The sequence below is a fragment of the Physella acuta genome, unplaced genomic scaffold (genome assembly GCF_028476545.2).
Source record: "Physella acuta isolate Inbredline_101_S28 unplaced genomic scaffold, ASM2847654v3 ptg000604l, whole genome shotgun sequence".
NCBI classification, from domain to species: domain Eukaryota; kingdom Metazoa; phylum Mollusca; class Gastropoda; family Physidae; genus Physella; species Physella acuta.
Window position 1 is genome coordinate 1 of NW_026732123.1, and position 67500 is coordinate 67500.

The following is a 67500-nucleotide window of genomic DNA, read 5'->3' on the forward strand; positions in this document are numbered from 1 at the left end:
ATATTTATTATATATATATATGATATATATATATATATATATATATATATATATATATATATATATATATATATATATTATATATATATATTATATATATATATATATATATATATTATATATATATATATATTATTATATATATATATATATATATATACATATATTTATATATAAGATTTTTTTACAAAAAACTTATAGATACCTCCATAAACACCAGGCTTACATTTTTTTAGATGTTGTGCGACATCATCCAGCAAGAGGCCCAACCAGATTTAGCATCACAATTGTCATCAAGTTTTGAAAGATGAGCAATCAAAGTACTACTCAGAGAATTCTCCGAATGGCGATGACTAAACAGCTTCTTTTTTTAAGCGTGTTTATATAAAGTTTTGTGTCATTAATATTTTTTTTGTCAATTTTGGATACTTCCACGTCCATGTGCACTTCTAAGAAAAAGTATTAGTAATCTTAAAACTTATTTTACTCTTACACCTCAGCATCTATTTGCGTGTACCTGTTTCGTATTATAGCATTTTCTTTTTTTTTTTTCGTCAATATTTTGATTAAGAAATGAATGATTGATTCTCTATTCACTGGGCAATTTAATGTTATAGAAAAGAGTACGACAGATGGCAATATTTACTTTCATGTTCGGAGCATAAACGTAGATTTTGAACCAATGAAATTGAACAATGCAAGAAAATGACAATGTGACATTTTCAAAAAAATTCTTACATTCCCCTAAAATGTTTGCATACCTTTTTAGCCCCTTCCCCTAAGCTTATTGCACTTTTTTAAAAAAATATTTTTCTTCCTAAAATATTAACTAAGATGTGTCAATTGGGAACAGGGCATTACCCCCCCCCCCCCCCACGTCAATTACCCCCCCTCCAACATCCCCCCTCGACATTACCCCGGAGTAATTACCCCCCTATTAATAACCCCCCCCCCCCCCTGACACAGCTTTACAGCTAGGGTTAGGGTAAGGGTAAGGGTAACGATAAGGGCTAAGGCTAGGGTTAGGGTTAGGAAAAGCATTAGAGTCAAGGTGAGGCTTAAACCAATGTCTAGAGTTTGTTTTGGTTTTGTGTTAATTTTTAGGCTGAGGTTAACGCTTAGGTTCTGGTCTTTTTCTTAAGGTTAGGATTAAGGTAATACATATATATGCATAATTTGTTTAGAGTTAGGATTCTATACTTGAAAGTATATATATATATATATATATATATATATATATATATATATATATATATATATATATATATATACTTGACACATGTATATATGTATGTATATGTATATATGTATATATGTAAATATATATATATATATATATATATTTATATATATATATATATATATATATATATATATATATATATATATATATATATATATATATATATATATATATATATATATATATATATATAAAGTTAATTAAGGTTAGCTATTCAGACTTTGGGGGTCTATTTATGGTTCTACTTTTTAACTTCACTGCAGCTACTATTTGTACTAATCTGGTTCTAGTACAACCTTACAACATTGCTCTATTGCCAAGTAGATACTGAATGGATAAAATACTTCTATGTATCATTTCTATATTTTTGGGATAAAAAATTCATTACAAAACAGTGAGAGGTTGTTTGTCTTGTAGAAGAAATAAGATGGAAAACAAAAATATTTTTTGTGTATATTTTTATTCACAATTAAAACCAAGTGTAAAAAAACATTAAAAACAACAACCATAGAAATAAAACAATTTTTTTTTTAAATTCTAGAACAAGTAACATAAATTTGCACACAATCATTGCCAGAAGAAAAAAAATTGCACACAAAAATGAGGTGTGTTCACTGTTGTTTTACTAGTGTATTTTCACTCTTCTTTTACTAGTGCTTATTTACAAACATTGTTGCTTTCTAATTTTGGAAAATAAAATGAGTTGACAATTAATATTTGACAGGTATTTTTCAGACTTTTGTAGTTAGTTAGTCTGAAGGTATTGAATACTATTGGAATGTTTGTACTCTATATGTTAGTCTGAAGGTAATAAATACTATTGGAATGTTTGTACTAGATCTATATCTGTCAGACTTAAGGTAATGAATACTTTTGAAATGTTTGTACTATATATGTAATGGACACAACCGAGAGTAGTCTCAAAAGTATTCAAAAGGCCTATTAACTATTTTAAAAATCATCTATCTACAATGTTATTAAAATAAATGTTATAAAAATCTGAGTGTTTGATTTTTGTTGACTTAATTAAAGATTGGATGCAAATGATGTTTTTTGCATTTTCGGTAACCATCCAAATTTGAAAAAAAAAGCTAAAAACAATTTGTTTGTTTTCATTTATCACAAAAATTTTCTGGGGTTTTCAGAATATCAAGCAATGAGTTCCTTTACAGCCAATCAGTGTTTGTCTAGTGAAAGTGAAACTTCAGGTTATAACTTTGGCTTGATGAAAATAAATAGAAAAGTAATCTCAAACTAAGAAAATTATTTTAAAGTTGTCTGGATTTGCAACTTCTATAACATTGATTCTAAAAATATTAAATTTCTGAATGATTTGCAGGGTTAAGGATTTTATTTTTATTATTTTTACGGTTGCTTTGATTGCTACATCTAAAAAAACATGTTTTTTATCCATGGAAACAATAATGATGGAAGGATTCTCATCAACTAGGTAAGTCCATTGTCTTTTCTAAAAATATTATGAATATTAATCATAAAAAAACAAACGAGCAATCTATATTGCTGTAAGGTGTAAACAAAATAGCATTTTAAAGCAAATATCGAAAAAATAAATAAACAAATTCAGAAAGAAAAGTTCCCTTTAAAAAAGTCAGAATGTGATTTATGTTTCTCCTGTAATAGTCCTATTTTTACTATGTTTAGTATTTTTTAACCCTGATATTTTAGAAAAAATTGTTGCAACAGAAATAAAATACTGTAAAAATTATATTGAAATAAATTTTAGTCCTTCACGTTTATTAAAAAAAATTTCTAGCTTTCAGTATTAAAAAACAATGTTCATATAAATAATAGAAACTACATTAAAGGGGTAGAGAACAGAATTATAAAAATATAAAATTGGTACAACAGAAATAAACAAAAAAAAATGTGTTATTTTATAGGACAAAACATAGAAGTTAATATTTTGCATGGCAATAATAATATGATTTCTATTAAAGCATCTTTGAGTTTTTTTAAATGCTTTTCTAAACTATAAACTAGTGGAATGTTATTGTTCCATGTGTAATAATTTATTTATTTAGGCCTATATAAATTTTTAAAGAGTATTTTCTTTTAAAACATATATTCTCTAATAAACTTCTATATACATTTGGAAAACATTATATTGATTTTAAAATAGAAAATCAGTACACAAATACAATTTATTCAAGTTTGGGTATGGAATTTTTTTTTTCTAAAACAGTAACTGGATTATTAACTATTCAGGTAAGTTTTCTGAAAAATTGTGACATTTTCTAAAAATAAAGTAAAGAATTTTTTTAACCAGAACCTATTGATTCAACGGAGTAGATCTTTTAGAGACCAAAATTGTATAATGTTTTCTATTTTGCCTTTAAGTACTATTTTATAAAATATCATAGACAGACTAAAGTCGTAAAATGAGTTTCAGTTTTGTTAGAAATTTTCTGCCAACATTTACCAAAAGGTGTAAGCTCTTAAAAAAACTTATCTGATTATTTTTATTTCTAAAAAAAATTTAAAATAGAAGATGAGTATTAAATCTATTTTTAAATGATGCAAATTATTTTTACATAAAAGTATTTGAATTATTTTATTTATTTTATTTATATAATGTTTATAATATTTATATAACCAGGAGGTAACTTAACATTGTTAAAATAAAATGAACCACACACAAATTTTAAAACATCATTATGTTTTAAATTAAAATAAAAGTTGAATCTACAACTTTTTTTTTTAAAAGAATAAAATCAATGTAACTAAATTCTTGCAAAAATATGCTATAATACTTTTCTAAAATCAATCCTAACACTAGCACCAATCTTAATATGAAAAGTTTAAAATCTCAAACAAAAAACATAATTTGCTTGTTAGTCTGGCAGATGGATATGTATTGTAGAACTTACATCATTGCACATACTTAAATATGTTCACATTTTGCAAATAAAAAAAAATTAAGAAAAATCTAGGCATTTTATAATACTTTAATATTTTAAATAATCAATTATACATAGTGTATATTTTTAAAGCAAGCTACATTAAACTAAAACTTAATTAATCCTAAACTACATGTAGAAATATTCACCAGAAGTGTTAAATGTAAAAACAATACAGCCATTTATGTCTATTATTTGAACTACAAGATAAAAAAAATAATATTAAAATATTGCGAAATAAAGACTAAATAAATCTGTTATAAAAAATACTGCCTTTATATTCTGCATATTTTATCATATTCATTCTTAAAACACTTAATTTCTGAATGTGTTTAATTGTGGCCTTAATTTTAATATTCTTTAAAATGTAATTGAAAAAAAAATTCTTTTCAATCATATTTAACAGTGTGTAAAAACAATGCTGTAATAAATTATAATGACTATTTAAATTGTCTACATAAAAAAAATTCACTGCCTTATATTCTGCATATTTTATCATATTCATTCTTAAAATACTTAATTTCCGAATGTATTTAATTTTGGCCTTAATTTTAATATTCTTTAAAATGTAATTGAAATTTTTTTTCTTTTCAACCATATTTAACAGTGTGTAAAAACAATTCTATAATAAATTGTAAGACTATTTAAATTGTCTACATAAAAAAAAATTCACTAACTTATTTTTAATCTAAATTTGATTTTGACTAAATAAAATTAAGATTGTTAACCAAAGATGACCTAAAATTCGCTTGTTAGAAATTTTTAAAAATTGTCATCAAGTTTAGCCATTCCCACATATTTGTATTGGACCATGATATGAATAGTAAAAACTATATTTAAAAGCTATACTTAATTGTATTGTAAAAATATTAGCTTTAGGATTCAGAACTCATGTGACACTATACAATGTAGTTATATAGGTTATACTTTTAGGTTGATGTTTATTAATTTATTATTAAAATGAATCACCTACATTTAAACAAATCAGATTTATAGTGATCTGAGAACTTAATGGCACATTAAATGTAAATTTAAAAAATAGTGATTAAAACAATTTAACGTCTGGTTTCAGATGAAAAAATAAATAAACAGAGCAACAGTTATCAAAATTAATGCTTACTAAAATTATGACAAAAAACTTTATAAAATACCTTTTATTAATAAATGACAAAAAAAAACAATTCAATACAAACTAAAAAATATAACATAAAAATCTAAACTGATAAAATTACAAGAAAACTAAAAAGAAATCGGGAGAAAAGTAAAATGTTATAAAAGTATTTAACAGAAATATTAGTTTTCAAAATAAATGTTACAAACTAGTAGAGTATAAATACCATAGTTAAATTACTATCAGAGTGCAAAACTATTACTTGAATTATCTTTTTAAAAAGATTTTATAATTTTAGTATTTATGCATTAAAACAGCTACCTAAATTAATTTTTTCCAAAATCAAAAAATATAAAAAATATAAACAACTGCTTATAGTTGAGTGGCTAAAAACACCTAAGCCTGGAGCCAGTTATTTTTTCAACATTTTTCCCCAATCTGCCAGACTTGGAACGTTGGCTGCAGCTGTTAACTTTGCCAAGTTTTCCAATGGCTGTGTGTTGAGTTTGCTGGACAATCTGCCTGGACCTGTTGGGCTGGAGTAGAATTTTTATGGAAATAAGATTTAAAATCTTTAACTAACACTTATGAAATAAATTTTGTATTAATTATGTGTTTTATATATTTAGTAGATTTACAAGTATTATTTACATTGATTATAAATTGTGCTAGGCCACACTATTCCTAGTCTAGATGTATATATATATATATATATATATATATATATATATATATATATATATATATATATATATATATATTATCAATTTGTATTGATAAAGAGAATCACAGCTAATACCATTTTCTGGCCTTTAATAGTCTTGGGATTTTCAAGGACTACAGATCATAAGTGTGCTAATTACGCCTGAAAAATGGTGTGTGGCTGAGCTGTTTATTACAGCAAAATGTCAAAAACAGGTGCGGCTTCAATCAAATATCAACAACGTGTAAGACTTTTTCTTCAAATGCACTCAAACAAAAGTACAATATTCAAACCCAGCAGGTTGTTAAGAGACTATAATATTTTAAATTTCATAAAAGTTTAAAGATACAAGCAGTTAAAAAGAAAATAGTGAATTACATAGACACTATAAAATGTCTCAATACTTACTTTTGCTCATGTAAGTCATCATCAGGATCGGAATCCTCCATATCAAAGTCAAACAAATCTTGATTTTGGGTCAAGTTTGATAATTCAGAAGACTCTGGGTACAGAAGGTCACTCAGCATCTGTGAGATTTTTTGGAGAAAATATATGTGCTTACATTTGCTAATTTCTAAAATTTTAATATGTACTATATTTTTTACATTGATGACACAATACGCTATATTATTTAATTAAATTATCAACATTATAAGTACTCAAGTATAAAAATAATATAATTTAACTAAAATATTAAAAAGAGTTTAAAAAAATATACCTCTTCTTTTTGTGATTGTAAAATCAATGTCATTTGTTTACAAAGATTTTCTAAATGAGAGCAATCATGTAGCCTAGTAGTTGCTGACGCCATAACCAACTTATTTAATTTCTGAATAAAACCAAGCACTTGGTCAAGATCTTCTCTGTGTGGTTTATGTAACTTTAAAATCTCTTTGCTTTCTTTCATTTGGATAAGTATGTCATCAGAGAGTTGCATTAATTCCCAAGAACTTATCTGTAACAGCCAAGAAAGATATGCAGTGGCAAATTGACGAAGTAATTCTAATGTAAAATCATCTGCCTGTTGTTTTGTCACTCCATATTTTACCTTGAACAATGCATCTTTTATGTTTCTCAGAGTTTTATCACCATCATGTGTGCTACAATTGTACTTGTCATTTTGTGTTTTAATTTCTCCAAGGACATAAGCAAATTTAATCTTGAAGGAAGCAGCTAGCAGTTCAGATTTGTTTTGTTTAGCATCGATCTTAATCTGCCTGAATCCATGTACAAAAATTGAGTCTCCAATTATTCTTTGTGATTTCTCAAACATTCTAATATCATTTTCAGTTATTTTATTCTCCTTCAGTAATTTAGTTTTGATTATCTCTCTCTTGAGTTGTCTATCTTTAATGTCATTTTTGTAGTGCCTACATGCTGTGATGGATGTAGAGCATACAGGACAAGCCAGGTACTGAGTCCCATCTGGGTCAAAACTTTGGATGTACTCATCTAATTCATCTACATAGAAAATATGTAAACAACCAGGGATTTTTAAAATTAACCTTTTGATTGGTTGATTTGAATCAGAGGTGTCTTCTGATTGGTCAGACACATGTTTCGAAATTCCTGGGATAGAAGAGACTTTTTCACAGATGTTACATGCACAAAGTTCACCACAAAGGCTTGAACATTTATGAGTGCATGAATGCAGCTTGTTTTTACATGCTTGTTTATCTCCCTTTTTCTGCTGACAGTTATGCACCTTTTTAGTACACTTCTCCTTACATGGCTGTCCAGCACACAACTCAGAGCACATTTTGGTGCAGCTTTCATGTTGGCATGTGTACTTGCATTGCTCTTTACAAGGTGCACAGGCTAGTCCACAAGGCTGAGGTTGTTTAGAAGCTTTACAAGATCCATGAGGACATCTGGTTTTACATTGCTTATTGCAGGGCAGACAAGGAATGCCACAGAGACTTGCACATTGGTGCCCACAGGGGAGGATTTGATCACATTTTTCTTCACATGCAACATGTATCAAACCTTCCAGGCAGTTAGAACATGTGCCTTTACATGTATGTCCACAAGACAATTGTGCCCCACATTGTTTGGGGCAAGTAATTGATGATGGATTTTTATTGCAAGGTATCCTGGAGACATGACCACATGGCCACATGCATTCTTTTGGTACTCTGCATTCCTGGTGTTTCTTATCTGACTTGCATCTGCCACAAGTTCCAGAGCATGGATGCTCACAGTCTAGAATTTCCTCACAGGGATGTGAGCACAGAGCTTTGCTAGCATCAAGATGGCATTCAACATTGTTGACATGACCACAGGATGGGATTTCCTTTGGCACAAGAAATGTGCAATCCTTACAGGGCTGGAAACATTTCTTCTTGCATGGATGCCCAGCAGGACAAGATTTAGAGCAAGGCTTGAAACATTTGTAAGTTTTGTGTTCTGGGTCTGTACCATGACACTTCTGTCCACACGAGTGACCACAGGCCATTCTGAAATCACAAGGTTTCCCACACCCTCCTCCAGGACACTGCTCAAAATCTTTCTCAGAAAAGATTAGGACTTTAAAGTCTGGGTGATTCTGGCAACAAACTGGGAGACCTTCTCCAAAGATTTGATTTCTTTTTGCTGTATCAACAATTTTAGTCCACAACTTGCTCTGTGAGGCTAAGAGCTCAAAATTTCCAATGACAAAAAGGCCCTTCTTGGCTCTAGACAAGGCAACACAGACTCTGTTGTCCACTTTCAAGAACCCTACACTGCTGTTGTCATTACTTCTCACCAGGGATAAAATAATGATTTCATTTTCTTCCCCTTGGTAGTTGTCCACAGCTGTGACTCTGACATGCTCATCAAACTTTGATGCTCTCATTATCTTTTTGATTTCAAACACCTGCCCAGTGTATGTCGCAAGTATTGTAATCTGGGTTGGTTCATAGCCTTGAAGTAGGAAATACCTGCACAGAGCAACAGCAAATTTAGCTTCATGTGTGTTGGCTTTACTTTTTGTATCTTCAACTCTAGCTTCCTTTGCTTTGTGGTTTATGAAAAAAATATCTTTCTCTACCCCGCGGACATGGTCATAAAGACTCACAGAAGCGTGGTCTTCAAGAGCAGGGTAAATATGTTTCATGATGGTGGAAATCTCTGGGCGCATCCTGTGTTGCTCTTTCAACACAACATGGGGCACATTGTTTTTGATGAGTCTCTCAAAGAGGGAAATCTCTAGCCCAAAGTCCCTAGCCAGTTGATAGACAGTTGGGTTGGGTCGCAGCTGTTGATGATCTCCAATTAAAATGAGATGGTTGCATTGTTTGTTGAGGGCTGTGACAATATGAGACTCCAAGACCTCGGCAGCCTCCTCCACCACAATGATTCTACAACCCAGGGACTGGATAACAGCTCGATGTTTGGCAGCTCCGGTTGTGGTCATGCCAATCACTTTTGCTCTTTTTAAAATAAACAAAGTTTCTTCCCTGTTGATTTCTTGCTTCATCCTGTATTTTTCGGTGTACATCTTTACATTTTGTTCCATTTTCTCAGTTAAAGTGAGCTTGTACTTCTGTACCCAGAGATTATACAAAGAAAATCTTTTATTTAGATCCAATGTCCAAACATCATCAACATTACTCTCTTCTATGTCAGTCATTGGTTTGATAGAAAACAATTTTTTTCTGATTTTCCCATGACTTAGAGATTTTTTGTTTTGAACAAGATTCCAAGCACCAGCAGTTTCATCTTCATCCTCATTTGTTATGTCTTCTTTTAATCCCATCATTTCAACTCGCTGGATAACCGATGCTAAATTACTTTTAGCAAGTTTCAGCTTGCTTTCATAGTTAACATCCTCCTCATCGCTATCATCATCACCATCATCAATCATTCTTTCCTCCTCAACTTGTTTCGATGCTTCAGTATCATCAAAAACGTCCACATCTTCACCAGTCAGGTGAGTTGCCAGCATTGCGATGTCATCCAGCTGATCATCCAGTTCTCTGTGTAGCCCCAGGAGCCAGCACTCAACCAGCCTGTCTGGAAACTCCTTCTTTCTTTCTCTGATCATGCCGGAGATCCTCTCAAAAACTGAGTTTGTTAACAACTCAGGCAATACCCACTGTAACAACTGATCAGGGATGATTGAGACAAAGGACAGCTGAAACATCCTGTCCAGGTTCATGATTTGCCCTTGTGTGAAGAAGTTTGGCATCTGTGACAGGTAAAGCATCTCTTTGTATAATGTCATTCTGTACTGAGTTAGCCAAGTTGTGTACAAACTGGCCCTCTTCACAACATTCATGTAGTTTTCTATCTGCAGGTTTTCTGCCTGCATGGGCCATCTTAAGACTTGCTTCATCAGGTGTTGTTTGATCATTTTAGGAATAGCAGTCTGAGGTGTGTTCTTAGAGGCATTTAGCCACAGTATAGTATTTGGAATCCTTTGTGCGTTTTCTCGACATAAGCTTCTATAGTGCTCTGGCTTCATAAACTGTTGTAATACATCCTCATGTTCTACAGAAGTTTCTAAATTGTTCATTGTTTTAATTAATCCTTGAATCTGGTTTGAAACTTCTTTCAATGTTTTCATGCACTGGTACTTGGAATGTCTAACAGATTGGTTGGCAAACTGTTTGCCTTTTCTAACTTCCTGCTTGATGTTTTTTATATTGAATTTCTCCAACTTTTCTGAAGAGCTCTTGCCCCCAACACGAATTATCCCTTCCTCGCAGAATTCCAAAACCCCTTCTAAAAACTGGTCTAAAGCATGGTTGGTGTAACAGACCACAAGAATTGGATCAGGCTCATTCCCTTTTTTTTCTGTCATGACCGTTTTATTCTCCAGTAGTACCTCCATTACCTTGAGACCAACATATGTTTTTCCAGTTCCTGGGGGCCCTTGGATCACAGCTATTTCCTTTGTAAGGGCTGCAATTGCAGCTAGTCTTTGTGATTCATTCAGGCACATTTCATAAGTGGGTGGCCATTTCACTGTGGTTAAGACAGGAAAGCTGAAATTAAATGTGTTCTTAACTAAAAGACAAGATAGATCATAGTATGGCACTTTCAGGATCCCATCAGAAGATAGCAGATATTTTGGTGGCTTGACATCTTTATTACACTTTATAATGTAGTCTTGTAATGGCAGGTTAGATGACATTTCTTGAAGGCCCTCCAGTACGTGGCAATAAGATTCATAGTAGGCAGTTGTTTCAGCCATGATAAACACATTGCGTGATGTTGAGTTGAAGGCAACATCATGTCCACTCTTTATATTGACTGTAACAATTCCTTTTGCTAGTTGTTTGACATCCCTATGAGCAACAGTAGCAAAAATGACTGTCTGAAAGTTATCCTTGGACAAACACACTAGTGAACCAAAAATCAATCTTTTTGAAAATTCCCATCTCACTCCCTTCATTTTTGACACATCGAACTGTAAAATATGGTCAATGCCGTCTTTATAGACAATGCCAGTAATGTGAACGTCAAAATATAATCTCAAATCAGAGCACCTGTAATCTTTCTTGCATCCATTATAAATAAATTCATTGATCCCCTGCCTCAAGGGTAGGATAAAGTCTTGGCGCATGAGTCTAAACTGGATGTCCAGGTAATGACAGGCGTCTTCATACACACCTTTGGTTATCGCTCGTCTTAGGAAAGGGTGAGCATCTTCTTTTAAGTCAGCAGCCTCTGGGATGACAGACAATGACATGAAATCTTCTGGTGGTTGTTCATGGTCATCAGCCCCAAACTGACCAGCTTTTGATTTCCTGGCTTCTTTCTCTTTGAGTGACTTGCGCACATTATTCCCTTTTTCTTCAAGTGTTTTTATAACTTGTAAAACCTCATCCTCTGCAGTAAAAAATGCACGTGCAAAACTTGACAACTGTATTGTGGCTGCTGTGCATTTGTTTGCATACTCAGGCAACTTATCAATAATTTCATTGATAATGTTGACAAATGCAGAAAAGACTTCTTTAGCCTCTGTCCATGTGTTGCCTTGTATTTGTCTATTTGTAAGTAAATGTACCAAATGTTGCTCCAAGAAACGTGTCTGGCACAAAACTTGCAGGATTTTCTTAATTGATTCCTTTTGGTGCTGGGCAGTTAAAGCATGGTTAATTGCTTTAATGAGAAGTATCAGCCAATCATCTTCTACTGAAGGTCTTGTAAGGAACTCTTCCAACAAGGATTCTCTTGAGCTCATGTACAGGACAAGATCACCAGCATCATCTGTTCTTGCCCAGGATTCTAGCCTCTTTAGGCTGAGAGTTTCCTTGCCTCGTTGGTTGTCCCTCCCTGATGGGAGACTTAGACTGCTCCTTCTCTCTGCATGACCACTGACTGCTGTATTGCTTCTTCCTGACACATCTAGTGAGCTTCTCCATCTGTGATTTCCTCTGCCAATGTAAAATTTGTGTTTTTGTTTTAGGTCTAATTTTGTTACTTTTAGACAAATCAATACCTAATTTCTGTACTAAATTATTCAAAATGGAATGCGAATCAATAGGGCTTCTTTATTTAAAAATACTTATAGTACTATTGATTGTACTAATGATTATAATGAAAATATTAGCAAAATTTTGAATTTGTAATACTGAATAAATTATGTACACATGTAGGAATCTATGCATAAATGTTATGTTTTTGTCTATATTTTTAATTAGAACATATATATATATATATATATATATATATATATATATATATATATATATATATATATATATATATATATATATATATATATTCAAATTTTTTAAAATCTAAATTTATCTTTATATATGTGTGTATTGACTAATAACTACACATAGACATACCGTGATCTATTTCCAGAATGCCTGGATCCAGTCCCACCAACATTGTTCTGTGCTGAAGGTGATGAGCTTGTTTTAGGTCTGCTTTGACCCCGCCCATGGTGATGGGGTCTACTTCTGCCACCTCTACTGCCTCTACATTGAGTAATAGGACCATTTATCATATAAAAGGCAAACAAATAATCATTTATCCTTTGATATAAAAAGTTTTATATATTGTAGGCCTATAAATTACTTTTGAGTTATTATTGACAGTTTTTGGCCTATTCCTTATTGTGTTGAAATTATGTAGACTTATTATTTTTAATATTGTGACTGATGGAAAAACTACGTTTTAAAATAAGATCTCTTTACAGTCTTAATTACTCAGCGGTTTCTTTGATTTGCAAGCTAATTAATAAATTATGTGTGATAAATGCATGCTAACTATAGCCAAAATGTTGTTTCTCTTCTTTTACCTAATATTGACATAAGTATCATTTTATTGTTCCAAATGTGCTGAGGGTAGCATGCAAATACTGTTAATTAAAATGTTTTGGAAATCAAATTTTCTAAGTGAGTATTGTGCGACAAAAATTATAAAAAAAAGCGCTATTGTTTTTTTTTTCTAAGTAGTGTACCAGTAGCATTGCTTGGCTTGACCAGGTCAAGTCCATGTTAGTATAATAATAAATTAAATCATTACATATTGAATCAGTATTTAATAGGCCTAAAAGTAATTAATTGCTAACCTTTAAATTTCTGATTTTAATTTTACGGCAGTAGAATCTACAAGGCGATTATTAACAAGCAGTTCTTGCAAAAATGTATTATGTAAATTTTAGTTTATTATTTGCAAGAATAAGATTTCCCACAGATAATAATCATATGAGCCAGAGGCATAGCGACCCTTCCCGGCGCCCGGGGACATACTTTCAATTTGGCGCCCCCCTCGGGAGCAAATTTTCGATTTGCACCCCCCCCCCCCTCGAACTTTTCATTTGCACCCCCCCCCTCGAACTTTACATTTGCACCCCCCGCCCCTCAAACTTTCGATTTGCACCCCCCCCTCGAACTTTTCATTTGCACCCCCCCCACCTAAGGTCGGCGCCCGGGGACATATGTCCCCCCCCCCCGCCCCCCCCTCGCTTTGCCTCTGATATGAGCTGTGACTAATGGTACTAATTAGGCCTATTTATTAATATCTTGTAAAAATAATTTGTTGCCCTCTCTGACCTAGGTCAGTCCATTTTTTTTTTCATTTAGACTAGAGTTTAAATTAGATTCTATATATTTAAGTAATTTGCTATTTTAAGTGTATAGACTAAAGTTACTAATACAATACTTAGTTATAACATATTACAATAAACATATCCTAAAATATTAAATATTCAATTAAGTACTAAGTAGTTATTAAATTAAGTATTCTATACGACTATAGTTTGTAGTTTGTTGACTCACCCAAACATTGCCAATCGTCCTAAATTATTGTGAAATTAATAATATAATTTATAAAGATCTTCAATTGTACATTGATCTAGTCTAGCTAGATCTAGATCTAGTACATATTATAACATGTACAATGATTCTAGAAGATTCAGAAGATATAGATTTCTAGATGTCTAGAAATCTAGAATTATTAATTAGACTTAACTAAATTAGATCTAGATTCTAGTAAATAAATAACTAAAAATAACTGGACTCCATTTTATAAATAATAGAATCTGTCTAGATCAAGGTAGACTGGCCTGGTCAATGGAAACAGGAGGCTAGACGTCTAGATTCTAGATCTAGAAGATTCTGCTAACAATTTCTCACTTAAAGATCTATTTGAGAATTTCATAGAATGACTTAAATTGTTTGTATGTAGTCTAGTTTTTTCATTTTGAAAATGAAAGTTGGAAACACTTTTTAAAATGTAATTAATTATTGTAGACTGTATTTAGTAAATTATCTAGCTTTAAAAAAGCTAATTTAAAAAAAATATAGCAATATAGAATCTACATTTTAGAGTAATATTTCATATTGGTCAACTAAATAGTCCTGCCTTTTGCTTTTAGTATAAGTATGCTTAAATCTAGGCCAAACTATATCTATTAATAGTAATTAATACCATTGACTTCCTGGAAAGTCGCCGGCGAATAATCGGAAATGGCCTACTAAAGTGTTAAATATATCTAAAAATAGTATAGGTAAAATCCGTTTTATCATCAGATCACAAAAGAAACCTTCAGTTCCACTTATTAAAACGAAAAGCTTTTTGGTCATTTCGAATTAGCTAAATTGAACGTATTTATTTTAAACTGCACATCAAATCTACAAACACCTCAGTTCTGTTTAAAAATTAAAACTGAAACCTTATCTAAATATCATTTTAATATCTAGGCCTAGATTATTCTAGATCTAGCAGAATCTAGCTAGATCTGCTGTTAGTTATTTATTTATTAGGCATAGGCCTAGGCCTAGCCCTATAATTAGAATCTAGTAATTATTATTTTTTATTAGTATTATAAAAAAACTATTATTAGTGGTAGTAGGCCTACTAGTTTTGATTAATATTAAATAATAATAATATAGATCTGTATAGTATAGTACTATACTATATAGTTAGCCTATATATATAGCCTAGTATATATATAAATATATATATTAATTTATAATTAAATAACCATCCTTTTGCCCTACATTTTTTATTTGTTCAATGTCAATGTAATAATATAAAATTATTTATTTTATATTAAAATTAATGTAATTATAATTATTATATCTTATAAAAAATAAATTGTGTTTATGTTATGCTGTTACTGTTATGACACTTTAAATTCTGAGTTCATTAAATTTAAGTTATATAACTGTGTCTATCTGATCAGTCTATGCACTTATACATTTCAATCACAAATATACATTTTTGATACTATTTAATTGTAAACTATATAGTAATATGTCTATACTCATACATAAACAAATTTATATTAGTAGGGTTAGGACATAAGTCATAATTTTAAACAACATCCTTGCAGTGGGTGTGGTCAAAGACGTTCATGCTAATATAATTTATTAGGAAGGCACATAACTAAAAATAAAAATTTCAATACTTTCAAAGTACTTAAAGTTGACTAACATAAAATCTGGTGTTTTTTTATTGTCTTACCCAGCTAACACAGTATGTAATACCAGGGTCGGCCCAACCTTGGCCCAATGTTGTAATCATGGCCAAACATTGGACAAGCTTACGCCAGGGTACAGCCAAGATTTGTACATGCTTGCATCCCTTGATACCTTGATATTTAACCGTTTTTACCTTGGCTGCCAAGATTACACTGATTTATGGATTCACTGCAGAAATTTTAGTTAAATATGCTTGTTAAACTTAATATATGTTAACTAAAATTAATTTATCTTTTAATATCATGCTCTAATGTAAACATAGCATCAATAACAGACTACGTTGCATGTGTTAAACATTTTGTTAATCTTTTTAAAATTGTGTGCGCTACTGCCACCGGCCCCCTGTCGCCCATTGTCCCTTTGTTCACATTCCTTCCTATTGTTCGCAAGCCAGCATCCCGGTCCTGCGCCATTTTTCTTAACAAAAGACTTTGTATCCAGTCACAGTAAAACAGGTAGGCCCACTGTAGCCATTTTAGTTCAACAGTGAGAAGTAGTATAACTATTTATGCAGAATCTGGAAAACTCGTATTTTTTTGTTGGAAACTTTAACTTTATGGGCCTAAGTCATCAAATAAAAGTTATAAAAGGTAGTTTATTTGAGGTAATAAAATGAGCCTAGATCTAGTCTAGATCTATATATTAATAATACTAGAGTCTATATTCTGTTTATTTTGGCATTAGGCTATAATTACATTTTACAATAATCTCCTTTATGATAGATCTAGATAGATCTAGATTCTAATAATACTAAATAACTAAAAATCGTAATCAGAGGGCGGTTAATTTTGACAGCACTTTTTTTTTTGTATTGAAAAGTATGCAAGTACGTTTGGGGTTATATTGATTATTGATAGATCGATGTATTTATTGGTTTTCAACTTTAGGTATAATTATCACGCACAGGGAAAGGGGGGGGGGCTTAAATGTTTATAAATTAATAAATAATCATTCACTTTAACTTTTTAAAAAACTTAATTTTATTGTTCTAGGCCTATTTGTGTAAGGATTTGAAACTGTCTTTATTAATTAATTCAGAGAGAGAGAGAGAGAAAGAGAGAGAGGAACAGTAGACACAATTATAGAACAAATTTCTACATGTTAAACAGTGTATTTTGATAGGTATTAATTTTGAAAAAAATTAGTCAACTAGAATTCTAAATTGATTCAAGATTGTCATTCAAATTTCTATTACTGTTACAGGTCCCTATGGGAGAATAAGATGTCATCATCATCACTCCTTTGTGGCCCCTGGGGAGCAAAGGGCTGCAACCACACATCTCCAGCGGACTTGGTTTTGGGCTGCTCCTCTAATCTGTGCCCATGAGAGCCCAGCTGTTTTCGCCTCCTCCTCAACCGTTCTCTTCCATGTTTTCCTTGGCCGGCCCACCCTCCTTTTTCCCTGGGGATTCCAGTCTAATGCATGTTTTGATGAATAAGATGTAAGTTGTGTAAATAGTAGTGTGGAGACCTCAGAGCAACACTTAATTTCATGACCAACAGCGATAAGATGGTACTATTAGTAAGCCATACTTAATGATCAACACTACTCATATTATCATATAGAGGACAGAGTAGGCAAATGGTTGAGGACACTATTGCTAAACATAAAGCCAAGTTAGTAGTACATTCATCAGTTCACCTAAGTCTGATATATACCCAATATTTTTAAGACTATGAAATAAAAAAGGTGGCTAGATATAGTGTTGACTACACAATCCTTTATATACAGAGATCAAATAAACAGAGATACTTAAAAATTAGTATCTAATCTGGCTATCATTTATTGTATCACTCACTCATTATATTATTATATTTAATAACTAAGAATGCCATTTATTTTCAGGCCTCCAGGTGTTGTGTATATCAATCAGCCCACTGGAGATATATCAATCTTTAATAAATTATAAGGACCCCACTGCTTGATACTTCACCAAATACTGGCTACACCAGAAAATGACTAAATGTTCTTAACACTTAACAACTGTAAGTTTACATTGTTTCAAAGTGAATAATAATTTTCATTTAGTAATTTTTGCTTGCATGTATTGATCAGCATGTGTAGTTAATGCCTTTACTGATATTAGTAAAATAATTTCAGACCACAAGCATTACTTCTGGGTCACTCTGAAGGGTCTAATCGTTCAATTACTGAATTGATAAAGTTGATGAAATTGCTCAAAAATTGTCTGGCACCTTCTTAACTCAGAGACATAGGGTAAGAGGTTTATAATATTTATATACATACTATTATTTTTTTTATTACCAGGTCTTTTTTTTTCACTTTTGTTTATATATATATATATATATATATATATATATATATATATATATATATATATATATATATATATATATATATATATATATATATATATATATATATATATATATATATATATATATATATATATATATATGCAGTATAAGTGTTACCTGGGTAGCATGAACACCCCAGTCCACCAGTCTTTATACCTATATAATATATCGTTACAAGGTAGCAAACATGATGTTAGGGGCTTCTTGTTGTATGTTCAGTGCAGTGCAAAATAAAATAAACATAATAAATTTAGTGCAAAATGAGCAGTGTATGGTTGTAATTATTTCATAAATGACTTTTAGTGTGTAACTTTTCTTTTTTAGAATGTGGATGGATTATGACATACCTTGCACAAATCAACAACCAGGCTTTTATTGGATTTGAATCCCAAAGCAAAGAGAAAGTTTGTTATCCAAAACAAACATGGAAAATATCAGAAACCAACAAAACACAAGCAGGCAGAGTGTTATGGACACAACTTTGGGGAATCTCCTAAAACCAAGTATAAAAATAGAGAGGTGTGGTTGTGTCTCTCAGCTCCACAAGGGTCCACAAGAATGAGGACAACAGTGATTTTCGTAATAATTTTAGATCAGATTTAAAAAAAAAAATTTGATCAGATGGATCAGGTTAACAGTTTAATACATATTGCATTTAAGTGCTTAATGAAAAGAAAAGATTCTCTTACCAAAATAGTCTAAGAACAATGCTGATTTTAAATTAATAAATTGTTTCCTTTTATAATAATATAATAATTTAAGTTGGCATTGTATGTATGTTTAGTGTAGATTTAATGCCCTAAATGAAATATACAATTGACATTTTTTTCTTTAAAGAATTAGTTGCAAATTTCTTTTATTATTTAGTTTCACTGTACAATCTGAAAAAAGCTTGCAACATTTGTATTGACAATACTTCCGCTGGTGATATTTATTTCTAATTAATGAAGTAAATTAATATATATTCAGTTTACTATAATTAAATACCTCATACTCGAGACAAAAAAACATTTATTAAATATCGCAGTGATATTCCTGTTCTACACAATGCGTATAAACCCTCGAACCATCTGTCTTTTGAAAGATTGTACATTTTGTATACACAATGGCATTCATTTCAACACTATTTAACCACAATTATAATCTAGAGATCCTGAACATATTTTCGTTCTGTTATTTATGGACAAGGCAGACTGGTCCAGCATTAAAATGTAAACCTTAATTAGAATACTTAAACGAGCTATGCAATTAAATGTTGTTAGACAAATATTTTATACTTTTTATTTTTAATGTTATGTTTACGTATCATAGTACAAGACAGCTTCTGTATTCTTGTACAGTAAATTAAGTTTTTACATTAGTTTAATTTAAACTGTAGGCCTGCTTAACATCTGTTACATTAGATGAAAATGTTTTGTATATTTGTTTTAATTTGTTTGTATAAAAGTCAAAATGAAAGTTACTACACTATAATTTACTTATTCTTTTTCAATCAATACTTTATAGTATAGTTATAATTTTCTTACAATTGAATGGATGGTATAATACAGATTTTAATAGATGAGCAGTTCTTGTGTATGTATTGCTGCTTTACTACATTTTGATTAAAATTTCTTTCACATTTTGAAATTACCTTTGTAAATATTATGACTGATATGAGAATGGATCTTTTTGTATGCTAAAAATAAAAATTTGAGCCAAGATGTAGCCAGGATATAATACAGGCTGAGCCAAGGTATAGCCGAGATATAGCCATTATTGGGCCAAGATGTAGCCAGGATATAATACAGGATGAGCCAAGGTATAGCCAATATTGGGCCAAGATATAGCCATTATTGAGCCAAGATGTAGCCAATATTGGGCCAAGATGTAACCATGATATAGACAATATTGGGCCAAGATATAGCCAATATTGAGCCAAGATGTAGCCAATATTGGGCCAATATGTAGCCGGGATATAGCCAATGTTGGGCCAATATGTAGCCGGGATATAGCCAATATTTGGCCAAGATCTAGCCAATGTTGGGCCAATATGTAGCCGGGATATAGCCAATATTGTGCCAACATTGCGCCAACATCATGCCGAGTTTCACTACCAATGTTTCGCCAAGGTTAAGCCAATGTTGCACCAAGATGTAGCCAATATTGGTAACCAATGTTTAGCCAATATTGGGCCAATATATGTGTGCTGACTGGGTAGTTACTTAAATTTCCATAAAAACATTCACGTCAAGATCGGTAGAATAAAATGAATCCTGCAGGCATCAACACGGCAATGGTTGTTTAACTACTCCATGAAAGAAGTCTTTACAGGTTACCTTTACCTTGTAGTAAAACAAATAAATAAAGAGAACATTTTTCTGGAGATATTTTTATTGTGTCAAACAAATAATATAGTGAAATAATGATTTCTAATTTCCACTAAAATAAAAATCAAAATAGCATGGTAAAATCCTTTCCAAAACAGTATTGATATGCAAAATAAATTGTAATAAAGATATCTTTTTACAGGCAAAATTATTTTCAACAAAAAACCATGATCTAGTTTTCAAAGTGTAGTATCAAACTAAAAGAAAAGAAAAGAAAACTTGTCACAAATATCTATTTAAAATGCTTATTTGTCTCTACTATATACATTTGATAGAAAAAGTAAAACCACGCTATAAATAAAACTAAAAATATTACATTTTAAACTATAATAATACTATTTAAACGTCTTAAAAGAAAAAAATATTCAGATAGGAAACTAAATAAATTGTAAAGTGTATTGCAAAATATTAAATTGAAACCTATACAGATGACTGACTAAAGTTGAATATTATACTGAACAATAACTTTAATTAAAAAGAAATACTATTGTAACTAATCCTTATTTAACACTGTATTTATTCTACACTATAATAATAATTTAGTATTGTAGGCCTGTATCAACAATGACCAAGGAAAATATTTTAAATTAGACAAATCTTGTACCACAACCTAGGGCGAGAGTAGAAATTCTTTGTGTGAAGTGAGGGGGGGGGATACACTTTATTTTTCCCATATATTTTTTATTATTTCAGGTGTGGGATCTATGCACCACAGTACACAACAGTGCCACATAAGCATCACTAGTACCGTTCATGTGATACTTTAGTGCCATGCTTATGTCACACAGAGGCAGCTTTAGAGCCAATGAGGTGCCACATTTGATGAAATTGGGTTCATGACACTAATGTTTTATAACATAATTATAATTGCTGTTCTGTATTATGAATTTAGTGATACAAATGCAGATGTAACTGCCACAATTGAATAGGTTTACTAAATTTTAATTAAAAATGTGTTAATTGATATTAATCATCATCATCTTTTCTTGTTTTTACCTAAGAGACATGGGGCAGATAAAGTAGAATTCATCTGTTTCAGTGACCTCTGCATACAAGGAGATAATGTGGCCAGAACTAAGCTCAGCCGTCTTAGTTTCCCTAATGTGAGTTAGGTACCCATCAGAGCTGCGTGGACTCAGGGACATTTTACTGATTTGAACCCTGATTCGAACTCGAGACTTTAGTGTTAGCAGTCTAGCTTTCTACCGCAGGCTTATATTAAGGAGTGGAATTGTTATGAACTTTTATTCAATAAGAGTGGGGGAAAAACTGGCATTTACATAATACAAAGTGTTGAATGTAAAAACAAATACAATCACTTTAAAATTACACAGACAAAAAAATAATTTAAAAAAATATCTTTTAAAAAATGTATTTAAAATAATTTTTAAAACATATGATTAATTTTAAAAGATTTACACTCTTTTGAATAATCTAGCTAATACATCATTTTTGTTTCAACAAAAAATATTTACCATTTTTGCACCAAATATAAAGAATGCTGATACTACTTATTCGTAAATATTTTTATATTATCCAGTATTCTAGTACTTTTATTTTTCAAACTGTTTAAATCATACAAATTATCATACCAAAAAAAATTATCATACCAATAAATCATACAAAGTACACTTTGTGGTCTAGAATAATGTACTTTCTTATTACCTTTTATAGACCTTTTATTATAATGATTTGAGTCTTAAAAAACTGTTTATTAGAAAAAATTTGAAAGAAAAAAGAATTCTTTACAATGTTAATTAATTATCAACTACCTTTTCAACAGAAAAGCACACATTTTTTTATGATGAAATACAAGATCAAAATCGTTTGGTAACTTAAAAAATATACACCAAACAAACATTACATTTTTAATCTATACAATGTTATCATATTTAATTATGCTTTATTACATTTAAAATTATTTAAAAAGTATTGTACAAGTTTTAGGTTACATGAAACCAAAAATTTGAATTGATATTACCAGCTTTCAATATTGAAAGTTTCACTCAGTCTGAATCACCTGAACATCTGCGAGTGCGTGTTAAGTATCTATTCCTTTCTACCTCAAGATCTGAATCAGAATCAGAAGAATCAGCCAAGTTTCGAGCCCCATGCTTGATACCGTAAGGTGAAGCAAGAGGACGTGATACTTGCTTTAGATCTGATACATACATAGACCTTTCCTTCTCTTTAAGTGCAAGTTTCTCCCTGTGTCTAAACATTGATAGAAATACAGAATCTCTTCAGTTTATTTAGTAAAATAATGCATTATATTGTGTATAAGTAAATCCAAACGTTAAAAAAAAAAGTTTTAACAACAATCTGCTTTGATTCCTTTTAGTATTACTCTTAAACTCGAGATTCAGATATTTTCTTTAAAATTTGAACTATTTTAAATTTAATTGCTAAATAAAACTACAAAGCCAGTATATTGTTATTAAAGATAAACAGCATTGATTAAAGTGAAAGTAAAATATTAATACAATAAAAATGTTTCAATTCTAACCTTTCTAAAGATGAACTCGATAGAAGCTGCTCTCTTGCAGATAACCGTTCCAGTAAATCAGCTTTCTTCTTTGCAGCTAAAGTTTCCTGTAATGTAGATGGTGGACTTGATAAGCCTAAAGATATTTTTTCACGCAACCTTTCATGCAGGCTTGAAGAAGCAGAGCTAGCTCTTGGAGCTGCTATGGATAAATCTGAAAATCTGGAAGTCAATTTTTCCTCTTGCTTGACAATATCACACAGCATCTGAAAGTAAAAAAGGATGACTTACATGAGTATGTTATCTAGTAGCATCATTCGCTGATGATGAATACATTCTACAGTAACAATAATTAGTTGCAATATATTGAAGTATATTCAAGTTTTACCATAAAAAGCTATATAAAAATGAAATTGTTTTTCCTGCACTAGCATTCAGAATGTTCCCTTATCTCTTCTTATAGGTCAATAAAGAAATTAGCATTGAAGAACTTATAAAGAAATTATTTTCAAAGTTGTGTAATAATTGTATGCAGTTTTTGAACATTCAGTAAATCTTTTTCTTAATTAGAATAATAAATTTAACCATACATAAAAGAGGGTAGTTTAGATTAATTAAAGATATTTTTTTTTCTGATTTACCTCATCATCCTTGGAAGTGATGACCTTATCCACCCTTGTGTAAGCTTCAGTCATCAGCTGGCATTTTGCTTTAACCGACACAGATTTCACCCTATCATCAATCACTCTCTTCAGGGTTTCAATAATATAGCCTGAGCGGTGAAACTTTGCTAAATCTGGCTTGATTTTTCTTAGGACCTCCAGGCTCTCCTGCACCTGAAGCTGCAGCATGGGCGGCACATCAACCCCATTGAGACGGCTGTCAGTTTCCATCTGAGTCAGATACGCCAGTCTAAAACACCTGAGAAGTTCTGTGGAGAACTCTTCTCTCTGTTGTTTGGTCAGCCTTCTCTTGACCTTCAACACAGCCTCTCTCATTTTCTTGAACAACTGCATATGTTCAGATGAGCTGTTTGGCAAAGACAAGATTTCTCCAAGAACAAAAGCGTATTTCAGTTGAAGGCATAGGGCTTGTTTTTCAACAGCATTGCTCACATCAATATATTTCAAACTGGAGAAATGGGTATCGTCAACCAGCCTTTTAGACTGAAGTAATTTTTCTTGGTCTGTTTTGGTTAACTGGTTTTTCCCCCTTAATTCTTCTTTTTTAACTTCTCTGCGTTTGCTTCTTTCTTTATTGATATTCTCATACCTTACACACTTTGTGATTGGCTGTTTACAGGCTGGACAGGGGATGTAACTAGTACCTGCAGGGTCAAAGGTTAGTACATACTCATCAAGGTCATCTAAGTAAAAGATATGATTACAGGAAGGAATTTTCAGAAGCCGTTTCTCTCTGTCTACTTTGGGTTTACCATCACTACTTGTAGTGTTATCCGTTTGTTTACCTCCCTTATGTGGCATGACTGATATTTTCTCACAATGTCCACACACACAGAGTTCCCCACACATTCCAAAACAATTGTGATTGCAGTTCTGCAGCTTGAGCTTGCAGTTCTTCCTCCCACCACATTTCTCTGAGCAAATGTGCACTTTCTTATCACATGGTTTCTTGCAAGGTTCCTTGCTGCACTTTTCATGGCAAGTTTTTATGCAAGAACCATGAGGACAGCTGATGGAGCATTTCTCTAAACAGTCAGGGCATTTGTGTCCACATTCAATTTTAGACTTGGGTGTTGTGCACGATCCATGTGCACATTTAGAAGGGCAGGGCTGGGTACATGGCACACAGGGGACCCCACAGTAGCCTTCACATTTATGCCCACATGGTAAAACTTCCTGGCACTTCTCTTCACACGCCACATGCACAGCGCCATCTAGACAATCTGAGCATTTTCCTTTACACTTGTGTCCACATTCCAGTACAGCATCGCAGACTTTCTGACAGGGATTCTCAGAGGGTTTTAAGTGGCATGGCACCCTGGCAGTGTGGCCACAAGGCCAGCTGTATTCAACACTGACATTACATTTGCCATGTTGGCCATTTTTCTTACAAACACCACACTTTCCTAAGCACAGGTGTTCACAGTCGAGTAGCGCAGAGCATTTCTGTGAGCACACAGCCTTAATGGGTGCTTGGTAACAGGGAACTTTGTCCTCATGGCCACAGATGGGGATTATTTTGTTGACAAGCTCTTCACAGTTGCCACAGTCTTGGAAACATTTACGTCGACATGGATGACCCCCCTCAGCACATCTCTTTGGGCATGGTTTCTTACATTGATATTGCTTGTGATCCAAGTCATACCCATGGCATTTTTTAGCACAGACATGGCCACAATTCAGTCTAAAATTACAAGGGTTCCCACAACCTCCTTCAGGGCACTTGTCAAAATCCTGACTAGTGACAATATCCTGCTTGATTTCTGGGTGGTTCTGGCACACAACTGGAAGACCCTCACCAATTATGCCATCTTCTGTAGCAGTTTTAATGATTTTTCTCCACAGTTCACTGTGTTTAAACAACAAGTCAAAATTTCCAATAACAAAGAGACCTTTCTTCGCCCTAGACAAAGCCACACATACTCTGTTGTCCACCTTCAAAAAGCCCACACTGTTTTGCTCATTACTTCTAACAAGAGACAAGAGGATGATATCATTCTCCTCCCCCTGGAAATTGTCCACAGCTGTGACCCTGACTTGAAGACTATTTTCCCGAGTCAGTTTCTTGATAGCAAAGACCTGACCAGTGTAGGTGGCTAGTATTGTGATCTGACTGGACTCATAACCTTGCAGCAAGAGATACTTACAGAGAGCAACCAAGTACTTTGCCTCATGAGAGTTGGCTTTGCTGCGTGTGTCATCCACTTTTGTTTCCAGCTCCTTATGTTTGATGAAAAAAACATCTTTGCCAACACCTCGGATATGTTCATACTTCAATACTGAGCTATGGTCCTCAAGATGGTTGTAGATGTGCTTCATTATTTTAGAGATTTCTGGACGCATTCTGTGCTGTTCTTTGAGAAGTGTATGGGGTACTTTGTTGTTTATCAACCTCTCAAACAGTGAAATCTCAAGTTTATAATCCTTGGCCAGCTCGTAAACTGTTGGGTTTGGCCGCAGCTGCTGATGGTCGCCAATCAAAATCAAATGGTTGCATTCTTTATTCAGTGCTGTGACAATGTGTGACTCCAATACCTCGGCTGCCTCCTCTACAACAATTATTCTGCAAGCAACAGACTGGAGAACAGCCCTGTGCTTTGCTGCTCCTGTAGTTGTCATGCCAATCACTTTGGCCTTCTTCAAAATATACAGAGTTTCTTCTCTATTAGCTTCCATCTTTCTGTCATACGCTGACTGGTAACGCTGGACAAACTCTATCATCTTCTCTGTCAGTGATTCCTTGTATCTTTTTACCCAGCTGTTGTAAAGGGCAAATTTTTTATTTAAGTCCAAATTCCAAACGTTGAAAATTTTAGTTTCTTCTTCTACTGTCATTGGTTCAACAGTTTTAAGTTTGTTTCGGATCTTTCCAAATGTCAAGGGTTTGGTGTAGCTTTTTACTGTCCAGCCATCGTCTTTTTCATCATCCTTCATGATCTCCTCACTGATTCCCATCATCTCTGCCCGCTGCATGACTGAGATGAATGTATTCCTGGCATTGTTGATTTTAGCATTATAGTTCCCTGTGCCATCATCGTCATCATCATCATCGACTAAATTCTGTTGATCCTGTTGCCCAGTGTCAGTCTCATCAAAAACATCAACATCTACTGTCTCACCCTTGAGACGACTTGCTAACACTTGGATTTCATCCAGCTGGTTGTCTAGACTGTTGTATAACCCTAGAACCCAGGCCTCAACCAAAGATCCTGACACTGGCTTATACTTGTAACTTATTAGTATGGAACTAATGTCTTTAAAAACTGATGCAGGCAGGACCCACTGTAAGAGGTCATCTGAGAGGATTTTGGTTTGAGACACCTCCAAATTTTTATTTATTTCAACTGCCAGCCTCTGGTCATGAAACATACTTTGCTGAAATTCTTGTTGCATTCTACTTTTGTACATAGAGAGCCAGCAGTTATACAAAGATGCACGTTGCCAGATATCCATCTTCTGTTGAAGCATCGCCTGGGAAACTTCCCTGACCTGTAGTACCAGATTTGTCATGTGCTGTTGGATCATCTTTGGGAGAGCTGATTGTGGCGTATCATTGGAAGCATTCAGCCATTGCCTCATGCGCTGTCTGCTTCTTCCTGGATCAGGACAGTTGTTCTGTAGAGAATCAAAGTGTTGATCTTGCATGAAATTCTCCAGAATCTGCTCCGTCTGGATGTCAGTCTCGAGGGAGTCCATTGTCTTGTTCAGCTTGCTGATTTCTTCTGAGACTACTTCCAGTTCTTTAAGACATTCATATTTTGAATTTCTGACAGAACGATCAGAAAACAGTCTTTCATTTCTAACTTTCTGCCTTAGAGATTTAATGTTAAATTTTTCTAAGCTTTCATTGCTGTTTTTACCACCCACTCTGACAATGCCGTCCTTGCAGAAGTTTAAAACACCTTCCAAAAACTGATCCAGGGCGTGGTTGGTATAGCAGACAACAAGGATGGGGTCATCTTGGTTTTCTAAATTCCCAGCCATGACGTTTTTGTTTTCTATCAGAACCTGCATGACCTTCAACCCCACGTAGGTTTTACCTGTACCAGGTGGGCCCTGGATGACAGCTATTTCCTTGGTCAAAGCAGCCATGGCCGCTTCTCTCTGAGATGTGTTTAAACACATGTTTACAGCTGGAGGCCACCTGACAGTAGTTAACACAGGAAACGAGTCCATAAAACCTGGGTTTATCAAAAGACTAGACAAGTTATACACTGGTACAGTCCTAATACCACCAGAAGGAAGCAAATACTTTGGTGGCTTCACATCTTTTTTGCAAGAGATCAGGTAATCTTGCAGTGGAAGATTTTTAGCCATCTCTTGAAGCCCTTCCAGAACATGAACATAAGATTCAAAATAAGCAGTTGTTTCTGCCATGACAAAAACATCACTGGAGGTGGAGTTGAATACGATATCAAGTCCACTTTTAACATTGACAGTCACATTTCCTTTAGCCAGCTGTGCAGCGTCGTGATGTGCCACCGTAGCAAAGATCACAGTTTCAAAGTTGTCTTTTGATAAACACAGCAGGGAGCCAAAGATCAAGCGTTTTGAGAACTCCCACTTTACAGAGCCTAGTTTTGATACATCAAATTGCAAAATATGATCAATCCCATCCTTGAATACTGTGCCCACTATGTGTACATTGTAATACATCCTTAAATCTGAGCTGTTGAAATTTACCTTGCAACCATTTTTCTTGAATTCATTAATTCCAAGTCTTAGTGGCAGAATAAAATCTTGACGCATGAGTCTGAACTGTATATCTAGGTAGTCATGTACACTTTCATAAGCTCCATCTACTACTGCACACCTCACAAATGGCTTGGCGTCTGCCTGTAAGTCAAGTTTTGTTGGTACAACTTGCAGGTCTAGAAAATTATCCGGGGGTTTTTCATCTTGACCTGCCTTAGCGAAAGATCCTCGTTGTGCTTGCCCTCTCTCATTATCCTTTTCTTTAGCTAATTTAAGACCTTCTTTTGATTGACTGAAAAGCAGTTTAATGGTATCAATTAGAGCTTTGTTTTCTCTAACAGATTCTACTGCGCAAGCTGAGTTTAATATATTTGTTGTTGCACTTACGCATTTAATGGAAAACTTTGGAAGTTTTTCCAAAATTTCTTTTATAATATTTGTCATACATGTAAAGAAATCACAAGCATCCGGCCAATAGGAATCTTGTTTGTCAATTGTATAAATCACAAGATGTTGATCAAAGAAACGACTTTTACAAAGCACCTCCAAAACTTGCTTGATTGACTCTTTTTGATGCTGGGCTGTGATACCATGATTGACAGCTTTCACTAACAAAGTTAACCAATCTTCCTTGATCTTTTCCCCCATTAGAAATGACTCCAGCTGCTGTTTCTCTGATGCCATAAACAAGATAAGCTGCCCTGCATCCTGTGTCTCTGCCCAGGTCTTCAGCCTGCCGTAGGTCATGGGTCGCTGGGCACGTTCTTCTCTACTTCCTCTCTCATTTCCTCTATATCCTCCTCGCCTGTTGCCCTGGTCAGCTCTAGCTTGAGTTCCACTTCCAGCTCTTGTCTCTGAATCATCTCTTCTGCTACCATATGTTCTACCCTCATTCTGTCCATCATTTTGTCTTTGTCCACTAGATCCTCTGTTCTGTCCACGAAACCCACATCCACCTCCTCTGCCACCTCTACCCCCTCTCTCACCCCTTCCACCCATGTCACCTGAGCCACCTTCACCTGATCTAGAACTGGAAAAGAATGGGGTTTTTTTTATTGTCCATGATTTATGCTAAAAAAATTTGTTTACATTTTAAAACACATAAATTATGAAATATAGAGCGTAACACCTATAACAGCTATGTAAAAACTATAACTAGGATAACAAGAGAGATAATTAGGCCTACTAATGAATAAAGTAAAAAGTATATTTTCAAAAATACAACTGTCAGGATTAAATTATAAAAAAAAATGTAACAGTGTTATGTTTGTTTCTGCCCTGCCATTCATCAAAACATATGTTATGAATAATTTAGTTGAGGATCTGTTGTTTTTTTTTGTCCATACCAACTACATTTGTAAATTGAGAGGAAATTTAGATTTCACAGTTTTATTTATTTATTTATTAAAACTAAATTTTATGAGAAGACTAAAACAAATTTCTGCTCTACTTGTTGCAATGGAGACCCATTAGAATTTTGTAGAATCAATTTTACTAGTGTTAAACTTTAAACAAATTAATTTTAAACAGATACTTAAAGATATATTTTTGAAAAACAAATTACATTACTTAATTTTATATTTTATACTTACTTTGATCTGTTACGATTAAACACAAATTGAGAATGGTTATTTCCCCTCCGTGAGTGCCGTTGATCCTGAATGTCTCTGAAGGTTAAAAAGTACTTTATTATATTATATTATCATATTTATTATATTCTTAAATGTTATTAAATTTTTATTAAATTACTAGGTCCATGAAAATGGTTAACATCTATAAAGACCAAAGTATTTCTCATAATAACACAACTCAACAGTAAAAATTAGTATAAAAGAAATCTGAAAATATAAAATTACTTTTCTAAAGGCTTTAAAGTCTAAAAAGTTCATTTCATAGCAAGAGCACATAATACCATAACAAATTAGACAAAATCATTTTAAAAAAGAGGAAGAAAATTTATACTAAGGCCAAGCACCAACTTTGATCTTTATAAAGTATAATGATATATATGTATATTTATATACATAAACATGTAGGCCTATATATCTATGTGCATATGTAGACATTTATTTTCATAGGACATATATATATATAATATATAATATATTATTTTTATAAAGCATATACATTTATGCATAGCCTATCTGAATAAGACTTACCGTTTTTTTGTTGTTGAAAAGATAGGTGTAAAAAAAATAATGCTCTATTTAGACCTTTTTAAAATTTAAAAACCACAAGCAACATATAACATTCTAGATCTTTTGTAGAAATAGTTTTTAAAAGTGTCACAAAAAAACATGAATAGACTAAAGCATTAGTCACAGAGGCTAATCTAATTCCTGAAGGTCTAGCATAATAATGAAAATTGAAAGACTTACTCAAAAGGATTGTACATCTTAGAACATCATGATCATGTGTATCATAATCAAGGAAGTTTTACAACAGTAGTCACTGGGGACAAAAATAAGTTGAACACATAGAAATTATCATTCATTGTTCACAGAAAATGTAATGCATTTTAAGTACAGTAAGTAGACCTATAGACAAATGGGACTCAGTAGAATGTCCTTGAGTCCACCCAGCTCTGATGGGTACTTAACTCAAGTTAGGAAAAGTAAAGGCGGTTGGGCATAGTGCTGATCAATCTCCTCATTAGTCGAGGTCACAAAAACAGGTGAACTATACTTATAATACTTCACTGGACTGTCAGGTTTCAAAGGGAAACTTTGCTAAGTCTTAGTATAGACAATATTTATAATTTGTTTTTTTTTGGAAGAAGTCGTGTTTTAGTATTTTAATGGACCTTTTATATTTATATTCAATGTCATAAACTGATGCTTAAGTAATTTGCTTTTAATTTTTAAGGTATGGTTTAAAGTTTAAAGTTTGCCAACCAAATTTTGTTTCAAAAACTGAGGGTTTATTTCATGATTGTGTATAATTTTGGGGGACTAATAAATACATTATTTTAGACATTGGAAGGCACTATAAATAAAATATTATAGTAGTCAGATCAGTCTCCATGACCGGCACAGAAAAGATATAGATATAGAATCTATATCTAGTTATATAGATCATCATTAACATTAACAAATGTCTCAGATTCTAAAATTGAGGTAGGGTAACTTTAAGTGCTTAACATAGTCCTGTGGAGAAGGAGATAAGGCAGAAGCCCATGACAAAGCACACTCAAATGTGACACACCAGAGCTTGTTGAGTGGTACCCCAAGGAAAGGCGAATGGTGCCTCTCTTATTAAAATTTATTATTGATTATATCATTATTCTCAAATAATTATCACAACAATTAGGACTGTAGATCTTTATAAATAGATCTATATTGCACTCAATAATTAAATCATAAAATAATAATCAATAGGGACCTAGGCCTAATATTTATTTATAAGGCCCAGGCATAATTCAATTGTAAAAAATTATTAGATTAGTCATAGATCTAGTTCAGACGACTGGGTATTCTATGAACTGTGAATGATAGTTTTATTCTTCAATGATAGTTCTAACTAATCTATAATATTAATAATAAATTTAATTAAATTAGGGCCTTACTTATATTATAATACTTAGTCTTAGAATAGTTCCGATCTTGAAATGTAGCCTGACTGCTGCCTGAGGCCTAGCTAACTAATAATTGTTATTGGACTATAAATTCAAAATTAAAACTATTACTATCGAATCGTAGATCCTATATTGATTATGTTATGCAGCACAAAATGGAAAATCTTCCCTTACCTAGGCCAGATCTTGACAGTGGTAGCTACGTCGTATGTCAACTTACATTAAATAAGCAAATTTCCATGAAATTCTGGGTATTCCCAGAAAATGTTCTATTTATAGATCACTGGAAAGTCATGTTGGTAGTATCAATATCAGTATCGGCATAAACTAGAGTATGTTACACAAAAAATTATCTGGTGGTTGATATTTTGTTATTTTGTGTACGATATAGATCTAGATAGAAATAAAGATCAACGCCAAACACCTGAATTTAAAATATAAAAAGATGGATGAAAAAACTGTAATTGAATAAGTTCATACCACCGTGTTCAGTGCTGGTATAATATACGAGCCGACCCGCGGCGTATCATACGCCGCTATTTAGTTGTTTTATTTTCTACTTTTCAGTAATTCATAATTTGTGAATTCGACAGTACCAATGCTGCCACTGAAAATATTAGCTTTAAAACACTACCCCCCCCCCCCCTTTCACTCAACCCCTACCCTATACCCCCCCCCCCACCCGTGAAAGCAGCCTCCTCTTAGTTACCTCCTCTAAGTTTAAAATCGTTTCAAACTAAATTATCTGCCCATAATAGCCGTCACTAAACCCGGCTCTACAAATGTAAACATTTAGAGTGAACACCGCTCACCAGACCATGTGGGGAGTGGGGGTGGTAGTGATAGAGAGGAAGAGAGGGGATTGCACGGCGGTAGGTGTGAGACCAGTGTTTCTTCCAGACATCTCTTCGGGTGGGCTCTGCCCCAGTGTTTCTTCCAGACTTTTTTCCCCGGGGGTGCACTTGAAATTTTCGGGGGGGGGGGGGGGGGCTGTAGACTTTCTTCGGGGGGGGGGGGGGGCGGACACTGTTAAAAGTATATATTTTCTATATAAATTATATAAATTTCATTTTGTTCGGGGGGGGGGGGGGGGCGGTAAAAATATTTCTTCGCCCCCCCCCCCCCCGAAGAGATGACTGGAAGAAACTCTGCCCCCCCCCCCCAACCGCCCCCCCCCCCCCCGAAAATGTCAAGTGCCCCCCCCCCCCCCCTCTTCGGAGAAAAACGTCTGGAAGAAACACTGCGTGAGACTCTATGGTGGCGTAAACAGTAATATTTAGAATTTCAAAATGTTGAGTTTAATAATAGCTAAAATAAAATATAGAATATAGACCATATAGGCATACATCACTCCCATTTTAGTTTAGTTTTTATGTTGTTATTTTAAAAAATAGCTGTATGTATCTACCACATCTTCTGTCAACAACAAGGTTTATTTCGTACATTTCGAGTGGGGAGGGAACGGGAAACTTATGGGTGGGGGGAGGGGAAGAGGTATAATATATCTATTTTCTATTTAAATTATATATTTGTATTATTTCGACCCGGGGAGAGGGCGTGGACCGTGTGCTATATGATGAAGTATAGGCTACGTGCTTGAAGTAGCCTTTTTTCTTTTTAAATTTTACTTGGCAGGACCAGAGTTTCTTCCAGGCATCTCTTCGCCCCCCCCCCCCCCCCAACGAAATGGAATTTATATAGAAAACATACTTTTACCGGTTCGCCACCCCGGAAGATTTAGTCGTTGTCGTCCGTCGTTGATAAAGAGTTGTATGCTTATAAATCTACATGTGAAGGACTGTAGCCTGTTGTTTGATTTTGTAACCCCGTTGGCCATTGAGCCTTATTATAAGGGGTCTACTGACTTAACATTTGTGTTGTAAAATCTCCTTGCTCTGAAGGGAGAATTCAATATCGGGCGTAGTGAGTTAAGAGCGCATCTGACTTTGTAGATACGGCTTTTTTACGTCTTCATTTGGTCCCCTTCTTTGTTGTTCACACCTCCCAGGATTCGTATGCCTTCTATGCTTAGCTGTATGGAATAAGTCCTGATTGTTATTGAATCTGACGACCTTTACTTTTATTGATTTTTTTTGTCCTACTTTAGAGCTTCTTCTTTAGATACTCGGTACATTTGGGTTTCCGCGTGTATGTGAGATAACGGGCAGACATAGCAATCTTCTCGTTGGATTCCTTTGTCGTTCTTTCAAGGTTTCTGCATGTTCCAATAAATTACAGGTTCCATCAAGAATGTCATTGTTGATAGCATACATCCCTGTCTTTGTTGACATGGTTTTAATGTTTCATTAACTCCAGAATGTTTTGTTACTGTTCTTTATTGGGAGTTATTTTCTCTGATGGTTGGTTGATGTTATGTTTAATTTTTTTCGAGTTTCTTGTTTTATTCTCAAAATATTAAGCTCTTTTATCCCATTTAAGTCAAGTTTGTTTTGCCCTCCTATTTTTTGTGGCATAGCAGTGCATGATAACTGCCTACAAAAATACGAACCTCTGCTGTTGTAATGTCCTTTACTTGTTCACTTTAACCATTATATAGACATGTGGTCGTTTAGAGGAAATGATTAATAAGCAAGTGTACAGTATTATTTTAAACTATGTGTCAATTTTGTAATTCACATGGATAGATCTATATGAAAAATATTTTGTTAATTGCTCAACACATTAACAATGACATATTTTTAAGACTTCAAAATTTATGACACCTGGTAGGTAATTTCATTAACTAAGTTTATCCCTCAATGATCTTAATAGAGTTTAAAAAACTGTTTACTTCATTAATTTACCAGTATTGTTCAACTTTTCCTGTAGCAATTTGTACAACGGTGCCAGATATAATTTTTACAATTAGCAGAAGCCACCACTTCTCTCAAAATATAGTCTCTAACACCATACATAGTCAGATTGTTAGGTTTAATACATAACAGGACAGCTCTGAAAACAACTTGACAGATATTTACAAAATAAATTAAATCTTTGCAGTTCTTCAACCCTCATCAAATTCTTTTATTGAAATTTTTAAAGGGAAAAAATAATAACCAACCAGCAGTATATTACATGCATACACAATAGCCACATTTTAAAGTTTCTTTCTGTGTTATCTAAATGTTTTGCTTAGAGACTGGCTAATTTATTTCTGAAATAAGGTCAAATAATACCATCAACATTAATGATATTAAATGGTGTGCAAAACAACTACAGCTCCCACTTTGTGTTACTGTGTGCTGGAAATGAGCTCAGCTGCTAACAAGGTGTGTGACTACAACACTAGCATAACTAAAATCCACTAATGTTGACTTGGTACAACACTAAAAATCAGGCTACATTCAACAGTCCCAGTACACAGATCAGATGTTCAAAAAAGCAATCTTAAAACAATTAGGGCCAATCAAATAAAAACAGATCAGTTACTCCAACACTCTCACAATGCAGGTGGGTTGAGCTGACATGTTTACCATTCTTCATTTCATTACAAGAAATTAAAACAAATGTAAGTACACCGGCGTCGCTATCTTTTACTTGTGCTGCCTAATCTCAGATTTCTCTCTATCTCATACTGTCTTTGATCTGCTCTATTTAAAAATGCCATTCTCTCTGTATACCTGGAGATTTAACACACAAAAAATGTGTTATAACAAATATATTCAACTAAAAAAGTTATATACTATCTTATAAAGTCATTGCTGGAAAATAGTGAATGACATAATCTCCAAAACTAATCCATTAAAGCTTGGATAAAAGGACTCTTACATATTTCTGTCACCTAATGTGTTATAATAAAAAATTACAGACTTTCTTAACACTAATTCAATAGAATTATGGTGATAAGCATAAGCCACATAACTAACAAATTTTAAATATAAGTGATGGATTGCTGGATTTTTTTTCTTGCATTTTTAAAGTTGTGTCAAAGATGTCAGTCAAAACTAATAAACCAATATTTATTTAAGAAGGACTATATGTAATGAATACTAATTTGAAAAGTTACTGGATGAAAATGAAAAACTAGAGGATGAAAAATTAGGTTTACCCCTGTTTGCCCTTGTTGTAAATCTTCAGATCATCATCAATGCCTTCCTTTTTCTTGAATGATTCCCAATCAATTTTGGATTTTTCCTGTAAAGAAAAGCAGTTCCATACAAGAAAAAAATTCATATAGATAAGTGTAAAAGTAACTAGTGTTATACCAAAAATAAATTACAGAGCTCTACTGTCAGTCAAAGGTTGTTTTCATGAATAAACAAACTTATTTTTAAAAAATGTATAAAAGTTATTCTTACAAAGTAGAAAAATACAAGGTGTTAAATCTTACCAAGGTGCCCATTTTATTTTTCTTGTTTATTTTGTTCAGGACGCTCCCAAGACCACCACCAACAGCTGGACGCTTTAAACCTTGACTGTAAATAGAAATCAGAACTTGAATTCTTACCAAAAAAAAAAAAAGGAATTTAATAAAAATTTCTAGACTATTATTTTGCTTGATTATTGTAACTTTAGTCAGAGAAAAATATTTTCAAAATGTCATGGTATACTAAACATTAAAATGTATAACATAAAATGAAACAAGGCATATAAAGATAATGCTCAGAATTTATTCAAATTAACTTGTCATACAAGCAAAAAGATAAAGTCAGTTCTACCTGACTTTTAAGTTTGGTTACAATTAAAAATGGGTAAAATGTTTTAAATTTATTGAACTATTATGTACTAGCATAGTGCCTTTAGCAGCTAAAATTAACACATTATATATGTTTACTTTAACAGTATACACAGTACACAGTATTAAGCACTAGACATCTACAAACTCTGCAGTCCTTAACCACAATAATTCAGAGTTTTTTTATTACTAGAATGGACCTACAAGATAAAAAGATTTACATACCTAAGTGAGGAGGTAGGGAGGGGATCTGCTGGGTTGGCTGTTTCTTGATTAGCTGTCTCTTGCTTCTTTTGTTCAGCTTTTGCCTCTTTTGAATCTGCATCAACTTCTTTTGTTACTCTTTTGTAAAAGAAAAATAAAGATAATGTACACAAAATGATTAAGAGATTTAAAATAACTTCCTATTGCTTTTTTCAGCTATTTAGGATTAACATTAAAACATTGAATTACAATTCATAAATTTAAAAGTACAGAAGAGGGATACGGAAGAAATGTTATATTAATAAAAGATGTATATCAATAAAGGTGGTAGGAGGTAGAGGTAATAATAAAGAAATATAATACTGCCTCGTCAGTAGAAATTCCCTGATTTCACCCAGCTATGATAGGTACCTGACCCATGTTAGAGAAAGTCAAGGCAAATAGTCACACTATTCGCACAGTGAGGTCACAGAAACAGGTGAACTCTACTTCACTTGCCCCATGGACCGACTGGTTCGAAATGGAAATATACTTTTACAATATCATCTAAGTTGCTGTACATGCAGCTATAATACTACGTACCAGGGCTGTAACAGTTGTCAATGAAATTAATATTTCTTTTTTATTATTTAAAATTCTATTGTTTTTAAATAAAATTTTAATTTTTAGCAATAGATCTAGTTACTAAACACTAAACCGCATGTCATAATATAATACCTGTGCTTCACTATGATATAAAAATCTGAAATAAATACTTATTGGAGGACAGAAAAAAATGCACAAAACACTTCCTCTGAAACTTGCCTGCAAGCACCAGATCTAGTTCAGGTATAATTAACAGACAATTTTTTAAAAATTGCTAGAAATGTAAACGTTAATAAATGCTATCTCTATAGAATAACAGATTTTAAGCCATTTAAGTGCAATTAAATCAGGTGCTTTCAGGTCAACATATTTAAAACTCTTCACATGTTTTTAATGACACAGCTTTCTAAATCATATATTATATGGTTGAGAGGCTGGGCAAATTCAGAGAATGCTGGCAGAATGCAATGTAACCAAAGAGTATCAAACTAAAAAGAGTCATTAAAATAGTTAAGACAGGCCAAGGCTGAAGGGAGGTCAAACTAGGTGAGTAGAAAACTATTATTATGAATTTTATTAGTAGTTGAAACTAAATTCTAGTGACTAAAATGATCAACAACTTACTTGATTGTCTCACCAGCAAAATCAAACACTTTAGTAATGGTAACTTTTTTTGCTTTCTCAGTTTGAGATTCTGGGATAGTTGTTGCTCCTTCAGATGCTGATTTGGCCTAAAAATGTAAAATATTTCAATAAAACCTCTGAACATAACCTACTGATTAGTTTGAAATGTTTTTTTACTATTGTTAGGTAAGTTTTTAGATGTTAGCTAAATAAAAAAAAAAAAAAAGAATAGTTGAAGAGTTGAATTAAAAAAATAAATCTTGCTTTAAAACCACATTTCAACTAAACAAACCACACATAAATGTAGTTTAAAAGTAATAATTTTTTTTTAATCAAGGTTGTACACAATTTCCCTTTTGGAAACTTTTTTCACTCCATTCTGAACCAAATTAAGATATATTTAACCAGGATATCAAACAAAGACACTAGTCACCTCAACAGTAGTACCAGAACCAGTTGATGCACGAGGAGGTGGTTTTACACCTGACATAAAACTGGACCACAGGTCATCTGCTCTCTTCTTCTCTTTCTCTTTCTTTCGCTCTTCTTCTTCTTTAGCTATTTGTTCAGCTAATTCCTTCTTGCGCTTTATCTCTTCTTCACTTTCAATCACTTCAGAATCATCAGCAGAGACTGTAGAATTCTTATCCTGTAATTTAATTCCACCTCTGCGTTTTCTAAACAAGGAAGATAAATGCAGATTTATTTATCAGCAGTGATAACCAGAAAAAAAGTAGGTAATCTATAAATTTAAAGTGCTCTAAAACACAGGATGAGGTGAGTGTTTGGATCTCACTGAATAAATAAATGAAGCTCTTTTAGACATTTCTATTGTACTTATATATTTTTAAGGGGTTCGGCATGGTCGAGTCAGTAAGCTCATGGTCGCTAAACGGATAATTTCACCCCAATAGTTTTCTAAGTAGTTAGTAGTATTACAAGTAACTTGTAAGTGTAAGTAAAATAGTACTCCTTATGCAAATAGTAATCTGCTAAATATAAAATAGTGTACCAGATCTAGTAGAATTACCTTAAAAATAACTCTTTCTCAATACATCACCAACATTATAAAAACAAACGATGACAGTGAAAGAAATACCTAAGCTACCTGGCTTCAATAACATTCTTTTTGGCAGCAGATTTTTTCCTTTTCTTTGTTGCTTTACTTTCTGATGTGTCATCATCTTGGAGCACAGAAAGATCTTCATCGTCTCCTGAGTTTTCTTCCTCACTTACTTGCTCACCCTCTGTAAACAATAAATTTGATTTTTTTAAAAAGACTGATTGGCAGAAGAAAAATAATAATAGGGTTGGGCGAGTGAAGTTATTTTACATTTTTCAAATTACTGTTCTATGCAATCCTAAATGCCTGGGGGCTTTTGATTTTTAGTTAATTTCTCAATTTTTCTAAGCAGCTAAACTGATAGTACAGGACTTCAACAGTAATATAGCGTTGTTAAATCTCTATAATCTTGCACACTTAGGCTTACATGTTAATTGTTTTTGTTATTGTGCATTAACATAGTTTATGGTAATTTTTAAAAATCCCAGTGACTTTATCTAGATCTAGTACTACTTTAAATCCCTCCACCCCTAAAAAATATTTTGGAATTACTTATTAGTCATTAGTTCTAGATCTATAATTAGTAATCCAATTCTTTTATTGTATTTGATATTCAGATTGAGCACTAAAATTAATAAAAATAAACAATCAGCGGGGCTTGGTGCATTGAGTTAAATATAAACTCAAACAATAATTTATATATAATAGTATTTTAATAGATCTACAAACAATCTCATTTGATTTTAAGAGGATTACATCAACGTGGTACCAATCATGTATTTTTAGTGAGAGAATCAAACAAAATGAATTTTAATGAATGAATGATATTGATAAGATTTTAATAAGAAATAAGAATAAGATAATGAATGAATGAATGGATTTTTTTAATTACAGTATTACAGTGAGATTGCATTATTTAGCCTGGCACTCAAGGGCTTACATGAAGTTTTTTGTCAAAATCTAGGTCATTACTTTACCTGATGGTACATAGTCTTGGTCCTCTTCGGAATTGTAATCCTCATCGTCTGACATATTGTGAAGTTAGCCTACAACAATATTCAGTAAAATAAATAATGCTGTCATGCAGCGTTGATCGATGCGATCTTTGCACAAGGGAAACGATATAGATATTATATTTATGCCAGGATTTCGCAACATTTCAATTCCAAAAAGTACAAAGACACCGCACAAAAAACAATACCGATCTAGGCTAATGCTGGAATATAATTTTGATTTGAGAAAAAAAAAGAGCGTTGAGTAAAAGATGTTAGGGGTCGTCCATATGACGTCACACTCGTAGGGGGGAGGGGGGGGGGGTCCGTAATTTTGTGACGGTGTGTGATGAGGGGGGGGGGGGGGGGGGTGGGGGGGTTCAGATCGTGAGACGTCACACTTTTGCATCATAAAAAAGCGATGTTAGAAAACGAATTTTAGACGTTATTTTGCGTTTGAGAAAACTGTTTTAATCGGAATTGATTAAAATACTCTATTTTGACAGAAATCAGACAAGATTTTGGAAAAATATCGATGTTTTAAGAAAAATTCAACTGCAATTTTGAAGGGGGTGTCGACTGAGGTGACGTCATTTTAGGGGGGTCTGGCTTTTTGTGACGATGAGTGACGGAGGGGAGGGGGGGGGGGGGTAAAAATCGTCAAAATAAGCGTGACGTCATTTATGGATGACCCCTTAGACCTTTAGCAAAAAAGTGTCGAAAGTATGACATTTACTTATCCTTAAACATAATAGGTTTCATATTCAATTTTTTTTTTCATAGACGGTTCCTCATTTTGTAAACTATTGCCAATGCCTGAGTTCATGCCCCCAATCCCTACACACTCACGATCTTCAGTAGAATGCACGAGCAGAGTTTCTTCCAGGCATCTCTTCGGGGGGGTCGAAGCCCCCCCGAAAAATTTTTACCGCCCCCCCCCCCCCCGAACGAAATGAAATTTATATAATTTATATAGAAAATATATACTTTTAACAGTGTCCGCCCCCCCCCGAAGAAAGTTTACCCCCCCCCCCGAAGATTTCAAGTGCCCCCCCCCCCCCCCGGAGAAAAAAGTCTGGAAGAAACACTGTGCACGAGCCGTCCATAAATGACGTCCCGCTCTTAGAAGGAGGATGGGTCGGATTTGCGTAATGATGTGTTGAGGGAAAGGGGTAACACTTATGTATTTTAAAGATAAAAGGGGTAGAATCTTAACAGTGTATTGCAATTTATGTTCGACCCTCAATTTAAGTAATTAAAAGTGTGTTTTTAATGCGTTATAGCCTCATCATTAAATATTTTGTAGGTCGTATTGAAGAAAATTGTATTTAATTATTTATTCAGCTAGCAGTGCACCCGTAAGAATATGAGCTAGTCCTTAATTTGAGAAAGGCTATTTCACGAGATCTGAACCTTATTTCTAAGTGATAAAAACCAATTAGCCTATGAATAGCTGTTATGCTTTTTAGGCCTATTCTGATATTGTCACTTACGACACTTTAATCCAATTTGGCAATTGCGCTTCCTTTTACACATGTGTTACACGCTAAGCGCTGCGACTACTACACTTCACTACACAGTACTCTTTCAATATTTTGATAAATACTAGTACTAGAATACTAGCTTTCTACTTTCTAGCCTAAAATAAATCTAGACTCTGGATCTATGAGTCTTTGTAAAAATATATTGATTATTATAAGCCTAGATTCTAGATCTACCGATGGCTAAATAATAAATATATCAATATAGCCTAGGCAAGAAATTAACTTTAAACAGCAGTGTTTTTGCTAGCAGGGTTTTCTATATACTTTAATCGGCCATCTGTAAGTTAGAGTAGCTTCCCCTGAATCTCGCGCTATAAGTTTATAATAAAAAAAATAAACAAGATGGCTACTATAGTAAATGAGCATGATTGCATCTGTTGGAAACATTGCTAGTCTTTATTTATTACTGAAATTTTTTAATTCAATTGTTTAAAAACAGGTATATAAATTAATGAAACAAGGAAACATTTTTGTATTTTTCAAAACATAAATCCGAAATCCTCCTCAAAATGTGAAATAATTATTAAAATTTAAGGAGTCACCTGTTTTTCACATTACTAGTCGTGGGCGATTTTACGTACCTAAAACGATAGATTACCCTTAAATGTGTTGAGAGTTGAGAGATTTAAAACACACTTGTCACAAAAAACATGATTTCAAAATTGACAAAATGTTGAAAATTGTATTATTTAGGCCTAATATATTTATTAGCCTAATATTTTATTATTTAGGAATAGGCCTAGAATTTAGGCCCTATTAATTATTAATATTAGGCCTATAGTATAGAACTATAGGTAAGTATAGAAAATAGACTTATAGTAACATTATAGATAGTTGTCTGTAAACTGCACTGTAAAGTGTAAAAGTAAAGGTTTTGAAAACTTTAACTAGAGGTCTGTCTATTACTTACTAAAGTAAGTTAAGGATAGGCCCTAATTATAGTAATTATTAAATTAAGGATGATATTTTGAGTCGTCCCTTTTGAATCCAGGTCAGAACGTCCCCCCTTCAATAAATAAAATACTCACTTAATATTGATTTTGTCTATTTATTTTAGATTACAATGGGTAACGAAAGGAATGAAAACCAGTATAGAAGTAAATTTATTCTAGCCCCAATGGTTAGAGTTTGCACACTACCTATGAGACTTCTTGCTTTGGATTATGGAGCAGATTTGGTTTATACAGAAGTAGGTACATTGGAGTTTAAAATTTAAAAAACGAGTAATGAATATATATCTTTATTGTAGTATTAAAATTCATCAATCCATGTTCTTAATATTTTATCACCAGGACCTAAAGTTTAGGGCACTAATTATGCCATATAGGTTTTTTAAAGAATATGTTTTCTTTTCAACTTAACTAAGCTCAATTTTCAAATTACAATTTTATTTTCTTAGTGGGCATCTTTTTATGACACACTCATAAAAACCAGTGCAAATTTAAAACATTTCTTATATGGAAAGTTTTTTTTAGGATCGTCTTACATAGCAGTATAATAAGTCATGAGACTGCATTTGGTTTATGACCCTTATTTCTGTCTCCTTCATCTCTCTTACTCTACTGCAGATTGTGATTTAATTACACTCTGAGCAGGGATTTTAAATTTGGAGCATTGCCTTTAAAATGTATACATTTTTCATGCAGGTTAAAATTGTTTTATACTTGTTGTAACAAATACACATTTTGATGTTAAATGTAACTTGTGGATGTCCACATTGATCCTCATGGCCCAGTCCACACACATTCACATATCCACAAAGGTCAATTGTTTTAGGCTTCACCCCCTTTGTGGATGTTTTAAATGAATGACCACTTACCAATACAAGAAAAATATACCAATTAATAAAAGTTGTTTTTAGTTAAAAAATAATTTTCAACAGATTTTCATTGAATTGTGAGCTTTCTTTCACTGCTTTCAGGAAATTATTGACAGGAAGGTTCTTCTTTGTCAAGAATATAAAAATGGTAAAGCTAGTATTTTTTAAATAATTATCATTATTTTTTGTAAAGTATGTTTCAATAATATTACTATTATTACAAACAGTTAAGTGCATGCATGTTACATAAAATTATGCAGCTTTTAATATAGAATTTTTTTTTTTCTGTAGAGCTTCTCGGAACCACAGACTATGTCATGTCAGATGGTACTGTTGTTTTTCGAACATCTCCCATTGAGAAGGACAAAATCATATTTCAGCTTGTAAGATATTTATTGCAAAAAGATGTTAATGATTCAATATGTAAAGTAGCTTTTACATGTAACTTATTTATTAAACAATATTTTGCAGGGAACAGCTGATGCAAAGAGAGCACTGGCAGCTGCTAAAAAAATGTAAGGAAAGTTTCAAATCTAAGGAAAGTTTCAAATCTACATTTAATTTTGATGTGTATTCTAAAATTATATAAACCATGCAGAAATATTTTTTCTTAAATCTATCTTCTTCTTATGTTTGTTCTGTTATTCAGACAGCATCTTGTTGCCGGAGTTGATATCAATATGGGATGTCCAAAAGAGTTTTCCGTTAAGGTAAATATTTATTGTTCATCATCATCTTTTCCCGTTAGTGCCCTAGACACATGGGTCAGATGAAGTAGAGTTCATCTGTTTTAATTATGTCAGCATACAGATGGATAGTGTGTTCAGCACAATGTGCATCATCCTTAGTTTCTCTAGCTTGAGTCAGGTATCCATCAGAGCTGGGTGGACTCAGGAACGTCCTACAGACTAGAGCCAGGGATCAGAACTCTTGACTTTTGGGTTAGCAGTCATAAGCTCTACAAAAATCTTTATGGTTGATTAATAAAGCTCAGCAGTGGAACCTATCAGTGTAATGTAGGCGGGGGTTGTTGATATAGGACTGTAAGTTGTAAACTGGAAATCAATGACTAAATGAGCAGTCTAGTTGCTTGAAGTCATTATTTCAGATATAACGTGCAAACAAAAGGCAAGACACTACAGCAAATCATAGGCACTGTCACATCCTCTTTATACCCAGTGTTTCTTCCAGACTTTTTTTCTCCGGGGGGGGGGGGGGGGGGGGGAAAGGGCACTTGAAATTTTCGGGGGGTGGGTAGACTTTCTTCGGGGGCGGACACTGTTAAAAGTATATATTTTCTATAAAAATAATTTCAATTTCAATTTGTTCGGGGGGGGGGGGGGGGGGGTTAAAAATTTTTTCAGGGAGCAAAGCCCCCCCCCCCCCCAAGAGATGCCTGGAAGAAACTCTGTTTATACCCTACATACCAGAACATTTATCACTTTCCCTATAATTAACTACTTAAGTTAATTGTTTGCTTCTGAAAGTATGTTGATGTTATTATGTATGCTATTTTGTTTATCTGATTGTACTAAAGATGCATATTAAAATGTGTATGTTGTTAATAAATAAATAAAATAGGCCAAGTAAAACCTTTCTAATTTTCACTAATAATCACAGCACATTGCTGCCCAGATAAAAAAAAAAGTGTTTTTTTGTTGCAGGGTGGCATGGGAGCAGCACTTCTAACCCAGCCTGAGAAAATAAAAGATGTAAGTCCAAATTTTATTTTGTGTATACACTAAAAGTACTAGATTTATTGAATATTGTATTTTAAGGAATTTAAGCTTATTTTAGCTGGTCATTTAAGCAATTAGGCGCAGTGATATATAGCATAAGATGGAGCTACATCATTAGCCAAAATGCTTTTTGGTTGGTCTCTTATTGAAGTTATTTCTTCCTTAAAGATAAGCTTCTAGCAACACATGAGAATGAACTGTGTCCAGAAATTCATTAGACAAAACCTCATTGGATTTAATTTTTTTCTTTTAGATTCTAACAACACTAGTGAATGAACTGGATGTACCAGTTACCTGCAAGATCCGTGTCCTGCCTAGTGTAAGTAAATGGTTCACATAATAAACTGCTCTATCAAAGTACCACAGTATAAAGTACAATAAATTTTCTATTTAAAAAAAAGTTTGGACCTGATTGTGCCTTTAAAATGTTAGTTCTATATTCTAATTTAGTGCAAGCTAAGTGTAATGTTCTAAAGTGCAGTGTTACAATTCTGATTATACCAGGTTGAAAAGACCGTAGAATTAGCCAAACTTATTGAGTCCACTGGTGTCTCAGCTCTTGGCGTCCATGGTAGAACAAAAGAAGAGAGGTCGAGAGATCCTAACAGAGATGACTATATAAAGGCTGTCGCGAATGCTGTCAGTATTCCTGTTATTGCTAAGTAAGGGGTTAAGTTTTTTTTTTCAATTTTCACTTATCTGTTGAAGCTGAAAATCATTTAATTTATTTTGTTTCCATAATAGGGAAATTACCATGCAAAGTATTAGTATTAATAGGCTTTCACATTTTAGAGTTTCTTTCGCATATTACTAACTAAAAACATGTAGTTTTATCAGAAACAAAAGTCATGAAAAATAGTGATACTTTGTGACTTGAGTTCCAAAATTTAAAACAAACCCTCCAGTATTTGTCTATATAACATTCAATACTTCCACAGTGGGGGGTCAAAGAGAATCACATGTTATGAAGACATTGAAGAGTTTAGAAAGAGCACAGGTGCCAGCTCTGTCATGTTAGCTCGTGCGGCCATGTGGAACTGCTCCGTGTTTAGAAAGGAGGGAACATTGGATTTTTTGAAGGTTCTCAAGAGTTATCTCACTTACGTAAGTGGTGGTCAGTTTATTTTTTACCTACATTTCTAACCAAATCTGTCTTCACTATGTAACATAGATACTTGGAAAATATCATAGAGGAGGTAGCATAATTGTCATAAGAAACAAAATTACTTTTTTAGTACAAGAATAATAATAATATTTTGTGAATATAAATAAAGGTTTTATTTCTAAGTGATGTTTGTGTTTGTTCACAGGCATTCCAGTATGACAACAATGAGATGAACACAAAATATGCTGTACTGCAGATACTACATGACAAAATGCTTGAGCTTCCAGAGGCTGATGGCACTTTAACTGCTAAATCTTTACAAGACTTTGCGTATGTTCTAGTTTATGTTTAACTTAGTATTAGCATCCTTTATAATTGTAAGTTATTTTTAGACTGAAATCCTAATATTTAAATAACCATGCCATAATCAAAGCTAGGGGTGGTCAATGTACTAGAAATGTACGTTACACTGAATATTCAAATGTTGGTTAGTATATTATATTTGAGTGTTAGGCATTTAACTTTTCATGCTGTTAATGAAATAATTGTTTTGATCAGTAGTCATTAATACTAGTTAATGCAACGTTTATAAATACTTGTAAGATAAACATACCCTGTTTAAAATAATAACTATGATGTATGTACTAGTACATGTAATATAATTGTATGTTTTTTAGAGACATTTGGTGCATGCAAGAAGAATACAAAACAATTTTACAAAAAAGGCGGGAAAAAGAAAAACAGTTGAATGATCTAGCAGGAGGAGACTGCAGAGGAGTTAAAAAAAGAAAAGCTGAAAATGGGCTGGAGGTCATTGAACTCCCTGTTAGGTTTGACAAGTAGGGTGTAACATTTTCACTTAAGATTACATGAAATATAATTGATTCCTTTTTATAGTTGAGTTAAAAATAGCAGTGCAATTGAAATTCTGTTTACAGCATGTTTATAATTGTATACTAATTTCCATTTTATTTCAGGAGAATTTATTCGACGACAATGACACCTAAGCAAATTTTAAACAATTATTGCAAGAAATGTCAAAAAGGAAAGCCAGTTTATACAACAGTAGGTTCTTTTTAATTTACTTCAAATGCTATTATATTGCAACAAGATAACATTTTATGTATCTTAAGTTTTAAGTAATGTTCAAGATAAGTAATGGTTGTGGTTGACAATTTGAAACTTCAGGTTGAACGACCTGACGACAGATTTTTTCACAGTACTGTTTTGGTTGACCAGAAGCTGTACACAAATCCTTTCTGGTAAATATTTTTGTTTCACTTTCTGTTTCAAATTGCTGGTTTCATTGTTTTAAAACATGATTGGCAAAGTTTTAGTTTCACAGCTGGCTCCATTTTTTAAGGTTGATGTATCATACAGTAAAACTGACGCAAAGTTAAAATGATTAAATTTTGATTGTAAATTAACTGTAATTATCATACAGTACTCTGATATGAATATAGATCATCATCTTTTCCTATTTGTGCCAAAGACACATGGGGCAGATGTATTAGAGTTCATCTGTTTCAATGACCTCTGCATACAAGGGGATAATGTGGTCAGCACTTTGCCCGGCTGCCTTTGTTTCCCTAACGTGAGTCAGGTACCCATCAGAGCTGGGGGGACTTACGGACGTTCTACTGACCTAACCTGGATTTGAGCTCAAGACTTTCGGGTTAGCAGTCTAGCACTGTACCGCTAGAGAACTGTCTTAAATTATGAAAAGTTAAATTGCTAATGTAAAATGTAGCATCCACACCTGGTTGAGTTTAACTATGCCAGTATATAATCTCATAATTCTCTGACCACCATATCAATATCATTTTATATGATCCAGTAACAAACTTTGTAGGGAACATGTGATTGCTTCATTGTGAAGTCTTTTATTTTAACTTCAGAAGTTCACTTTCATTAACATAATTGATTGCTTAACTTGAAATTACCCTGAAAAGGAAAAAAAAATTCTTATGTTACAGGAGGCTTGTTTTAAATGTTCCATTGTACTTTTTTCAAACAGGGAACGAGCGAAGCAACTGGCTGAACAAAGTGCAGCTGTTTGCTACCTTGTTGTCAATGGTCAGCATGACGGACGGCTTGCAGAGCCACACAATGAGACAGAAGAGCTGCGTCAGAAGTGGAGGGGCCTTTTGAACTCTGACCTGTCAGAAAGAACCTGGTCCCCTGTGAAGGATTGTGTGGGCACAGAGAATCCCAGCCTATCAGAAACAGAATCGAAAGAAAATGGAAATATAGAAAATGGTGACCTGTGTCCACAGCTTGATGATGAAAATGCAGGAAAAATCACAGATGGAATGAGTAGGACCATTGTAGACCAGAGATAATCTTTGTTTTTTACTAGAAACAAATATTTGTTACTTATAACTGAGGCCTTAATTTATGTATGATATTTAAATTATCTCCCTGTAAATAAAATCAAGAACAGTGCAGTGTTGTGAAATTGTAATGCGTATGCAGGACTGTACTAGGCAAGTTGGGTAGAGTAGCTATTTTACTATGAAGCTCTGGAAGCTTTACATTTTGTATTTTGGTAGTGTAATATAGTGAGGTAATGGGTTACATCAGTTCTCTGTACAAAATCTAGCTGTTGGTTAGGATGTAAAGAAAAGTGGAAATTTAACATGTTTTGGTAAAGGATTTTTTTAATAAAAATGTTTTGCTAAGTCATTTCTTGTGCATCTGTGAAGTTTAATCCCAGAATAAGTTTTAAAACGTTGCTGCTGTCTGTTTGTTTTTGAAAATAGGTAAAAAAAAAAATAATATGTAGTTATCATCCTGCGTTTTTAAATAAATTAAGGGGAGACGAGTCACATTTAAGGAAATCAACAAGTAATTGGAGTTCTCTTTTGGAAAGTTAAACAATGTGAAATAAATAAGGTTAAAGGAAAAATGTTAATGAACATACACAGTGGTACCTTGAGATACAAATTTAAAATGTTCTGTAACCTTGCTTGGACATGAAATTAGTTGTAAATTAAAGCAATTTGCCCCATTAAATTGCCATTGATCTGTTCCAGTCCCTGAATTGTCACCCCAGTTGTTTTTGTTACATGTTTTGAATTAGAAAAATGTATTTATAAATGACAAATATTGTATAAAACCATAATAAAAGAGAATGTAAGGAAATAAACAAGCCTCATAAAGTGTGTATAATTTGGAATTGAGATAACTTAAGCTTATGGAATATGTTGAAGGAGATGCAGGTTGGTGAGGCTTTACCTTGTTCTTTACTCGCTACACTGTTAATGCAAACTCATTTGGTAATTTAAATACACTCACTTGTTACACTATTAATGCTACACTTTACCCCTACACTTAATTCAAAGTTATTAAACTTCACTGAACTTCATTGATCTTAAATGCTACTGTTCATCTCCTGTTACTTTGGCTTAATTTGTATTTATACTAGCTGGCCAATTCATTGATCCAGTTCTTCTTATCTCAAAATATTTACATATTTCAAAGTAAAACATCACTTTCTCAATAATACATATCTCATGTGGTAGGGCACTTGTATGTTGAGGTACCACTGTACTACAATTGTCTCTACTTTCTCTGAACTCATTTGGATCAAAGTGACTTTTGTTTTGAATGCAAGATGGTATATAACAAGGGTCGGCAACCTGTGGCTCGCGAGCCGCATGCGGCTCTTTTGATATCAAGATGCGGCTCTCCAGCTCCTTAAACAAATACTAATAATCTTAATAAAAAAATAAAATATTTGAAATAAACAAATGTTAGTGGCTCTTTAAAACCAGGGAAATTTTGAAAATTGTAACTTGGCTCTTCCGCTTCAAAAGGTTGCCGACCCCTGGTATATAACAATCATTTTATAACCTTATTAAATGACAAGTCGAAATAATTTAAAGCTGAATATTGAATCTTTCTACTGCTTTAGACAAAAATTGTAGAACATCACATTCCACTTAAATGTGTGTCAAAGGTGAACTTGTCTGTTGTAATATTGTCTTGTGTAAACTTGTCTGTTGTAATATTGTCTTGTGTAAACTTGTCTGTTGTAATATTGTCTTGTGTAAACTTGTCTTGTGTAAACTTGTCTGTTGTAATATTGTCTTGTGTAAACTTGTCTTGTGTAAACTTGTCTGTTGTAATATTGTCTTGTGTAAACTTGTCTGTTGTAATATTGTCTTGTGTAAACTTGTCTGTTGTAATATTGTCTTGTGTAAACTTGTCTGTTGTAATATTGTCTTGTGTAAACTTGTCTTGTGTAAACTTGTCTGTTGTAATATTGTCTTGTGTAAACTTGTCTTGTGTAAACTTGTCTGTTGTAATATTGTCTTGTGTAAACTTGTCTTGTGTAAACTTGTCTGTTGTAATATTGTCTTGTGTAAACTTGTCTTGTGTAAACTTGTCTGTTGTAATATTGTCTTGTGTAAACTTGTCTTGTGTAAACTTGTCTGTTGTAATATTGTCTTGTGTAAACTTGTCTGTTGTAATATTGTCTTGTGTAAACTTGTCTTGTGTAAACTTGTCTGTTGTAATATTGTCTTGTGTAAACTTGTCTTGTGTAAACTTGTCTGTTGTAATATTGTCTTGTGTGACCTTCAGTTCCATTGTTTACTCTTCATCTGTTTGATTGTGCCTTTAGAGCAGGAACCAGAATCTTTTAATAGTATAGATTGAACTGTATCATAGATTAAATTTAAAGTGAAAATACAGATGTTTTATTACATTGGTTCTGTGTACTCCCCATGTCCCCTTATTGCAACATGTATGCTGCAAGTCACATATTCGTTACCCCACTCTCATACACATACACACTCAATGCACCCCATCGTCACCTAGGTGCATGCCACCTTGTACATCCTACCCCTAACTTTTAATTACAATGTAAGAAACGTCTGAGTCAAATCTAAAACAGGTAGATCTCTATTTTACATTTATAGTGAATGTTTTTCTTCATTACTATTTTTTTATGGGACAATCTATCGTGCTGTTCGACTAAGATCATGGTTCAAACTCGTTTTAGTCACGAGAACTGTATGGCCTAACTATCGGATTCATTAATTAGGCCATTGCTTCCCCCACGAGTGCTCAAGAAAAAAATCTATCATACATTTTCCAGCATTATTGTGCAAAAGCAACAGGACCTATAAATGATTGGTTTTTTTTTAATTACAAAAATCTAGTTACATTAACCAATTGAAGCAATACAATTAGTCCTGCTACACTCATTAGAAAGCTGTAAAAAAAATAATTTAAAAAGCGTTTGTAAACATGTTTTAATAAACATTCTATTAAATGCAATATATTTATTTTCTTCCTTTAGATGTAATATTAAATCGCAGAATGCTTGAATGTGTAAAATAGATTTTTGAGCGACCAACGCTATTGCTATAGTATTAGATCTGTAGAAAAGTTTGTTTAGGCAATCACATTGAACACAACCATCGAGTGGTCTCCCCTTCTAAAGTATAAATAAATATTTAGATTGAAGTTAAATATTTTATGGTCGTTATCGAATATGCACTTAGTGCAAGGTTTGATAGAATCGCTCCATTAAAATTTTGTACAACCAACAGACACGAATCACCACAAAGAAATCCAATATTCTTCTTAGTTCAAAAGACAATCAACCAACCAGGAACAGAATTACGTCCCTGGAAATTAGGGAACTAAATTTGAAAAACCAATTGCTATAAAAGTTGAGTCGGCAAGTTACAACGCATTGCTGTTCAATATCTGTGGTGTTGTAGGTGTAGCACTGTAGTAAACGTATGTTGTAAGTTCTGTTATAAACTTTATCTGTAACAAGTAGTTTGTTATGAACGTATTCTGTACATACTGTCTCTTATTAATGTGTGCTGTAAGTTGTCGTACTTTGTACACCCAGTAACTGTAAGTATTTTTTGTTGTAAATGTGTGCTTAAATATTGTTTATGAAATGTGCACACTTAAATATTGTTTGTCAAAACTAAGTATTATTTGTTTTGATGTGTTTTTAGCACATTTTTTTCACCTAGTAACACACTATTAAAATCATATCTCACCACCGATGTTAAAATTGCTTCGTTTATATTTTTACAATCAGCACATAAAAAGAAACTAGGCGTCGTTCATAAATAAAACCATACCCCTGCAAGAGTCGAATTCTTGCGACGATGAGGAGGGAGGGGGGAGAAAATGTGACAGTATAATTTATAATACCATGGAAATTAAAATAAAACACATTATTTAGAGCAATGTGGTTATTTAAGGCTTGTTTAAAACTTTCACAGATTTTATTAAAACAAAATTTTATTCCGAAAAAAAAAGTAATTCTACATTCTATCCGTTCTATATTGTATAGTAAAGTTCTAAGTATTCACATTTTATATACTTAAATAATGGCTAAATGTGCGTACCTTGGTCCCAAACTTTCATACTGAGCGCATGACTGACCTTAATGTTGCAGAAACGGGTAGGATAAACCCACAGCATGACGTAACGGTGCTAGCGTTTGTATATTCTTTCTTATAGGTGCATGTTATATATATATATATATATATATATATATATATATATATATATATATATATATATACATATACAGAGAGACAGATAGATATAGGCTTATTATATATATATATATATATATATATATATATATATATATATATATATATATATAGCATACATACATATTTATACAGCCTATTTATACTTGTATAGCATATATATATATATATATATATATATATATATATATATATATATATATATATATATATATATATATATATATATATATATATATATGGGTTAGGTTATGTGTGCGTGTATATTTGTATTCTATAAATTCCTCAGCTTTATGCGTACGTTTATGAGTTCACTGTGGTAGTGTGCTGTGTTGTGTCATAATTCTGTCAACGAAACGTAAAGGTTTGTGACGTCAGTAGTCACGTGCCCCTAGAGCACTGCGAAGGTTTACGGTTCAAGTGCCATCAGCATGTCACGTGTTTAAACTTCTGACGGGTGGCAGGAAAGATAAGTCACTGACAACTGACGTTTATTTGTTGTCTTTAATGTATGACACCGAGATAACTTTGGGCATTATCCGGAGCAGTATCTATAACACACACAGACACACACACACACATATATATATATATATATATATATATATATATATATATATATATATATATATATATATATATATATATATATATATATATATATATATATATATATATAATTTGTATAGCCTATATAATAATATCGATCTTATATATATATATATATATATATATATATATATATATATATATATATATATATATATATATGCGCCACCTCCCTCGCTTCATCTCAAATGTACAATTAAAGCTAATACCTTTTTTACTTTCTGGTATACTAGAAGAGGTCAAAACGTGACAAATCAAGACGTTGAGTACCTTCATGAGTCGGAAATGTTGTGTCTCCCTGTGTGTTTGTGTGTATGCATGTTAACACGATAAATTGAGTAACGTTTCAGTTAACATTTCATAAATAAGTACTATATCCAATTTGTAGTTTTCTTAAAATTGTTTAGCGATTTCCGGTAACCGTAAGTAGTACTTAATCTGCTTCCGATTTCTCAAAAGCCCGATTTTACTTGAATACTGTTGAAGTTAGATGATCCAAATTTAGCGTACAAGTATTAGATTATATGCGAAGGTTTCGATCATCTCTTGAACGATCCTACCAACATTTGAGCTATTTCCACTAACAGGGTGGGGTATTTAATCTATTCGCGATTTCTCAAAACACCTTCAGAATTTTATACATTTATATTGTAAATGCTTACAGAAAACACCTTTATGGGGTCATCCATAAATGACGTCACGCTTTTTTTGCCGATTTTTACCTCCCCCCCTCCCCTCCGTCACACGTCGTCACAAAAAGCCAGACCCCCCCCCCTAAAATGACGTCACACCTCAACTTACAACCCCCCTCAAAATTGCAGTTGAATTTTTTTTAAACATCGATATTTTTCTAAAATCTTGTCTAAACTATTACAATTTATTAAAACAGTTATCTAAAATGCGAAATAACGTCTAAAATTCGTTTTCTAACATTGCTTTTTTATAATGCAAAAATGTGACGTCGCAACATCTGAACCCCCCCCCCCCCCTCCCCCTCATCACACATCGTCACAAAATTACAGACCCCCCCTCCCCCCTACGAGTGTGACGTCATTTATGGATGACCCCTATTCCCGTAAAACATATTCTAAAAACTTTTCTCCCCTATGTGTGTTCTCGATAAACGAGCGGTTTTGTCACAAACATCTGAATTTCTGTAGCCCAATTTAACAACAATGGCCGTCCCAGCCCTTTCTGTTATATAAGAATATACCAGAACGTTTAGCCATGCTCACTACTCATTTATCTTACATCAAATGCGTTTAAGATATTAGAAGCAAATCATTATATTAATACACGGACGAAATTTCGTTCTGTATTTCAGAAAGAACAGCGGTAGACAACCCACGAATAACACCAGTTGACATGTATTTGCGAGTGCTGGGACTTCTGGCGGCTTTAGCGCCCTTGACTTGGTCCTCAACGTGTGACAAGAAGGACCCGTGCTGTAGATATGACGTCGACGGCTGTAGCATTCCGTTTGGTCTGCCATTCTTCTACAAGGGGCTGTTCACTACCTCCTGTGACAGACACGACATCTGCTACCACTGTGTGAGCACTAGTTTGTTACACTTGTTGACACAGATTTTATAGCTTGTTATTTATTCCTTAGTGACATGGTTTACAAACTCACTGGCCCGAGGTCATGTACTAGACGTAGGACGAAACTTAAAACTCGTCTTACAGTCATTCTGTGTTTTTGGTTCATAATATGCGTTTTAGTCAAACTCTTCCGGGATTTCCCGTGCGATTTGAGAGGGGGGGGGGGGGGGAAATCAGATGCTGGGTCTCTTCTGTGCTGTCTAGTGGTTCTTAGTCTCATTGTGTACATGTTGTTAAGTATCCTTAGACCAAACAGAGGACGTTTAGCGTGTTTAGCGTTCAGTATATATACGATATGGGGTGGGGGGGGGGGGGGGGGGGGGGGAATTACAGGATTGTCTTACATCATGATCTTTTGTCGCTCAAGTAGTGACCATGCATGAATAAAGCTTAACTTTCTAAAATCTAAAGGAATCATGAACCTATCTCATTCTATAAGAAGTTGAGCCTGTCTCCTTGTGTCGGTCTCCTTGTGTCGGTCTCCTTGTGGTATTTTCCATGTTCTGGTCACACTTGTGCCGGTCTTCTAGTGCCGGTCTCCTTGTGCGGGTCTCCATGTGGCGGTCTTCGTACTGTTTGCCCTGTACCGGTCACACTGTACCGGTCACACTGTGCCGGTCTCCTTGTCAGTGTTTCTTCCAGACTTTTTTCTCCGGGGGGGCACTTGAAATTTTCGGGGGGGGGGGGGGGGGGGCGGTAGACTTTCTTCGGGGGGGGGGGGGCGGACACTATTAAAAGTATATATTTTCTATATAAATTATATAAATTTCATTTCGTTCGGGGGGGGGGGGCGGTAAAAAATTTTCGGGGGGGGGGGGGGCTTTGCCCCTCGAAGAGATGCCTGGAAGAAACTCTGCTCCTTGTGCCGGTCTTCGTACTGTTTGCCCTGTACCGGTCACACTGTGCCGGTCTCATTATTCCAATCAATCTATAACCCAAGGGTCACCTTGACCGTTGAAACAAACGAACCTGAAGCCAATTTACATTTTATTATATGTGATATAAATTGCATTCAATGATAACCTTGCACTATAAAATAGCGTACGGTGTAGGTGTTTGATTGAGATGTCAACATTATTTACAGGGAGTTGCCTATAACATAAACAGGACGATATGCGACCTCACTTTCAGGAACAACACCCTAACGGCCTGTGATGAAGAATACAACACAACAAGACAGGGCGAAATGACATCGCTACGAGATCACAAGCAGACGGTTCTTAAACTTCTACAACAGAAATCAGATGAATTTACGCAACCACTTGCTGACGAAATGAACCTTTTTTCAAAGCATTTTATACTTCCCCAGGAAAAAGAATTGTTTTTGAAAAAGTTCATTGAAAAGAATTTAGAGGCAGTAGTTACGAAATGGGCAAAACAGCTGACTAATTTACTGACTACATTTTATTCAAACACACAGCCAAATCAGCTTTTTGAGGTTCAGATGGCCAATACTTCTCAAGTAAATAATCCCAGTAAAACTCCCTTGCCTGACTTATCACACGACGATGCGCTATGCCAACGAATCATAGTGGCATCTGAGTTGCCAGATAAATCTACACCTATGAAGCTAAACTGTGACGATGTCAAACTGTTGACGTGTCGCATGTTTTCTTACAGCTATTACCTGGCTGTTCATTTCTTTTCGTCCAAATATTACCACCATGTTCCAGAATTTTATTGCAACCAGACCTTTGTACCAGGATGTCTTCCGAAACATTTTCTTTAACGAACAAAGTAACAGATGAATTTTTATTCTTTGCAATTGCATTTCAAGAACCCTCTCATTACGTAATAAAATAATCTTTGATATACTATTTTAATGTAACATTTCATTGTAAATTAAATAAAATAATTCTAATAATGCTTTGGGGTTTTGATTTATTATTATTATTATGTTGTTACAGCTGTACGAAAGAGTTTTTCAGTTGGTATTGTTGGTTTTTTTTTTGTCCCATTGCAAGAAACGGCAAGTAAGCTATTGAGTTTTCTTCTCCACTTTCTGCCAACTTTAACTCAATTTTGCAATTTTGTCCGCATGTCTCTCTGTGTGTGTGTGTGTGTGTCTGTAAACACGATAACTTGAGTACCGTTACACCTAGGTTGATGAAATTTCATATAAAAGTTATATCAAATTCGTAGATCCGTATCAACTTTTCAGCGATTTCCGATTACCGGAAGTGGAACTTTTTCTACTTTCAATTTTTCAAAAGCCTACAACTTAAGTACTATTTCAGATAGATAGATGAAATTTCGCATGTAAGTAAAAGATCTAAGTATCTGCTTTCTCTCAGATTTCGAGTAATTTCCGTTAACCGGAAATAGTTATTTTTACTATTTCCGTTTTCTCAAAAAACGCATGTGCATTTATAAAATACTAGCCGTCTCGACCAGGCTCTGCACTGGCCTGTGTGAAAAACCTATCTGTAAAGGACCATGACATGTGTGTTTTGCAAAATCGGACCGACCACATCAAAGGGTTGAGATCGTTACTAGAATATCCGAATCCCTAAAACAAAAAAAGATGTTAGGAGCCTACTAGGGAAATGTATCCCAAATTTTGCTAGCCTACTTCACCCCATCACAGAATTAACAAAAACCAAAGGCCCTGGTATGGGTAAGGCTGTTCATTAGACCAAAGAATGTGACGACACCTTGAACTATATAAAGGCGTGTTGCGCAACAGCCAATATTTAGACTGCCGTATATCAACAAGCCGTTTACATTGACCACGGATGCATCGTCTCGTGGTATAGGGTCTTGTCTGATGCAGGAAGCTGATGGAAAACTCTATCCTGTACTCTATACAAGTAGAAAATTATCTTCGGTAGAAACAAATTATGAAATAATAGAAAACGAATGCTTGGCAATAATTTGAGCTGTAACTAAGTTGTCAAAGTACTTGTTATGAGCACCCTTTACTTTAATGACAGACCACTCACCCTTAGTTGCACTGGATAGAAAAAAATAAAGTAATGCTAAATTAACAAGATGGTCATTAGTACTACAGGATTTCGTTTTTAACATAGTTTATATTCCCGGTGTGCTAAATAAAATAGCAGATACGCTTTCGAGGTCTTGAATCGTCAAAGAGGTAGCTATTAATATATTATCCTTCTCTCATTGTGAACTGTGAGTCCCACTTGCTGATGAGAACAAGCGCACAAAACTGGGCAAATGTTTATTTTTTATTCATTCTTTCCTTCTTTGTGTCTTACTTGCCATTGTAACTTTTCCCATCTTCATTGTATTAGCTTAATTTATACAATTGTGTTTGTTTGTGTACCACTTACAACTATGCCATTTTACCCCCACCTATCTCTATGATAATGAGATTAAATTAGCTGTCTTGTTAAAGGCCTATGCCATGGAGCTGAATGTTATTGTATCAGTGGTATTGTTGCATGTGATGGAGAGTGTGATCATGTTGTGAGCTGAATGTTATTGTATCAGTTGTATTGTTGCATGTGATGGAGAGTGTGATCATGTTGTGAGCTGAATGTTATTGTATCAGTTGTATTGTTGTATGTGATAGAGAGTGTGATCATGTTGTGAGCTGAATGTTATTGTATCTGTTGTATTGTTGTATGTGATGGAGAGTGTGATCAGGTAGTGAGCTGAATGTTATTGTATCAGTTGTATTGTTGTATGTTATGGAGAGTGTGATCAGGTTGTGAGCTGAATGTTATTGTATCAGTTGTATTGTTGTATGTTATGGAGAGTGTGATCAGGTTGTGAGCTGAATGTTATTGTATCAGTTGCCTTCTTGCATGTGATGGAGAGTGTGATCAGGTTGTGAGCGTCGCTGGCTTTGCCAGCTTGTCAGACGAAGGGGGAAATGTTTTGACCGGGATTAGCATAGGATAGAGGACTGGAATAAAATATCGTTTGAGTCTTAACTGTATTTATGCCCATACTATTATATTGTTTAACTGTAGGCTAAATAGATCATAATAACTGTAATATAAATAGACCTTAGTGTGTTCGACTGTACACCCCCTTCACTAGATACAAGCCTTTAGATTGTAATTAGTAATTACGGATAACATCCATGTTGAACTTTGTGACCGTGGTGTATACGGGATGGCGGCAGATTGAAAAAAAAACCCGAGGAAGTTATCAGTAGGGTGTGACATTTTAATTAGGCACCACAGAATTGTGGCGACATGCAAATTAGGTTAGGCTTGATAGGGAATAAAAAGAAGGGAACGTTGAGGGTTAGGGCACAGTTGAATGCTAGGCTTGTTGTGTGGAAGTGTGTGTCTTGTGCTCAGTGGCAGAACTCTGCTTTTTCTGTATTCAAGGTTTATTGAAGTTTTCTTACAATTTGTACGTGTGTTAATGTTACTCGATCGAGACGACTATATAACCTGTCCCTCTTGAATTATTGAATTATTACTAACTAAATTGTTACCTCACCTCACTGCAGTCATCAGCACCATCACGTTGCGGTGACTTCATTACAGACAGTATCTATAACATATATATATATATATATATATATATATATATATATATATATATATATATATATATATATATATATATATATATATTTATTTATTTATTTATATTTTTATACGTCTAGTAGAGGTCACAATTTGACGAATCAAGACGTTGTGTACTTTCATGAGCCGAAAATGTTGTGTCTCTGTGTGTGTTTGTGTGTGTATGCATGTTAACACGATAAATTGTGTACCGTTTCATTTAGGTTAACAAAATTTAATAAATAAGTACTATATCCAACGTGTAATTTTCGTTAAACTTTTGAGCGATTTCCGGTAACCGTAAGTAGTACTTAATTTATTTCATATTTCTCAAAAGCCCGTTTTTACTTGAGTACTTTTTAAAGTTAGTTGAGCAAAATTCAGGGACTTTGAGGGACGCTCCCGGGAGCCCCCGATTACACTTCCGCAGGGGCGCTGCGTACGGCCCCTGGCTCGCTTTAATCATCGAATGTTGTGCCAAAGTGTCAATATTATAAGTTGATCCTTAAAACGAAATTAGGCGCCACAGTGCTCAATTGATAGCCCAGGGCGCCAAATCGCACTCTGCCGGTGCAAACGCGCCTGATTCGGTTTAGTGAACGATTATAATGCCCCATCTTATCCATACTCTATCGCACTGTTTAAAACGAACGTAGGCACCATGGCGCCATGGGGTGCCGCCCATGCGAAATTGAATTTTTTCAACAGAAACCTCCTCAGGAGTATTTTCAACATGGCGATCGGATGAAAGGTGTAGTAATGCATAAAAGACAAAGAAACAAACACACAGACACACATTGCTTTAAATGTATGTATATATTATATAGAGATATACCCGAAATTTTAGGCGAGCTCACTACCGATTTATTTTAAATCAATTGCGTTAATGTTTTAGAAGCGATTTAGTTAAAATAATGGACGAAATATCATTCTGTATTTCAGAAAGAACAGCGGTAGACAACCCACGAATAACACCAGTTGACATGTACTTGCGAGTGCTCGGACTTCTGGCGGCGTTAGCGCCCTTGACTTGGTCTTCAACGTGTGACAAGAAGGACCCGTGCTGTAGATATGACGTCGACGGCTGTAGCATTCCGTTCGGCCTGCCATTCTTCTACAAGGGGCTGTTCACTCCCTCCTGTGACAGACACGACATCTGCTACCACTGTGTGCGTTTGTTACACTTTTTAACAATGGTTTTTATTGTATTTTGTTATTTATTCCTTAGTGACATTGTTTACAAACTCTCTGGCCGTGGTCATGTACTAGACGTAGGATGAAACTCTTAAAACTCGTCTACAGCAATACTTTGTTTTTAGATCAAAATTATCCATGATATATGCTTACGTCAATATCTTCAGGGATTTCCGGTTCGATAGGGGGGTGGGGGGGGGTGGGGTGGGGTGGGGGGTAACCAGATTCTGTTTCTCTTCTGTGTTTTCTCGTGGTTGTTAGTTACTCAGTATGTAGGCCTACATGGGGATAAGTAACCTTAAACCAAACGTATGAAGTAAAAATTATTTGCTTATAGTTAAGTATATACACGAGAAGGTATGAAATTAATTATTATGTTTCATGGCATGATCTTGTAGTGGCTCGATATATAGTAACCATTCAGGAATAAACCTTAATTTTCTAAAGAAATCATGAGCCTATGTTATTCTATAAGGAACCTGGGCTGAGTCTGTCTCCGTGTGCCGGTCTCCTAGTGCCGGTCTCCTAGTGCCGGTCTACTTGTACCGGCCCCATTGTGCCGGTCTACTTGTACCGGCCGCATTGTGTCGTATTCCATGTGTCGGTCTTGTGTTGACCATAAAGACAAACGAACCTGAAAAACCCATACATTGTATTATCGAACTAAATAATATAAACTGCATACAATGATAACCTTACAATAACGGTGTAGGTCAGGGGTCGGCAACCTGCGGCTCGCGAGCCGCATGCGGCTCTTTTGATATCAAGATGCGGCTCTCCAGCTCCTCGAACAAATACTAATGATCTTAATAAAAAAACTTGAATAAAAAAATGTTAGTGGCTCTTTAAAACCAGGGAAATTTTGGTTCAAAAGGTTGCCGACCCCTGGTGTAGGTGTTTGATTGAGATGTCAACATTTATTTACAGGGAGTTGCCTTTAACATAAGCAGGACGACATGCGACCTCACCTTCAGATACAACACCTTAAAGGCCTGTGATGAGGAATACAACACAACAAGACAGGGCGAAATGACATCGCTACGAGATCACAAGCAGACGGTTCTTAAACTTCTACAACAGAAATCAGATGAATTCACACAACCACTTGTTGACGAGATTCACTTTTTTCAAAGCATTTTATACTTCCCCAGGAAAAAGAATTGTTTTTGAAAACGTTCATTGAAAAAAATTTAGAGGCAGTAGTTACGAAATGGGCAAAACAGCTGACTAATTTACTAGCTTCATTTTATTCAAACACAGAGCCAAATCGGCTTTTTGAGGTTCAGATGGCCAATACTTCTCAAGTAAATAATCCCAGTAAAACTCCCTTGCCTGATGTATCACACGACGATGCGCTATGCCAACGAATCATAGTGGCATCTGAGTTGCCAGATAAATCTACACCTATGAAGCTAAACTGTGACGATGTCAAACTGTTGACGTGTCACGTGTTTTCTTTCAGCTATTACATGGCTGTTCGTATCTTCGGATCCACAAATTACCTCCTTGATCCAGAATTTTATTGCAAGCAGTCCTTTGTACCAGGATGTCTTCCGAAACATTTTCTTTAACGAACAAAGTAACAGATGAACTTTTATTCTCTGTAATTACATTTTAAGAACCCCCTCATAATGTAAGAAAATAATCTCTAATATACTATTTTAATGAAACATTTCATTGGAAATTAAATAAAATAATTTTAACAATTCTTTGGGGTTTTGGTTTATCATTATTATTTTGTTACATCTGTGCGAATGGGTTTTTCTGTTGTTATTGTGTTGTTGTTTTGTTGTTTTTTTTTTTGTCCCATTGCAAGAAACGGCAAGTAATCTACGGAGTTAAATTCTCCACCTTCTGCCAACTTTAACTTATTCCCGTCATTTTAATACATTACGTAATTCGTTTGTCGCCCTAGGTCCAACGTTTTTTTCAATTTATGTTTGTCGCCCCATTTTTGTAATGATGACTTTGTCCATCAAATATTTCAACATTTTAGGTCGGAAGTTGACTCCGCTTAAATAAGGTTCTGACGTCAAGTAACGTGTATGTTGAGGTGGAAACTCGTACACGAAATGTGCTGAGTAAATATAATTGGAGGAAAACATTAAAACAAAATTCTAAAAGCAACAAAAATATAATTAAACAATTGATCAGGTTTTAATGGGTAACCACACCTAAAACATTAATTCTGATACTACTATTTAAAATGTTCAGTAAAGTGACCTTAATGTGGGATATAATGCAGGTAATTTAATTTCTTACAAAATATATAGATATCAACTCCTTATTTTGTTGATAAATAAACCGGGAGTGATCTCCCCTAAACTTTCTCGGATATTCTAAAAAAACTACGAGGGATGGCAACTCAGGACATAGACAATATTTGTAATCCATTTTTAATTACTTAAACTTTTTATAATAGAATGGAATCTCGTAAAAAAAAGAATTGCACACCTAGTGAACGCCTAATAAAATGTGCATAATAGTTATAAATTTACGTGCGTTTTTTGAGAAATCGGAAATAGCGTAAATTAGTACTTCCGGTCAACGGAAATTATTGAAAATTTGACAGAAGGTAGAGAATTAGATCTTTTACTTACATGTGAAATTTCATTTATTCTATCTGAAATAGTACTCAAGTTATAGGCTTTTAAAAATTTCAGAGTAGAAAAAGTAGCACTTTCGGTTATCGGAAATCGCTCAAAAGTTGATACGGATCTACGATTTTGATAAAATACTTATATATGACATTTTATCAACCTAGCTGTAACGGACACACACACACACAGACATACGGACAAGATTGCAAGATTATGTTTTTCTGTATCAGTGAGGTGTAAAACGTCGAGATTTGTAAAAATCTCGATTTTCTTTTGCACAATTACAAGAATTTCTCTATACTTCGTATATACGAGAAAGTAAAAAAGCATTCCTGAATCAAAACGTGGAAGTAATTTAATCAAAATCACTGCTTTAACGTTTTGGTTAAGGTTCGGACATTACAATCTACTTAAAAATCATAAAGTTTGATACTACGACTTAGAATTTTGGGATATAATGTAGGTTATTTAATTTCTTTAAAAAAATATAAAAATCTACTCCTTATTTTGTTGATAAAAAAAGCATTCCTGAATCCAAACGTGGAAGTAATTTAATCAAAATCACTGTTTTAACGTTTTGGTTAAGGTTCGGACATTACAATCTACTTCAAAAACATAAAGTCTGATACAACAACTTAGACTGTACAGTAAAGTTACCTTAATTTTGGGATATAATGCAGGATATTTAATTTCTTTAAAAATAATATATATATATATATATATATATATATATATATATATATATATATATATATATATATATATATATAAATCTACTCCTTGTTTTTTTGATAAACAAAAGAATTCCTGAAGTGAAACGTGAAAGTAATTCAATCAAAATCAGTGTTTTAACGTCTTGGTTGAGGTTCAGACATTTATTTAATTTAACAAGAAATCAACTTTTCAAAAAAAAAAAAAAAGCGTTTGGAATACCTTATGGTTGAATCAATATTTAAACTTCTTGGTTCATATTGACCAACCAGGAACAATATTAAGACGTAATGAAGAGGGAATTTTTAGAATGTTTAAGAATTAAAGTAGTTCTTTTACATTATTCGTTTGTTATTGGCCTATTCAATGCATGCAAGGAATCGGACCTGCAGAGGCGTAGCGACCCTACCCGGCGCCCGGGGACAAACTTTTTCATTTGCATCCCCCCTCGAACTTTTCATTTGCACCCTCCCCCCTCAAACTTTCGATTTGCACCCCCCCCCTCGAACTTTTCATTTATACCCCCCTCAAACTTTCAATTTGGCGCCCCCCCCCCCTAAGGTCGGCGCACGGGGACATATGTCCCCGCCCCCCCCCCCCACCCCCCCTCGCTACGCCTCTGCGGACCAGATCAGAACTAAAGACGTTTCGCGATGTTTACTGCAAATTACGGAATATTGGTTTGATCTTGGACATGAGACTGGATATGGAGGTCAACATTCTGACTTGAGTGGAAGAGGAAGTAGAGTTCACCTGTTTTAGTGAGCTCAGCGTATGAAGGGATAGTGAGTTCTGTACTATGCTCAGCGGCCTTTACTTTCCCTTACGTGAATCAGTTACCCATACGAGTTGGGTGGACTCAAGGATGTCTTACGGAATCGAGCCCGGGATCCAGACTCTATAGTTTGACCTTGCCGTCCCATATTCTGACTTAGCCTTGTACACAATCTTTCGTAACAAAAGAAACATTCAATAATTGCTCGCTGTCACACTTAGATTTCAAAATGCCGTAATTGTTCTAAAGAAAACTATCTTTAGTATTTTAATGTAGGAACAACATACTTTTTTTTTATTCATCATACATTTTAAAAAGTATTGTTGTGTGTGTTGTTTTTTACAATATTAATATAGTTAAATAAAAGCGTTGGACGATAAATGTAGTTAACAAATATTAAGAGCGACAATGTTAAACATTAGAATAAATTTATTTTTAAAGTCAACACCGTTAAGTAAAGTTAAAACTATGAATGATCTTGCACAAAAATAAAACACTTCTGGCCCGCAACGAACATGTGCTTCTACAACATTTGTCCACAGTGTTTCTTCCAGACTTTTTTCTCGGGGGGGGGGGGGGGGGAAAGTATGTTTTCTGTATAACTTCCATTTCGTTCGGGGGGGGGGGGGGCGGTAGACTTTCTTCACCCCACCCCCCCCTCCTCCGAAGAGAAGCCTAGACGAAACTCTGTCCATCCGAGAACAATATGCAAGGCAGCAGTCGTTTGATTTTGGTGTTTTCTCTGAAAGACGGTTTGCTATGCCCGCTCATCTGCCCGCTGAACTGAATTCGGGATAGTTTGAGTTATAAATCATTCGAAAGACAATAACTCTAGAAGCGGAAATAACATGAACATCTAAGACTACTCTTTATCGTAAAGGTTTATAAAGGTTTCCCAGGTTGAAGTTCATTTTTCTTTTACGTGTGAGAACCACTGTAGATTCTATATTGTTTGACTAAGAACTTGGTTTTTTTTTTCTGTTATAATAAAATTCCAAAATAATCTTAAAATATTTTATTAATTTTTTTTGTTTGACCGAAAAGGAAAAAAAAATCAGTGACACTTTCATGACGTTCGCAATTTTGGAGTTGTTGCCCATTGTAATTTATCTAGCACAAGAAATCTAGTAAAAAGTACTTGGAAAAACTGCCCTACTTTCGTTATCTTGTGCGGCATTCCAGCAACTAATGGAGACAAGCGAGTTGACGAGATTCCTTCCATAGTGTTGTTGTCATGGAATAAAAACGTGCTTTTTAGATTTAGACCGTAAAAAAAAATAAAAAATAAAAACTTAAGCCTAAAATTAATTTAGAAATTTTATATTTTTAAAATAAATGCTATAAAAGTTGTAAATCCAGAGAACTTGAAAATAATTTGTTGAGTTTAAGGCTACATTTCTATTTATTTTCATCAAGCCTAAGTTAAAACCGGATGTTTCACTTTCGTAAGACAAATATTGATTGGCTGTACAGTAACTTAGTGATCGATAACTATTTGTTTACAAAACTTTGCAGATCAAGTTTTTAAATAACAAATGCAAATTAAAAACCCCATGACCTAGTTTTCTATTTTTAGCTTACAATGTGTACAATAAAATCAATGTCGGCCTATCCAATAGCAGGATGCCATTGTTTATGTCGCCATTACACGTGAAAACCAAATTGTTTTGGCTTGTTTTTAAATTTTCAATTAGTTACCGAAAATTTTTAAAACATCAAATAGAACCAATCATTAGTAAAGTCCGAAATAAACCAGACAGACAGGATTTTATAACCATATTAATTGTAACTACGCCGTGCCTGATTTTTAAACTAATTTATACACCTCTCAAATACCTTTGAGAGTTTTCTCGCTCGTGTCCATTCCCGCTCTCGGTAGAAACCAGGCAACTTACTTAAATGGCTACACAAAAGTTTAATTCACACAAAAGTTTAAGTCAACAATAGTGACTCGAATTTCAGTACTCGCTGATAAAAGAGAATTCATGTCCAAAATATAAACCAGAGGGTCTACGGGGTTGATTTATGCACTACAAGCACTTGTTCATGGAACTATCACTTCCGAATGAGAGAAAGTGATTGTCAAGAATCTTAAAGATAAGTACAGCAAGTTCTTCAAAAGGGTTGTTCAACTTTGAACTCAGTTACGTAGGCCTTATGGCCATAAGGTGTCATCCATTTATGACGTCAACTTATATATATATATATATATATATATATATATATATATATATATATATATATATATATATATATATATATATATATATATATATATATAATTTGCCTTAAGGTCTCATTCGCGCATAACCCCGTATAATGTTATATAACAATTCCTTCATATTCACATCACAATATGGTATTATATATTCATTTTGGTATTATATTATTTGCTTTATACCACCAACCCAACACATAACACAATATAACATAGTGATAAATAACCACTACTTGTTTCGTGTTATATCCTAAAGTCTAATTTACCCTTACTGAGATTGTCACATACTTACTACAACACATAACTACCTTTAAATGCCATTCGCTATCCAATCATTTAAATAAAATATGTTTACATAATAATATGTTTGTGTGTATTAAAACATGTGT

The 67500-nt window shown here is 33.8% G+C and overlaps 7 protein-coding genes and 1 long non-coding RNA gene across 14 annotated transcripts; 5 read left to right on the forward strand and 3 right to left on the reverse strand.

Moving 5' to 3' along the window:
- Positions 1 to 234: 234 nt before the first annotated feature.
- LOC131947718 (uncharacterized) lies at positions 235 to 787 on the forward strand (the record flags this gene model as incomplete). Its single annotated transcript, XM_059309004.1, is given in 1 exon segment — positions 235 to 787. A coding segment is annotated over 1 exon segment (77 nt), but the record flags the coding sequence as incomplete, so codon positions are not given.
- A 4691-nt stretch (positions 788 to 5478) lies between these two features.
- LOC131947698 (NFX1-type zinc finger-containing protein 1) lies at positions 5479 to 14306 on the reverse strand. Of its 2 annotated transcripts, XM_059308977.1 has the most exons (5): positions 14198 to 14306; positions 12761 to 12892; positions 6694 to 12340; positions 6384 to 6502; positions 5479 to 5808 (listed from the first exon to the last, which is right to left on the reverse strand). In XM_059308977.1, the coding sequence occupies exons 1-5, from the start codon at positions 14203 to 14205 to the stop codon at positions 5685 to 5687; spliced, it is 6030 nt and encodes a 2009-aa protein (XP_059164960.1). In that variant the 5' UTR covers positions 14206 to 14306; the 3' UTR covers positions 5479 to 5684. The 2 variants fall into 2 exon arrangements, with proteins under 2 accessions (XP_059164960.1, XP_059164959.1); XM_059308976.1 differs by lacking the exon at positions 14198 to 14306 and having other exon boundaries at positions 12761 to 12986.
- Positions 14307 to 15893: 1587 nt separating this feature from the next.
- On the forward strand, positions 15894 to 19072 carry LOC131947708 (uncharacterized). Of its 2 annotated transcripts, none has more exons than XR_009387914.1 (5): positions 15894 to 16359; positions 17108 to 17521; positions 17751 to 17890; positions 18006 to 18122; positions 18548 to 19072. It is a non-coding gene; the product is annotated as an uncharacterized LOC131947708 (long non-coding RNA). The 2 variants fall into 2 exon arrangements; XR_009387913.1 differs by having other exon boundaries at positions 17108 to 17346.
- Positions 19073 to 22275: 3203 nt separating this feature from the next.
- LOC131947667 (NFX1-type zinc finger-containing protein 1) lies at positions 22276 to 32239 on the reverse strand. The gene is made up of 6 exons (XM_059308922.1): positions 32204 to 32239; positions 30834 to 30906; positions 30048 to 30122; positions 23719 to 29485; positions 23099 to 23343; positions 22276 to 22806 (listed from the first exon to the last, which is right to left on the reverse strand). The coding sequence occupies exons 2-6, from the start codon at positions 30848 to 30850 to the stop codon at positions 22599 to 22601; spliced, it is 6312 nt and encodes a 2103-aa protein (XP_059164905.1). The 5' UTR covers positions 30851 to 30906; positions 32204 to 32239; the 3' UTR covers positions 22276 to 22598.
- A 2789-nt stretch (positions 32240 to 35028) lies between these two features.
- On the reverse strand, positions 35029 to 40305 carry LOC131947719 (craniofacial development protein 1). The gene is made up of 8 exons (XM_059309005.1): positions 40158 to 40305; positions 39226 to 39364; positions 38551 to 38794; positions 38118 to 38224; positions 36930 to 37046; positions 36360 to 36444; positions 36078 to 36163; positions 35029 to 35649 (listed from the first exon to the last, which is right to left on the reverse strand). Exons 1-8 carry the CDS (start codon positions 40210 to 40212, stop codon positions 35556 to 35558), a joined length of 927 nt encoding a protein of 308 aa, XP_059164988.1. The 5' UTR covers positions 40213 to 40305; the 3' UTR covers positions 35029 to 35555.
- Positions 40306 to 41712: 1407 nt separating this feature from the next.
- LOC131947716 (tRNA-dihydrouridine(20) synthase [NAD(P)+]-like) lies at positions 41713 to 49064 on the forward strand. Of its 5 annotated transcripts, none has more exons than XM_059308997.1 (15): positions 41713 to 41751; positions 42774 to 42905; positions 43638 to 43683; positions 43827 to 43918; positions 44007 to 44050; positions 44185 to 44245; positions 45200 to 45247; positions 45528 to 45593; positions 45779 to 45936; positions 46213 to 46378; positions 46585 to 46709; positions 47057 to 47218; positions 47357 to 47444; positions 47568 to 47641; positions 48397 to 49064. In XM_059308997.1, exons 2-15 carry the CDS (start codon positions 42780 to 42782, stop codon positions 48719 to 48721), a joined length of 1581 nt encoding a protein of 526 aa, XP_059164980.1. In that variant the 5' UTR covers positions 41713 to 41751; positions 42774 to 42779; the 3' UTR covers positions 48722 to 49064. The 5 variants fall into 5 exon arrangements, with proteins under 5 accessions (XP_059164980.1, XP_059164983.1, XP_059164984.1 ...); XM_059309000.1 differs by lacking the exon at positions 41713 to 41751 and adding an exon at positions 41766 to 41847; XM_059309001.1 differs by lacking the exon at positions 41713 to 41751 and adding an exon at positions 41989 to 41995.
- Positions 49065 to 52860: 3796 nt separating this feature from the next.
- On the forward strand, positions 52861 to 56893 carry LOC131947646 (uncharacterized). Its single transcript, XM_059308886.1, has 3 exons — positions 52861 to 52877; positions 54849 to 55075; positions 56211 to 56893. The coding sequence occupies exons 2-3, from the start codon at positions 54890 to 54892 to the stop codon at positions 56853 to 56855; spliced, it is 831 nt and encodes a 276-aa protein (XP_059164869.1). The 5' UTR covers positions 52861 to 52877; positions 54849 to 54889; the 3' UTR covers positions 56856 to 56893.
- A 2481-nt stretch (positions 56894 to 59374) lies between these two features.
- Positions 59375 to 62506, forward strand: LOC131947645 (uncharacterized). Its single transcript, XM_059308885.1, has 3 exons — positions 59375 to 59430; positions 60556 to 60782; positions 61735 to 62506. The coding sequence occupies exons 2-3, from the start codon at positions 60597 to 60599 to the stop codon at positions 61975 to 61977; spliced, it is 429 nt and encodes a 142-aa protein (XP_059164868.1). The 5' UTR covers positions 59375 to 59430; positions 60556 to 60596; the 3' UTR covers positions 61978 to 62506.
- The last annotated feature ends 4994 nt before the right edge of the window (positions 62507 to 67500 follow it).

What these genes read in the sequence shown, in the direction of transcription:
- LOC131947667 (XM_059308922.1), bottom strand. An exon ending in TTTAATCGTAACAGATCAAA is followed by an intron (nt 29,486 to 30,047) that starts GTAAGTATAAAA and finishes ATTCTTTTCCAG; the next exon opens with TTCTAGATCAGGTGAAGGTG. An exon ending in TCGAGTTCATCTTTAGAAAG is followed by an intron (nt 22,807 to 23,098) that starts GTTAGAATTGAA and finishes ATCAATGTTTAG; the next exon opens with ACACAGGGAGAAACTTGCAC.
- LOC131947716 (XM_059308997.1), top strand. Translation starts at nt 42,780, where the DNA reads ATGGGTAACGAAAGGAATGAAAACCAGTATAGAAGTAAATTTATTCTA. An exon ending in CAGATTTGGTTTATACAGAA is followed by an intron (nt 42,906 to 43,637) that starts GTAGGTACATTG and finishes CACTGCTTTCAG; the next exon opens with GAAATTATTGACAGGAAGGT. An exon ending in CTGGCAGCTGCTAAAAAAAT is followed by an intron (nt 44,051 to 44,184) that starts GTAAGGAAAGTT and finishes TCTGTTATTCAG; the next exon opens with ACAGCATCTTGTTGCCGGAG.
- LOC131947645 (XM_059308885.1), top strand. Translation starts at nt 60,597, where the DNA reads ATGTACTTGCGAGTGCTCGGACTTCTGGCGGCGTTAGCGCCCTTGACT. An exon ending in ACGACATCTGCTACCACTGT is followed by an intron (nt 60,783 to 61,734) that starts GTGCGTTTGTTA and finishes ATTTATTTACAG; the next exon opens with GGAGTTGCCTTTAACATAAG.
- LOC131947719 (XM_059309005.1), bottom strand. Translation starts at nt 40,212, where the DNA reads ATGTCAGACGATGAGGATTACAATTCCGAAGAGGACCAAGACTATGTA. An exon ending in AAGAATGTTATTGAAGCCAG is followed by an intron (nt 38,795 to 39,225) that starts GTAGCTTAGGTA and finishes TTCCTTGTTTAG; the next exon opens with AAAACGCAGAGGTGGAATTA. An exon ending in TTTGCTGGTGAGACAATCAA is followed by an intron (nt 37,047 to 38,117) that starts GTAAGTTGTTGA and finishes CTTTTACAAAAG; the next exon opens with AGTAACAAAAGAAGTTGATG.
- LOC131947698 (XM_059308976.1), bottom strand. Translation starts at nt 12,921, where the DNA reads ATGATAAATGGTCCTATTACTCAATGTAGAGGCAGTAGAGGTGGCAGA. An exon ending in CATTCTGGAAATAGATCACG is followed by an intron (nt 12,341 to 12,760) that starts GTATGTCTATGT and finishes TTACATTGGCAG; the next exon opens with AGGAAATCACAGATGGAGAA. An exon ending in TACAATCACAAAAAGAAGAG is followed by an intron (nt 6,503 to 6,693) that starts GTATATTTTTTT and finishes AAAATCTCACAG; the next exon opens with ATGCTGAGTGACCTTCTGTA.
- LOC131947646 (XM_059308886.1), top strand. Translation starts at nt 54,890, where the DNA reads ATGTATTTGCGAGTGCTGGGACTTCTGGCGGCTTTAGCGCCCTTGACT. An exon ending in ACGACATCTGCTACCACTGT is followed by an intron (nt 55,076 to 56,210) that starts GTGAGCACTAGT and finishes CATTATTTACAG; the next exon opens with GGAGTTGCCTATAACATAAA.